Here is a 72,089-nt window from a genome sequence, read left to right as displayed (position 1 = left end):
ATAAAATTGATGTATGTATATGCATGAACTGTGATAAGAATTGTATGAGCCCCTAATAAATTGTTAAAATTTAAAAAAAATTAAAAAAGAAAAAGAAAATGATTAGGGCAAAGAATGTACAGATGTGTTTTATACAATTGATGTATGTATATGTATGGATTGTGATAAGAGTTGTATGAGCCCCTAATAAAATGTTTTTTAATAAAATAAAATAAAATACAAAAAAAGAAGCAGAGGGGCACATTTTCCACCCCAGAGTAATTGGTGGGTTCAAATTGCTGACCATGTTAGTATGTAGCCAAGTACCTAACAGTGGGCAACCAAGACTCTTTTTTAAAACTGATCAGGATTCAAGCGAGGAGAATAATGCAGCTTTCTACTCCCATGAAGATTTACAGTCTCAGAAACCCACAGGAGCTATCTGACTCTGTCCCAAAGAGTCGCTAGGAGTTGGACTCAACTGGATGGCAGTGAGTGAGAGGGAGGACACAAACTATTCTTTAGTCTAGATATGCCGAGACTACACTAGAAGACAAGGGAACTGATGGTCCCCTCTGTAAACACCTGAAATCCTGCTGGAAGACCCCCAGGATCATTTCCCAGTTTGTACAAGGAAGGAGAATAACCTGGTTGTGCGCTATACAATCTAGCACACGCGTTATCGCGTTATCATATCTAAACACACCATAAACATGAATGCTCTACACTAATTGAACTCTTCTGTTTTGTACGTTTGATTTTCAATTCAAGCTCTTTCCCTTAGTTTCTATTCTGCTCCTCAATATATATGCTTCTAAGCCTTAAGGCTGTTGATAAATTGTGGATTGTATAACAAAACCCATTATTGTTCATCACTGAAGCCACCATCAGCCGAGGCCCGCCACCAGGGGATGGCGATTTACGGAGGCACACTCCATTACACCGATATCCCGATGGAAACCTTGGGGCTTGATGCTTGTGTCAGTGCCTCCATTAACGAAATGTTGCCTGCTTACTCCTCCCCTGTTCTGCAAATATGTCCCTCTAGTCTACCATTCCGACAGTTCTCATCCTCTGACTCCTCTTCCTTTCTGTGCCCACTGAAAACAGCTTGTTCACCTACCCTCAGACAGACAGGGGTGGGCACATTCCCAGCTCCCTCAATTGCTGCTTTATGCTATTCCTCTTCTACTTCATGGAAAACCTTCTCTCTTATTGGATGGAGTTCACGGCATTCACAAATCCTTTCTGCGCCAGCCCCCTGGCCGTGCATTTCTTCAAGGAGCTGAAGTCTAGCTTACAGATTTCTTATCAATCCCTTCTCAATAATACTGTCTGTTCTAATCTGACCTCTCCATGTACACTCCAGAACTCTTATCTTCATTGCCCCAATTCACCCAATTTGCAGTAGAACTTAAAATCCCTCCAGCTTACTTAGAAATCTGCTTACCTTACCTAGAAAACTCTCTATAACAATCTTCCTACCTTATCCACTTCATCTCTCTATTTCATGAAACTACAGTTTAGTCTCATGTTGACTTATATTCTTCAATCCCACCCAATCCATTTTTCACTTATGTCCCTATAGGCTCCCACTGAAGGTTGGCTTCCATCTTTATCGTTCTTGACATTAGGACTAATTATTTCTACAACACTAATATGTTGTACTAGAAATCTTGTCCTCTAGACAACTGGCTCTGTATGTCTTGTGAATCCCCAAGGTTGAAAATCTGCATCTCCTCTCTCTCTATTTCTGGGTTAATAAAACTTGCAAATAGGCACAAGAGTGTGCTGGGTATTTCTCTCAGAAAGATGAGTTGTTAAGCATTAGGTGACCCGTGACTGCTATCTGAAAATGTCTTATAAATACAGCTCTCCCATTATCTAAATCATTTTAACTATGCTATGCATGAATACATTTTCCTACCCCTTCAAGGATAAGGGATACTTTTGAAGTCACGTTACTGTTTACACTGATGTTCCAATCAGTCTTGATCCATCGTGACCGTGCGTACAACAAAACAACACTGCCCAGTCCTGTGCCGACCTCACAGTTGCTCGTGTGTCTACACCTACTGTTGCAGCCACTGTGTCCGTCCACCTGCCCCTCCACTCAAACAAGCATGGGGCACCTTTCCAAGAACTGAGCTCTCCTGACAGCACGTCCAAAGTATGGGACTTCTCTCCGTCCTTGCCTCTAAGGGGCATTCTGGCTGTAATTCTTCCAAAACAAATCTATCTGTTTCTTTGGAAGCTCATGGTATTTTAAATATTCCTTGACAACACCACAATTCAAATGCACAGATTCTTCTTCAGTTTTCCTTTTTCAATGTCCAATTTTCACATGCATAGAAGTCGATTAAAAATCCCAATGCTTGGTTCTGGAGCACCTTCGTCACCAGAGTAACATCTTTGCTTTTCACCAATTTAAAGAGGTCTCGTGCAGCAGAGTTACTGACCACAATGCATTTCTGCTGGCTGCTTCCATAAACATCGATTGCGGAGTCGACCAACATGAAATCCTTGACAATTCGATCTTTCCTCTACTTATCAGGATGTTGCCTATTGCTCCAGTGGGAGGGTTTCGGTTGTCTTTACATCGAGTTGTGATCCAGACTGAAGGGGACAATCCATGATCTTCATCAGCAAGTGCTTCAGGTTCCCCTCCCTTTCAGCCAGCAAGGTGTGTGTCATCTGCAAGTCACAAGTCGCTAACAAGCCTTCCTCCAATGGTGATACCGCATTCTTCCTCAGCGTCTCCGTTCTTCTCCTTGGCATGCAGACTGAAAAGGTACGATGGGAGGATACAACCTTGGGGCACAACTTTCTTGATGTCAAAGCATGCAGTGTGCCCCTGTTCGTGGTCCCATGTGCTATGATCCACACAGCCAAACACTTTTGCACAGTCAACAAAACACAAGTAAACATCTTTGTGGTGTTTTCTGATTTCAGGCAAGATCCATTGACATCAGCAATGATAACCCTGGCGCTAAATCCTCTTGACAGAATTTCCAGAATTCCTGACAGAATTCCAGACAGAACTTATGGAATTCCTGGAATTTCTGGAACTCTCTGTCAATGTCCTGCTGCAACACTGTTGAATGATCTTCAACAAAATTTCACATGTAGGTGATATCAATTTTATTGCTGTATAATTTTCACATTCTGTTGGGTCTCAGTTCTTAAGAATGGGTAGAAAGATGGATTGATTCCAGTTAGTTTGCCAAGAAGCTGTCTTCCAAAATTCTCAGCATAAAGGACTAAGTGCTTCCTGTTCTTCATCAGCTTGTTGAAACATTCCAATTGGTACTCCATCAATTCCTGAAGTCTTTCAGTGCTTTCTGTGTAGCTTAAACTTCTTCCTTCAGTACCACTGGTTCTTGCTTATATACTACCTCTTGACATGATTCACTATTGACGAGTTATTTTTGGTAAAGGATTCTGCATATTATTTCCATCTTCTTTTGATGCTTCCTGTAACGTGCTGTATTTTGTCAATGGAATCTTTCAATATGACAAGTTGAGGCTTGAATTTTTCTTTAGTTATTTCAGTCTAAGATATGCTGAGGGTGTCTTTCTTTTCGGATTTCATATTTTCTTCTCAAGTTGTCTCCTGAAAAATTCTATTTAGTTATTATACTTCTTCATTTCTTCCATTTGCTTTAGTTACTCTACAAATAGAGCAAATTTGTATGTCTCTCCAGACATCCACTTTGATTTTTTTTTCCTTCTTAGCTTTTTAATGACGTTTTGTTTCTTTATAGATTTTTCTTGATGCCATTCCACTGCTCATCTGGTCTTCTGCAATTAAGGGGGCACAGCGTCAAATCTGTTGGGATATTCTCAAAATTCAGCTGCAATATACTCAAGGTCATACTTTGACTTGGGGGGACTTCTTTCAATTTTCTTCTGCTTCAACCTAAACTTAAATATGAGCAATTGATGGTCTGTTCCACAATCAGCCTCTGGCCTGGTTTAGCTGCTGATAGTCAATCAACTTTGCCATTGTCTCTTTCCACATCTATCCACAGATGTAGTCAACTTGATTTCTGTGTATTTCATCTAGAGAAGTCTACATGTCTTCAACCTTTTGTGTGTTGAAGTTATTTTCTATTAACAAGTCTTGCAAAATTCTATCATACGATCTCCAGTTTAGTTTTATCACCAAGACTATATTTTCCAACTACTAATCCTTCCTCTCTTTCCAACTTTTCCATTCTAATTACCATTAATTGCCATTGCATCTGGATTGCATTCTTTAATTTATTCATCACTACCTTTTGAGGTTGGTGCATAAATTTGAAAAATAGTGGTATTGGTGGGATTTGTGTGAATGTGGATCGATAGAGTCCTATCACAGACAGCACTGCACTGCACGCTATATCTTGATGTTCCTTTGGATGATGAAAGCAATGCCTTCCTTTCCTTTCGATTTTGCTGGTGGGAAATAAAATACATAATTTTCTGATTCAAAACAGCCAATATCAGACTATTTCAGCTGAACAGTGCCTAGAATATCAATCTTTTGTGCTTTTCACTTTTAATGACTTCCAATTTTCCTAGATGCATTCTTTGTACAAACCACGTTCCAAGTACTCATTTACATTCGCAACGCCTTCTTCCTGTTTTGAGTGAAATGCCCCATCAGAAAACGAAGGGCCTGCAGGCTTTACTTCATCCAGGCCTGATGGTCCCCTCTACTCTGAGAAGGCAGTTCTTCACAAGTAATAGTTTTACTTCCAATGTGAGGGGCTTATCTTCCAGCATAATCTTTTGCTTTTGATTTGCTTCTGTTACTTGGGTTTTTAGTAACTGACAATGTTTTCTGCTATCCATAGTCTTTCCAGAGGCTAATCGCTCTGAAGTGGACGACAGACTAGTCCTTCAGAGTCCATTCTCAGTCTGGATGCTCTCCTGAAACTTGTTCACGCCGAGTTACCCTGCTGGTATCTGAGATGTCAGTGGCACAGCTTCCACATCACAGCCATACACAAGCCAACACAGAATGACAGACAGACAGCGAAATGGTGGCTGGAAGACAGAGTCAGCAATAGCTGGAACCATTTCTCCATTAGACATTCTATCCATCACAGAACCTGTCCTTTTCTCACCACATCCGTGAAATATACTGAGGTTTTCATAGTATGTGTGTTCTTTTTATATTCTCTAATTCCTGGACCCAGTAACCCTGGCCTTGTCATCTCACCTGTTGATAGCAATGCTGATCTCACTTGGAGCGCTAACCCTGACTCGGCACATCTCCCGCACATCCGAGGCAAGTTACTGATGATGACCCAAGGCAGGCACCCACCTCACAGATCTCTGCCTGCCAGCTCAGTGCCTATTTGGCATGACCAGCCTGTCAACAATTCTTAGAGACGATGCTCAAAAAGAACCAAACCCAAACGTATTGCCATCTGGTGAGCTCTGACAGACAGCAACCCTGCGTAATTTCTGAGACTGGAAATCTTTAGATAGCCGTACCCTCGTGTTTCTCCTGCAGAGCAGCTGGTGGGTTTGAACTACCAGCCTTATAGTTGGCAGCAAGGTAGTGACCCACCCCACAGGACCACACAGAGTCCTTTCCTAAAAAGAAAACAAAGATGATTTATGCTTCTTGATAGTGACGTCTTCAGTGTCTAGACTTTGCTGGTTCCATTTTTCCATTTGACAGTCTCCTCAGTATTCTCTCTGGAATCTCATTTCACCTACATCTTCCTGGAAAATTCCTTAGAGGCAATAATAATGAAAGTATCTGTCCTACATATTAACTACCCCAAACAGTTAGAAGCTCCTGAAATTGGGACCTCTCTGAAAGGAACTCCCCCATTCAAACACCAAGTGGACTCTCCCTAAGTACCTACCATTTTTTTATACACTACGAACAACCGAACCTACAAACCTGGGTAAGCAAAGGAGCCTGCCTCAAAGTGTGCAGACTTTGGCGCTCCAAAGAGGCCAGCCAAACAGCCGATGGACAGCTGTACATCTGTGGAAAAATGCATGCTCCACGTACTTTAAGAGGATCTCAGAAGATGACTAACTCTTTCTGGGTTTGTCAGGAAGTCTCTGCTTACATTCCAAGACAGGCTGCAAGCTAACACATTTCTTACTGTTTGCTTTCTTTTTCTCTCTGCGGTCATTGTTACATGTGCAATATAATCAAAACAGAAAGGCTAATGACAGAGAGACTTTTGTTATCAAACATAGATTTTTTTTTCTAAGACAACTGAAAAATAAGCCTAACCATATACTAACCTATTTCTCTTATTAAAATAAGACCTAAGTTCTGCTTCCAATGGGAAATAACACAGAATAATTCAATTTTTTAAAATGTACACATTATTTCTTCACTAAAACTGGCCATCAGAAATGTGCCTTACAGATCATTTAAAAATATAAACATATCACACGCAACCTCCTCCCTGGGGGATGGACAACAGAAACGTGGATAAAGGGAGACGTCGGACAGTGTAAGATAAGACAAAATAATAATAATTTACAAATTATCAAGGGTTCGTGAGGTAGGAGGGAGTGGAGAGGGAGGGAAACAAATAATGAGCTGATACCAAGGGCTCAAGCAGACAGCAAATGTTTTGAGAATGATGATGGCAACAAATATAAAAATGTGCTTGACACAATGGATGGATGCATGGATTGTGAAGAGTTGTACGAGCCCCCAATAAAATGATTAAAATGTGTGCATATATATATATGTATATATATAAACATAAAAAAGAAATGTGCCTTACATTCGTGTGTGAATGTGCAAGTGTACACTTTCCAGGGGGTGTATTGTATACACACTACCACTGCATATTTGGTTTATGGTTTCTGTTGTAGTCAATCCAAAGTGAAAATATGTAAAATGCAAGCTTTAGGACTTGCGTTTTCTTCCTGAAGTCCTTCTTTAGAAATGTATTTCTTGAAACACCCACTCCCGTTTGCAAGGATGCAGGAAAAGATATCATGTTCTGAAAATCTCCCTTCACGTGTGTACTTTCCAGACCTAGCAACCATGGATGATCAGTAGTTCAAACACAGGCAATCAATACTCTTGTTATTAATTGGGGACTTTATAAAGGTCACTTCCTCTCTTGGAGTGTGCACAGCAATATGTAAAGCCTGAAAATATGGGCAGTCATAGTTCACTGTCTGCATCGAGGAACAGAGGAAGAATGCCACCGTAAGAGAGAGAAAATGAACCAGAAACAGCATTTAGAAGGGCCTATTCTGTGAGCTAAAGTATGTCCCCAGAAAGCGATCATCAAGTCTTTTCCTCAGTATCTGTGAATGTGACCTTACTTAGAAACAGGGTCTTTGCAGATGTAATTAGTTAAAAATCCACCGCCATCCAATCAATTCTGACTGATGGTGCTCAATGGGGCAGGGTAGAGCTGCCCCCTTTGCAGTTTCAATACTTTACCTCTTGACCGCAGCAGGAAGGCACGTCGTGCTCTCAAGCAACAGCTGGTGGCTCGAACTGCTGACCATGTGGTTGACAACCCAATGTGTAGCCACTAAGCCACCAGGGCTCCTTGCAATTATTCAGATCACAACGAAGTGGGTCATAATCCATTCTAAATGAATGGTGTCCTTGAAAAAGGAGAAGCGAAGAGAAACAGAGACACACACCCAGAACTTGAAGGCAGACTGGAGTAATGTATCTTTATGAATCGGTGGAAGGACAAGGACTATTGGAAGGGAAAAAAACTAGAAGAGCCCCCCTCCCGCCCAAAAAAAAAAACACAGACTTTCCCTAGAGTCTTTGAAGGGGTATAACCTGGGGAAAGTGTAATTTCAAACTTCTAGTCTCCAGAACGGTGAGAAAGCAAATTCCTATTATTTTAGGCCACTCAGTTTAATGACCACTTGCTGCAATGGCCTAGGAAACTAACACATGCTGAAATAGGAATCATAAGTTCCCACAGCGCCCCGAGCACTAAGTTCATCCTTGATGTGGACTTCAATCACTTTCTAAAATAAATTCTCTTTTTCTTTAGCTTTGATGGAGTTGTGTTAGCTACTAATAAAAAATGTGACTAATAAAATTCTGTATAATAAGTTACAATGCAACAAATGGGTTATTTGGGTAGTGTGCTTTATGTGCCCAATGGATTGGCCAGGAAGAATGAAAACCCACATTGCCTGTGAATAGTTGGTTCAAAATGCACAACAAATGCTGATAGGAAAAAAAAAAAGTGGTTTTGCTTTAAACAGGAGGCCTGGTGTGCTGTTGGGTAAGCATTACGCTCCTAACCTCAAAGTCAGCAATTCAAACCCACCAGTTGCTCAGAAGGACAAAGGTGAGGCTGTATGTTCCTGTAAAGATTTATAAAACCTATGAAACTCCACAGAAGGTTTCTATAGTCAGAACTGACTCACTGGCAGCAAATTTGGTGTTGGTAATTACTTTAAATTTTAAAGCCAATCTTTGCTTTCTCAACTTTTTATTTCCCTATCCAAATCCTATCAATTCCTCCTTTAAAATCCCTTCCATATCCACTTTGTTCTATGCATTTTAAGTTATAATGACTTTAGTAGTGATAATACTTAGTCTTACCTATGTGAACTCTCCTCGTGCCATAAAAGCTGCACCAGATTATCAAGAGTATAAATAAACACATGCAGCTTTGAAGGTACCCCAGTGGCACGGCAGTTAAGTGCTTAGCTGCTGGCCAACAGGTTGCCATTGGAAGCCACCACCTGCTCCACGGGAGAAAGGTGTGGCAGTCAATGCCCAGGACACTTACAGCAACAGCCTGTCCTGGTTTGACTTCGCTCGTGGATGCAGACTCACTAGCTCCCAACTGGAACGCAGAGTTTTCACACCAAAGAACACATTGGTCTCCTGAGAGCACTGGGTTGATCTAAGAGGGAAGTATAGAAATTGGATACCCAAAAAGGGAGGACAAAGTAATGACATGGCTGGCTTACAAACTTCCATGGGTATGGGAATATGTTCATAAGAATATTTTGATAGGAAACATTTTTTAAAAAGAATATTTTGATAGGATTATGATGTAGGTATTCACATACTGCAATTATTACGCATAGAATAGTTTTGTTTCTATGAGTGTATAGAATATTATGTTTAAAAAGCCTGGAATATTTTGAATTTTCTGAATTTTAGTTTTTTCCTTTTAAGCACAAATATGATTTTACTATTGTCCTTTTTAAAAAAATTATATTTGACTAAAGAATGGTATATATGTGCCAAGTTGAGGACTGTGATAGTTAGGTTTTCTTGTGTCCACATGGTTCTTGTAGGAACCTGGAGTTTAGTGTATTAATGAGGTCACAGCTTGAATGGAGGACCGAGATAAATGGCTCTGTGAGGCCAGCCTCTTCCTGTCTCTTTCTCCTTGAAGGCAGGCCATACACACTCTCCGTTTCATCTTCCTGTTGACAAGCCACTTCAAGTCATGCTGATGGCAGCCAGAGCCCAGAATGTGTCTACCACTATTGACCTACAAGACTTTGCACCCACCCCCACCGGCCCGTGATCTTCCTCCATTCTGCCTCACTGCATGTGGCTGCACGACTCTGAAGGGGTATTTATGGACTAGTATTGGACTTATGGCGTAGAATCAGATTTATGGACTTGATCTGTACTAGGCTGGGATGTTAGCTGGAAATATAATTACGTCTTGATATAAAGCTCTCTCTTACACTTAAAAAAATGACAGCATTGGAAATCCTAAGACAGTCTGTCTTACAAGGTTGCTCTCAGTTGGAATCAACTCAAAAGCAATGAGTTTGTATTAGCTTTCTATGTAGCTTTAAATTATTCAGTGAATAAAACAAATACTCGAGTGGTCTGGTATCAAGATCCTCTATAATCTAGTTTACATCTAAACTCTTAAATGTATATATCACAAATTCATTAAAGAATTTCTGAACAGATTGATTTATAATCATCAGTGTATTATGTGCCAAATGCTGTGCTTCCGATTTCATATCCATAAAACTGAAATAAATTCATTTTTGTCAAGTCGATTCAGACTCACAGCGACCCTGTAGCATTACTCCATAGGTTTCAAAGGCTGTAAATATTGACAGAAGGAGTTGATGGGTTAGTTAGCAACCAAGACTTAAACACTGAGCCACCAGGACTCCCTTTATTTATGTAATCTCTTCTAATATTTAGAAAAACTTTTGGTAGTTTGAGAAAATTTATACAACTTTTTTGACTCTATTCTCACTGAGATGGAGTTTATGCCTCATCCATTGATCATGAGTCACCCTAAGCTTGAAATTAATAAAGTAATACTGACACATGGCTGCATTAGAAATGGTAATACCTTCCTAACAAGAGAGAAAAATATAGTGACAAATGCAATTCTCCATAACTATTTTATAATGCAAGGAACAAATGATGTAAATCTCTTTATACTTGTGTCTTTGGAAAACGAAATCAATAGCTAAGAAGACCAACTACCATGTGAATACCATGTGATCCCCATGCTTCAAAGACGCTCAAGTGACGGAGAGAGGCCACATGTAAACCCCTCGGCTGCCAGCCCCAGGTGAAGTCCTAATGGCATCACCCATTAGACAGTGGATGATGGGGCCGCTGGACAGCTCGGGCCCTCCAGCTATAGATTATCTTGATATCCCAACACTGACACTTCCCAGCTAAGGCCCCAGACATCATGTAGCAGAGATAAATTGCTCCGTTCCAAAAACGATCTGAGTCCCTCACACAAAGAACCTGTGTGTGCCATAAAAAGTATATTATATTGTCAAGTGGTTTGCTCTACAGCAGAATCAGCCAAAGCAAATTTGTATCCATGGAGCATTGCTGTAACAAGGGCTTTTAATTAAAACATGGCCGTAGCTTCAGACATAAGAAGACTATGAGTGGAAACTGTTGATGAGGGCTTCGAGGCTAATATGATAAATGTGGGTAGAAACATAATAAAAGACAAACTTTTTGTGTGGTCACAGAAAGTTTAGCTCTACCGTTGTCTGCAGTATGCGAAAGGAGAAGAAACCCATTCCACTCTTCTTTTCTAGCCAAGGAGCTTCCAGAAAGAGTACTGACAGTGCTACCTGGCTGATCGTCAGCAGCTCTGGTAGTGTAGCGGTGACCCACTGGGGTGCTAATCACAAGGTGAGCAGTCAAAACCACTAAGCACTCTGCAGGAGACACGTGGAGCTTTCTGCTCTTCTGAAGCGTTAAGGTCTCAGAAGCTCACGGGGCCAGTTCCACCCTGTCCGCAGCTGCTATGGGTCTTCATCACCTCGATAGCAGAGAGCCTGTCTGGACCTGGCTTATCACTCACTAGCCATGAAACACACACACACACACACACACACACACACACGTTAAGAACAATCTCTACAGTTTTCAAGTAAAATGTAGCTAAACCATAAACGAGCAGGACTTTCTAGGTTTTAAATTAAAATTGTGTTTCCTTCCCAGACTACAGAGGGCTTAAGATCCTTAAAGTAAAAGCAGCCTCCGAAAAAAAATATTCAAATCAAAGGGTTAGAAAACATGATCTAGTTGGGTGAGCGGGGAGAGAAGCATTAAAGAACTAGAAGAAAGTTGTAGGTTTCATCGGTGCTGTACTGCACCCTGGCGGGCTCATCTCTTCCTTGTGAGCCTTTAATGCTTCCTCCCCTCCACTATCATGACTTCAATTCTACCTTACAAATCTGACTAGACCAGAACATATACACTGCTACAGATAAGAGCCCATAACACAGGGAATCCAGGGCAGGTAAACCCCTCAGAACCAATAATGAGACTAGAGATACCAGTTGAATACGGGGTGTGTAGGGGAGAAAAGGGAATTGATCACAAGAATCAACATACAATCCCATCCCAGGAGGACAACCAACAGAAAAGTGGGTGAAGGGAGACAGAGGACTATGTAATATATGAAAATAATAAACTATAATTTATCAAGGGTTCATGAGGGAGGGAGGGCGGGAAAAAATGAGGAGCTGATATCAAAGGCTCAAGTAGAAAGAAAATGCTTTGAAAATGATGATGGCAACATATGTACAAATGTGCTTGACACAATGGATGGATGGATGGATTGTGATAAGAGCTGTAAGAGCCCCAATGAAAGTACTTAATAATTTTTTTTAAGTTGGCAAATTCACATTTTCCTCTTCAAAAGCAAGACTCTTTTGTAATAGATACTGCATTGAATTTAATTCCCAAACAAACAAATAAAAAAGAAAAGCTTGATCTAAAGATAATGCTAGAGTATGACTTTATTAAGACCCTAACGGGCCTTTTCAACGTGACAACAGGCTGTTGGAGTCTTTCGATTAAGCCTCTTCCAAGCCTTGGCTTTTAAATAATAGGATAGGTAAGAATTATAAGGGTCTTGTTCTACAGACCCCGAAGGTAAAGAAAGGCTCATCTCAAAGAGATTTGTGCATGTAATTTTGTCTAATCGAGTGGATACCAGTTGATACATAAAAAACCCACCATTTTTAAAAGAATTACAACTGCTTGAATTCCCAGCAATAGAAACGAAACAATAAAACAGAAGCCTTGCTTCCCAACCCTGCACTGAAACAAACTGAGAAGGTTATTCAACACCAACCACAACCTACTGGTTGTTGTCTGCATAAGTTTTCCTGAGTTTACTGACAAATCATCAAATGGTAAACAACTTTTTTGGAGAATCAACTGAATGTTTTACAATGATCAAAGTTTTAGTACCTGAATTATATACTCATATTCTTTCATGATGTGTAAGTCAATCATAAACCTATGCTCTATCTTTCAAAATGCCACAGTTTGGATTAATAGAAATGTGGCAGTCTCTCCTGCCGACATTTATACGTCCTGCTCACAGCTCATCTTTTGCGGATAAGTAACAGTTTGATTCATTCCAACATACAACACAGTGGAATTTTAATAAAAGAAGAAAACATCTAAAGGGGAAATTATGGTCCAAATGTAAATTAAATTGCAATCAATCACATGAGGCCTATTAATTAATTCAAGAAACTCTCCTCAACAGAGGAGACCATGAGCTCTCTATTACCCCTTGTTACAAGTTCAGCTTAATTAGCAATGTGTGCCTTGAGCACTGCTCTCAGGCATTTGGATCGAATCAACAACAGCATCCAGAAAGATCAGGCAAGAAACTTAAGGAGCAGTAAGTTTATATAAATAGTGGTGGAGTGATTATGAAAAAAATAGTGAGACTGGTTATACAACTGAAGAATAAAGCCGATGTCAATGAATTGAGCAAACTGCCTTTTAAATGTAGAGAAAGGAAGATTTAGAATGAAATATAAAGGCCCCAGCAAGGAAGGTCACGTATCAGGGAGAACAACTCTCAAGGAGTCGAAAAGAGCCATAATAAAGGAATTGGCGGCAGGGGCTCAACTGAATTGGAGAACTGCCATCGGCCAGTGACGTCTGTATCCTCCTATTTTCTCCGTATTTTCATGAAAATGGCTGCTGTAATCACCGTATGCCTGTTTTATTACTGCACACTGGATGTGCAGGGGGAAACAACTTGTCTTCTGACTTGATGGTCTTCAGAGTAGAGGAAGTACACATAAGAGACAAACCCCGAGTGGCAGCTGGGCAGGGTAAGATCCTGGACCTCAAGCTTGAGCTTGAGTTGTAATAGGAGGAGGCCTATTGGTGGTTCGCTCTCTCTGAAGGGTCAGCGGAAATTCGTACAGGGGTGGATAAAATTCTTTAGGACCAGAGAGCAAATAATATACATTTAAAACACTTCCATAAGCTGTTGACCCTTTTCCTATCAAGAGGTGAGGTACACTTTCTCTTCTAATGAATCAGGGCCATCCTTAATGACCCACTTATAATTAGGAGATATTATGTATGTGATACTGAGCAACCCGTAAGGATGCCGGTAAAGGCCACAGTCTCCACCTAGTTCTTTCAGAACACCCCCCTTCGGAGCCCTGAAGTACCATGTAAGAACACAGGCCTGAAGTACCATGTAAGAACTCCCCTACAGAGCTCTGAAGTACCGTGTAAGAAAACCAGCCATTCGGAGATCACCACGTGAGTTAGAAGGCCAGGCCACACTGCGTTCCAAAGAGAGTACCCACAATGAGCAGCAGGTGAGTTCCACGAGCGTGCCAGCACCAATCCCACAGACACAACAAAAGAACCTACACGGAGTCACCTCTCATCATAGAGTGCAGGCTAGCCTGCCTCTTTCCTGTCCAAAATTCCTGATCCATTAAAGGAGAGCTTCAGTACAGCAAAGTGGTTTCTATCTGCCACTAAGCTTTGGGATGGTTTGTTTTATCACAATAGTAACCAGGAAAACAATGTAAATGAAGAATTTGTATTTCTAGTTTTAAAAATGTGAATTAAAGAGAGGTTAAGTAATTAACCCATGTTACACAGAGAAACGAAATCTAAATTCTCAGATCTATTTATAACAAGAATGCTATACTTTCTCCCACAGACCTCCCCATTTCTATGACTTTTCTTTATAATATTATTTAAGTGAATACCAAATCATGTTTCTTTTATAAAGTAGATCTCTAGACTCTAACTCACAGAAATTTCTCCCTCTTCTAAACTCTCTTGGACTCATTATGTACAAGAAACTTATTCTCTACAGGTTACACTTGACAGTTAGTGAATGCTACTGTCATTAATTCACAATTAGTGAACTTGTTGATTTTCTTATTCATATTCCTCTTTTTCCTGGTCCTTATTATTGGCCTCCCTGGTGAATTATGGCCCAAGCAAGGGTTGAAAATCCAAATAGCCACTTGATTGAAAAAGGTGAAGTAGACTAGGTACAAAGATGCAGAAGTGGTCTAGATTAAGTTACACATGGAAGCAAATGTCACTTGTAAATGGGTCAGTCACAAACTTAAGAAGTATAAAAGCTTCCTGACAATGTGATTTTGTTCACTTTATTTCTAGACCCTAGAGCCTATGAAACTGCCTGACTCTCATAGAGGACATTCAATAAATAACTGTTGAAGTAATAAATGAAGACAAATACTGCCAAGCTAGAATGTAAGCCCAGTGGTACAAGATTTTCCAATTTTCCAAAAGGCCAGAAATAAATACTTTTCTATGTAATCCCTCAATTTCTAAACTTTTACAGCTAATCAGAAAAATAACATTAAGCTGTTTGGGGGTTAGGTAAACAAATCGTGTCTGCAGGCTTGAAGTCTATCTGAAGGCTGCATGTCCGATCTCTGTACCAGTGGGACCTTGGACTGCTTTTTATCTTTCCAATTACTCAGGGCAGTGCCTGGTGGGGGGCGGGGGAGGGAGGGAGTAGGTAGCTTAATAAGCAGGTACTGAGGATATGGCTGATGTCTCAAACGTGCCACCTTGAGGCGCTGCTGTCATTCAGCTGGGGTTTACAAAGACACTACTCAACTTCATCGCTCTCATCCCAAAGGAAGGAGTTTCATCTTCGGCTCTGTAATGGCCACCTGGATTTCACATGACTATCCCCCACTCAAGATTCTGAAGCTAAACTTTCACTCCTTCCAGCTGGTAAGGGTTGATAATTGTCATTCCTATCTGTTTCCAGTAATAAAAAAAGAAAGGCAGGAGAAAGAAAACAGATTGAATTTTCAAAGGGTGACAGAAGAAGCGAGACTGGTTTTGAAATCAGATTTCCACAGTATTAAATAAGAACTCCCTATGGCAATTTTGTTTTCCGTTTTACTGATCTTGGCATTTTTAGATTATACAAACTAAAAGTTTTTTCCAATTGACCTTTGATACTCTCTGATAGTGTGCTATTTTATTTTTCTACATAAAAATTATGAAGTCAAATTTTCAAATGTTTACTAATTACTTAGATTCTTAACTCATAAAAAATCACATCTAAATAATTAGTGTGTCTGATTTTAAACCTTTAGCAACAAGTACAGATGAGTGGGACTGAGAACAATTTTAAGATACTTTATAGCAGCGGTTCTCAACCTGTGGGGGTCAAAGGAACCTTTCACAGGGGTCGCCCAATTCATTACGGTAGCAAACTATGATTATGAAGTAGCAACGAAAATATTGTTATGGTTGGGGGGTCACCACCAGATGAGGAACTGTCGGAAGGTGAGAACCACCGCTGCAAGGGAGCATGCCCGAAGAAAGCACCTCCGGTACCTGCCCCACGTGCTAAGTGACTCAAATCAAATCAAACACCAAATTTTGAAGACAGAGAGAAAACGAGGTGTCTTGGATTTCCTTTCACGAAATGATCTAACCTGTATAGCCTTGAAATGGCCATAAGAACATCAAAAAGCATCTAAAGATTTCTATAAAATGATTATAGATGCAAAAGAAGAACATGTTCCTCTATATCCAAAATAAAATCCTTGATGGTCCACTGCTTAAACTGCTCTGCTGCAAAGCGAGACGTCAGTGGTTCGAACCCACCAACTGCCCCGTGGAAATAAAAGACGTGGCAGTCTGCTTCTGTGAAGAGTTCAGCTTTGGAAACCTCTCGGGCGGTTCTGTTCTGTCCCATAGGGTCACTGCGAGCCAAAACCTACTCGATGGCAGTGGGCTGGGAGTAGGTATGGCCAGTATCCACTGCACTTAGAACAGTAACTACGGTCACATAGACTAGGCCACTATACTTTGATAATGGCATTAATTTCCTTTGCAACCATATTTATTTTAAACCAGGTTTCCCAGAGCTTGCCCCTGTGTCCTTTTGGAGAGTGGGGTTTTTAAATGTTATTTACACTGCATTTAGGTGATAAAATTATTACTAACAAAAGTCCAAGTTTGACTGAGTTCCTGCTATTAGTCTAAGTAGCCATAGTAACAGCAACAACAACAACAAGAGTTAATATCTGGAACGCTGGTATGATTTTTTTATAATAATTTACTACATTTTCATTGTCTTATCAACTCTAGCATAAACATCCAATACATGATCAAATTAACATGGCCTTAAAGAAAAAGGAACAGAACTCTTAGGAACACAGAATCCTGTAGTTCCGGGGGGGGGGGGGGGCAAGAGGAGAGTTTAGCTGCATGGGCACTAGGTTAAACTTTCAACTGAGCTCTTTACATCTGTAGGGAGAACTGAAGGAGTGCATTGAAATGCAAATATGTACCAGGGGTATAAGAAATCAGTTATGGGTCAAGCAGAAACATCTGGTCTTTTTAAGAGTCCTGTTAATTTGAAAGCACTGACCAAAACAAACTCAGTTCCACCAAATATATTTTGGCATGGCTCAAAAACCAGCATTAGTTGGAGGTATTTATTTTACCGCAGCAAGATTTATCAGTAGTGATGTACAATTTACAGTATTGATATTTTGATATAATAAGCTTTTTTCTCAGCATATGAAGATATACCTTCTATGCCTTTCCCCATATTTGATGATAGTGGGGTTTTTAATGGTTAATCTATATTCTTTATAATATATGGGAAAATGATGGAAAGGGGTTTAAATTATCCATACCTAATGTTACGATTTATCAAGTGACTAATTTATGGGAGACCTTAACTATCATGCAACTATTGAGGCATTTCGGTATTTTATTTATATAACGTGACCTCATAAAACAGAACTTTGGTGAAGTTCCCGTCTCTGAGAGACTAGCAGTTTCTCTTGAGAGTTTCCAGGCACCATAAGCTCAGGTCTAGGGATCAGAAAACCAGAGTTCAAACTCAGCTCTTCACTGACAAGCCTGGGGATCCCAAGTGCGCTGGACTGCTGAGCCTTCGATTTTGCCGTTGTGAGAATCACTGGGGATCTCCCATCAGTCATTTCCAGCACACCTTTAATCAAGTTGTTTGCATTTTTAAGTTTGTTATGTTTCTACTACTTTGTTATTTTTTAACTCTCACCTGTTCTAGTCATTTAAGTAATCATTTGCTTTAAACGCAATGAGTCAGGGGAAGAGCAAGAATCTTATTCTTTCATTAAAATATACCTAAGAACCTCGTACTACCAGACACTTATTTATGGTAGATTATATTCCCCGCACGTGGTCGAGTGTTGTTTAACACATTTACTCATAGGCACCTAGGAGCCCTGGTGGCATGGTACTCACTCATTGGTCTGCTAAACACTAGGTCAACGGTTCGAATCAGTGCTCTGAGGAGACAGACAGACAGGGCTTTCTACTCTGGTACACAGTTACAGTCTCATGAACTCATGAACTCACAGGAGCAGTTCTACTCTGTCTACTCTGTCCTGCAGGGTCTCTGTGAGTCAGACTTGAGTCTCTGGAAGTGAATGAGTCATGGGCACCTGATGCAATACTGTGAGAGTATGGTATCATTATGGATTTATTATTGTTATTATTCCCAAGTCAGGGGATATATATGGGCTCTACCAAGCCTTGCTGCCTGAACTCAAATCCCTGCTTTGTCGGTTCATCATGTAATCACAGTCAAGATACCTGACTTCCCGATGCTCCCCTTTTCCCATCTGTCAAACTCGGGATATCAGCTCCTATCCTACAGGGCTGCTGTGGGGTTGATAGAACTTAGATAGAGGTCATCAGGTTCAGAAATATTGGCTTAGCTAAATTAAACAACTTCACCAAACCATAAAGTTTTGGAGGAACTGGTGCAATTCGCACCTGTTCTGTTGGATTCTTAAGCACAAACTCTAAACAAGTGAAGGAAAGTTTTTTAAGGCACTAATAAGTAGAATACTGACCAATCTAAAAGGCATCAAAGGCACTCGGCTTTGAAGACTAACTAGCCGTGTTTTCTCCCCCTTCACCACTAGAGACATCTCCAGGGGCAATAACTCTAGGAAAAGCCACTGGAATGACCATGCCTTGATCCTCAAACTGCAGCTCCCGGCGGCGGGGCACTCTTGGCAGCGTGTACCATGCCAACCACCCCTCCAGCCTCTCCGGCCTTGAGCTGTACTAGGCAGGGCTGTGAACTTGACGTTCTACTTTTAGAAAACTTTACGCAGCCAAAGCCCATCTTCTGCCAAGCGTTTGCCAGGGGACGAAGAGTCAGACAGGGTGGACCTGGTAAGAGGAATTTGCCAATACCTTAATGGAGAGGCTCTGCTATGTTGGCCTTAAGCGCTCAGTCATTTTCTTTAGAGGATAACTTGTTAGCCTTTTACTGTCAATCTGGCATCGCTCAAATTACACATTCCCCTTAGAAAAGCAGCAGCACTGGGAGTGGGAATCTATTCTAAGGCCCAGCAAGCTTACCCCAGGAGAAGGTCCCAACTATGCAAGGGGGGCGGAATTCCCTGTTTGGCACTGAGTGAGTGAGTGAGTTTGCGGAGCGGACGGGCTTTGGGGACGGGCTTTGGGCTTTGGGGAGTAGAGGGTTTGGGCTGGTGACTTTACGCCGCCACCCCTTGCTTCCCAGAGGGAATGGGACCGAGTCTGGGGGGTGGGTGGCAGGCAGCCCAGAGGGTCCTGAGGGTCCCGCGCCGCGGGGCCCCGCCCCTCCCTACCTTCTCTCCCCGTGGAGCACGTAGGAGCTGCGGAAGAAGCCCAGGAGCTCGTTTTCAATGAGGGCATTGTAGACGATCTTCAGGTTGTAATTCCTCTGGGCGTCCAAGGTCCGGTTCAGCACCACCACCAAGACCTGGGTCTGTGGGTAGAGGAAAAAGCCGGCCACGGGCACGGCCCCAGCCACGCGGTCCTCGGCCACCTGCACCTTCTCGACGGCCAGGGAGGCGTGCAGCACGACGTAGCGGGTGGCGTTCCGGCACGCTATCTCCACGTTCACCTCGCCGGCGAAGGTGAAGTTCTCCATGAAGGCGGTGAGCATCAGATTGTAGTGCAGCGGCTTGAGGTGGCCCGACAAGCGCAACTGGGTCCAGGGGCGCCGCGGCTCGCGCTCCTCCTCCGATGGTGGCCCGGCGGACGGGGTCGCCGGCGTCGCCTGGCCGGCCGCTTCGGACGGCGCCGAGCCCTCGCCCGCGGGGTGGTTGCGCGGGGCGGCTCCCGGGAGGCTGGCGTTGCGGTCACGCGCGGGGGAGCCCGCGGGGCCGCCGTCGGCGCCGGGCGCGCCGCACTCGTCGAACCGCAAGCTGAGCAGCACGGCGAGCATGGTGACGGCGAGCAGCGCCACGAGGGACACGGCGAAGGCCAGCACGAGCCGTTTGTGCACCGTGATGTGGCGCTCCGTGGTGCGGGGTCGCACGCCCACCGAGTCCGCCCACGGGTCCGAGGGCCCCCTGCCGCCCGGCCGGGGCGCGGCGGCGGCGGCCTCCCCCATGGTGGCCTGCGAGGGTGAGCGGCTCTCCGCGGCCCCCTCCTCTGCCCTCTTCTTCTTCCTCCTCTTCTTTTTCTTCTTCTTCTTTTCCTTCTCCTCCTCCTGCTCCCCCCGCTCGCCGTCCAGGGCCATCACGCCGCCTCCTCCCCCGCCCTCCCCAGCACCTCCCGCGGGCGGGCGCCCCGAGCCCCCTCCGGCGCGGGCATCCGGCAGCGCACGCGGGCCCGCGGCGCGACGCCGCCTGGCAGCCGGGAGCCTCCGGCCCGCGCTCTCGCAGGACGGGCGCCGGCCCGGGGCGCGGGCCGCCCCGACTGCCCCCGGGAGCCCCGCCTCCCCCCGGGCCGGGCCGCCCGGGGCGGGCTCGCGGACGCGCCCAACTTGGAAGGCGCCGCCGCCGGCCGCCGGCGCGCTACTTCCTGGGCGGGGTCCGGGCGCCCCCTGCGCGCCCGCCGCTCCCGCCGGGCCCTCCCCTGCGCCGCGCTCTCCGCGGGAGCCCGTCCGCCGGCCCCGGGCTGCGCGCCACTGCGAGGCGGACGCCGAGCGAGGGTCCCGCGGGGGGAAGTTAGGGCTCCCGCTTTCGCCCCCCACTCCGGTGTCGCCGGGGCGTTCAGTGCTCCTCCGGGTGGGCTGCGCTGGCGGCGGCGGCGGCGGCCCCGGGGCGCCCCAGACCAGCACCCCGCAGAAGGGCCCGAGAGGATGGCCAGGAGGGACCGACTGGAGCGCCGGCGCCGGAGGAAGTCCGGGAGCTTCGGAGCCCTTCCGGGAATCTGCCCTGGAGACTCCTTCTTCGCCACCCTGGACACTTTAAGCCGCGGTGGCGGCCAACGTCTCCAGCTTGCCAACCGGACAGCCAACCGCCCTCCCTGGTTTGGATGTGGCTCTGCCCTCCGCAGATGGCAAGTAAGCGCTGAGCGCCCGGCCGGGCCACCCCCTGCAGGTAGCTGGAGCTTCGGGCTGGCTTGGTATCCCCGTGGGGAGAGCTGGAGTGAGTGAGTGAGTGAGTGAGTGAGTGAGTGAGTGAGTGAGTGAGTGAGTGTGTGTGTGTGTGTGTGTGTGTGTGTGTGTGTGTGTGTGTGTGTGCGCGCGCACACAGGCTCGGGTCTATATTGCCAAAGCTACTCTAGCTGCCTTCAGGGACTGAACACCTATTACCCCCCCCACCCCACCCGAACATCCCCCCCTCCCCTAGAAAGGCAAAGGAGGCGAGAGCGCTCGGCGGCAGGGAAGGCAGGAGAGGGGAGCGGCTGAAAGGCAGAGGCAGGCACGGGAGATTAGAGAGCTTTTCCCCGCTCTGTCACAGCAGACACCCACCGCCACAGAGGGGGTTGCTGAGCCGCCTGCAAGAACTACATTGTAAATCTTCAGCGAAACAAGCCCCGCAGCCACTCCTCTCCCGGAATCTCGAGCCCCACCGCGCTGTCCAAGGATCTGTATTGCCTTTGGCGGTGAACCCCCTGGAGGAAAAGAAGATCCTGTTGGGGAGATTTGGCCTGTCTCAGATTTCACATCAGGCTCACCAGAGGATTTGGAGAGCTGTATGTAAATTGAGATAAATTCTCCATAGACTGTCGACATATATTATACAGTATGATGTGTGCAGGTGTGCAGTACTAAATTGTGGTTAGCAAGGAAGCATTGGAGTCCTCTGGCTGTACAAGCTAGAGAGAGAATTTCCCTCCCGTATCTTTAGAGTTGAGAAATGATAAAAACATAATACCTAAACATAACATCCAGGACCATATACTTGAGACAGAACAACAGGGTTCAGAGCCCCAATACTTCAGACTTGCTGGAGGAGTAAACAAAGCAATGCTATAATTGGTCGGCATTTTTTCCCCGCTTCACCCAGTCAAGATGACTCTTGTGCAGTTTTTCGGTGTTATCTTGAAGATTGTTACAAAAATGTGTTTGGAAATAAACTTTGTTAAGAATGGTTATAATAGGCCAATATTTATCAAGGCACGGAGCGGCGTTGGCTGGCTGTGGACACATGTCTGCACGGGGAAGTTCTGAACGGTGGTGCAGAGTTTCTATGAGTGTGCATGGGCTGTGCAGGAATAGCTCGAATTGGAAGAATATTCAGAGGACAGCCCCAATAAAATTAACATCCAGGAGGCAGGGGACTGGTGTTTAATAAAGCGAAGTGTTACTGGCTTTAGAGTCCATAAAAATAGTTTTCACAATATAAAGAGAATGAGAGAATTCCTCTTATATGTGTCTTTCAAGTCTTCAAATCCTCAAGGCATTTAAAATGAATCGATATTTATAATTAAATATAAAGTGTACTGATTATGTTCAAAATTATTTTCCTTACAAAAAGCAACATGTAGTGCTACTACAGAGCTGAAAAGGTACGATGACCTTAAAATATGACCAAAAGACAAGAGATCAAGTACACATCAACTTTGTCCTAACAACAATTATAGAAATGCAACCCATCGTGCTAAATCTCTTTTCCATTTTTCCCAGATGGAATACATGCCCAGTGCTATACATTCTAAATGTCCATTTAAGCTGCTTGAAAATGATGAAGAGAAAATGTTCTAGGGTGGCTTTTTAAAAGCATGTTGTATGTGGGCCGTTAGCAAAACCAAGGGAAAATGCCACATTCTGTTCAAGTTACTTTTTTCTGCTCTGTTTTTACATCGCTGTGCTCTTGCTGCCCATATGTATCTGGCTAAATGCATTGGAAGAAGCAAGGCGCAGCGTTACCTATTTTGCTTTCATAGCATCACACAGCAGGGGAACGGAATGGTGGGACCCTTCTCAGATCACCTGACCTCAGGTTTTAATCTGCCAATTCAGGTTATTGATCTGAAGTCCATGGATTCATCACACGTTGATGATCAGAAAGGTCTGGAACCATTCGCTGGGGTCTGACAGCCGCCACCTAATGAAGAAGTTTACACACTCAGTATTGCTCTGAAGTGCTAGTCGTCATGAAAAGATGGGGCACATTTCCGTTCTTTATGCCTTTTCAATGTGTTCATGTTCTTTTCAGTGCTACAACAAGGAAACTCTCAGATATTTTGAGATAAAGAATATATATGTACCAATTAGTAAAGGCTTTACTAAATGTGACTGAATTAATAAATGATTTTTTTGAAATTCAAGTAGACTGGACATGACCTCTTAATGCACTGATTCCCCAAATGTAGCCTCACTCAATAAATTGACTATCAAGGTCAAGTGTATGGATATTTCTGCCTTTCATATCAATGTTATAAAAGCATCCTAGTGAGGTTTTGTTTGATTTTATGGTGTTGTGTTTTCTGAAAGTGTTTTAGCACCCTCACCCTCAGAAGCAGGGTCTTTGGAAAAATAGTAATATCTTCTTAGAACCTGCTATTTCTATCCTGTGTTTCTGTTAGATTGTATGTCCAACAAAAATATCAAGAAATAATACCCTGATATTTCTACCAAGGAATATTGGTGTTATGGGCCTTCTGTGTTGTGAGTCACTGGGATAAAGACACTTTTGACTGGGCCAGTTCTGGAGCCATGCATTTCCCTAGGGAAATATCGAGCTTTCCAAGTACATGATGTTTTTTCTCAGAAACACATTTATTTGTTTGAATAATATTATGATTTTTCCAGTGAAGTCAATTTTGTGGCCCTAGTTGACTTGTAAAAATGGAAACAGTCTGAATATTTAATATTCATGAGTCCAAAGAGAAGTTATTTTTAATTAAATTTATACTTCACCTTGTCCCTGTAAATGATCAAAATGAACTGCCTTTCGTGAATGTGCTGGCTTCAGAGCAGAGACTTTATGCTTTAATTGTTTACACCTGAGCTCTTTTTGCTCTCCTTTGGAAACTGGTTTGTATGGTGAGGTGCAATTTAAGTGCCCTTGGATTCTCGGCCCCTTCAAGTGCGATTACTGCTTCTCATCCAGAAGCAGCTGTTGCTCAGGAGAAAGAGCTAGATAGAGCCCGAGTCAGTCCCAGCTGCTTACACAACCTAAGTCCAGTGACTGAATGAGCTCAGTTTTGGGGGTGACTGACTGTGGAGAAGTGGGACTAGGCAAACGCTACTAGTTCTTAACTTTTATGAAAGACTTAGAAACTGATATATTACCCTCTCTGCTTTCAATAGATTTCTCAATTATCTCCATTGAGAAATTTTTAATTTTTACCTTTTTAATGGGTAAAGAGACACTATAAAATGTTTAATAGCAAATATGATATGGATTGAATTAAAAGGTGGAAGCCCTCATCCTTGTATCGAAATGTGACCCTGTTTGGAAATGAGGTTTGTCACTTAGGAATGAGAGAGGACTCTGATTCCATCTGAGAGACGGTTTCTAAAAGAGGAGAGCAGGCGAGAGGATAAAGTCACTCGAGGAAGAGGGCCGCCATGTAAAGATGCATTTCAAAGCCCAGTCACTGAGAAGCGCCCAGAGCCTGCGGAAACTGGAAGAGGAAAGGAAAGATCTTGCTCTAGAGCTGAGGGAGCATGGTTCTTCCAATACCCTGGATTTGAACTCCTAACCTCCACAACTAACTTCAAGACAATCTCTGTTCTTTAAGCCATCTATGTAATGGAGCAGTGGAGCAGAGAGGAAGGATCAAACCTTCCCCACACTGGCAGTCAAACAGGGTCGATGCGTGTGCTGTGAGGGCTGAGGTCCTGCAGACCACACGCAATTGGGGACCATGCTGACATGAATATGGAGAAGCTGGTTACCGCCATGTGACAACAGAAAAATGAAAACACAAATTTGTTTGAATAATATTATGATTTTTCCGTGAAGTCAATTTTGTGGCCCTAGTTGACTTGTAAAAATGGAAACAGTCTGAATATTTAATATTCATGAGTCCAAAGAGAAGTTGTTTTTAATTAAATTTATACTTCACCTTGTCCCTGTAAATGATCAAAATGAACTGCCTTTCGTGAAATTGCGATGAAATTTTTATTTTGGAAAAATTCATATTATTGTCTGGTTTATTAATCTTTTCATATTGCACAACTTGTTGATTTCACATGTGGCGCCACTGCACCTGTCAGCAGTGGTGAGGGATTTCCACAAGAACGACCCTGGTGGGTAGAACGTTCCTCACCATCTTGAGGATGGAAAGAGAATTGGTTAAAATTAGCCCTAATATGGAAACATGGAAATGTCCATGATGTGAGTAGTTTGTCACTATAGATAAGGCCTTTGATTTAACTGGGAGTTGTCTGACTTCTGTTTGTTTTTAAAGATCTATGTGAATAGAAATTACATCTAAATGTCATTGTCTTTTGTTCCTCACATAAACATTGGTGAAACTATGGAATTGTCCCTTAATCCCTTAATGCATTAATATGTTTACTTGTTGTAGGCCATTGAATCAATCTCAAGTCAAGTCAAAGCAACTCCATGGAGCCAAGTAGAACACGTGGTCGGGGTCCCTAAGCTATAATCTCTGGGGAAGCAAATCTGATTGCCATGTCTTTTGTGGAGCAGAAGGTAGGTTTGAACTTTTCAAATAACTTTCAAGCTGTCATTACCCCACCCCCACTAGCATTGCTATAGAATTATTGAAAGTCTTCTGATTATTCTTACATCAAAACAAGGTTAAGTCTAAGCAGAAAATAGATGGGAAATGTAAGGAAAAATCTGACCAAATATCCAGGGTTTTTCCCAATCAAGCATTGAAAACTATACGCACAGAAGAGATAACTGGGATCTCTGGAAAGTTATGTTTCCACCAAGGTGGGGTGTTGGGGGGTCCTAATCAAGGAGGCCTGGTGGCACAACAATTAAATGCTTCACTGCTAACAGCAAGCTCTTTGGTTCAAACCCATCCAGTAACACCACAGAAGAAAAGACCTAGGAATCTGCTCCAGTAATGCATCCGGCCTAGCAAGCCCTATCGGGCAGTTCTGCTCTGGCTTACAGGATCACTATGAGTTGGAATCAACTCAGTAACACACACAGTTGGCTATAGTCCCCGGGTAGTGCAGTTACAGATACAGCTGCTAACCAAATCACTGACAGCGAATCCTCCAGAGGCATAGCAGAAGAAAGGCCTGTTAATGTATACTACCCCCTCCACCACCACCATCCCCCCAAAAAAACATTGATGAAGCACTGTGGAGCTCAGTTCCACTCTGACACTGGATCAATGACAACTTAAAACTTCAGTGTTTGCTCTGGGTTCTTTGTTTTATAAGCTCAGGAGGCAAACTCTATAAAAAGGCAAAGTATGTACTGTGGAAATCTTATATATTTATAAAGCTTGCAAGCATAATAGGCACCAGATTTTACACACAGAACAGAAATTGGGTCATTTTCTAGGGATACATTATGTTGAACTAGTCTGAACTAACTAGTCTACTAGCTGAAGAAAGGAAAACTATAAGATACCAACATATTTTTGTCATGAACTTAAGTTGTTCAAATACATAACTATGACAAGAATTAATTATGTAAGAATTAGGTAATGGTAAAGGTTTATCGAGGACTTTCTCAAGCTGAAAGAACATTTCAGGCCTCCAACTGCAATGTTGAAAGATTGAATGGACAAAAATTCAACAAAACAAAGTAACAAAATAATAAGGAAGGAATCGAGAGCCAAAAAAACTGATCAACCAATGTTCAGTTCACGCCAGGAGAGAACAGCTGATCAAGAACTGACAGTACTGAAAAAAGAAGTCCAAGTTACACTGAAGGCATCAGCGAAAACAAGGCTCTGGGAATTGTGCAGTTAACAGATAGCAATTGAGCTGTTTTGTCAAACAGATAATACTGTAAGCACACATTCACCTACAGCAAGAAATGGGAAAGAGAGACACCTGCTCCACTGACTGGGAAAGACTCACATCTGTGCCAGTTCCCAAGAAAGGTAATTCGGCTCACTCTGGCAACTATCCACCAATATATTAGTACAAGTAAGCTTTCACTGGAAATATCCTTAAGTGGGCATAGCAGTACATTGACAGACAACTGCCAGAGATTCAAGCTAGATTTAGAGAAAGGTGGAGAATGATGGATATTATGGCTGATGGCAGATGGAGCTTACAGAAAAGCAGAAAATACAAATAAGAAGTCAACCTGTGTTTTATTGATTACACAAAGGCATTCAACTGTGTGGATCATAACAAATTATGGATAACTTTGCGAAGAATGGAAATTCCAAAAGACTTCATATTGCTCCTATTGAGCCTGTGTGCAGACAAAGAGGCTGTACCAGAACAAGAGGATAGCGCATCGTTTAAAATCAGGACTAAGTTACTGGAAGGGCTGTATGCTTTCATCATCCTTACTCCATCTGTGTGCTCAGCCAGTAACCTGAGAAACTGAACTCAGGATTACAGGAAGGCACGTTAACAGCCTGCTATGTGCAGATCATGTACCCTAGCTGGTTAAAAGTAAAGAAGATTGAAAGCACGTACTGATGACTAACAAAGAACGCAGCCTTCAATGTGGATTTCCCTTCGGCATCAAGAAAACACAGGCCCTCGCAGCATAAGCAACACCATGATAAAGAGAGCAGTATGGGAGTGCCAACGATCTCATTTTCACTGAGTGCACCGTCAATGTCCACGGAAGCAGCAGGCAGGGAGCCAAACGACATACCGAACTGGGAATAGCTGTTGCAAAAGACCTATGAAAGGTGTTCAAAAGGCGGGTTCCTCTTTGATGACTAAGGGGAGCCTGACCACAGCCATGGTATTTTCAGTCCCTTGTGGTCAATGAATAAAGAAAACCGAAGGAAAATTGTTACCTTTGATTGCGGTCTTGGTGAAGATCATACTGTGGCCTATAAGAAGAAGCACACCGGTCCTGGAAGAAGTGCAGCCAGAAGGCTCCCTAGAGGCAAGCATGGTGAAATGTCACCTGACGCACATTGGACATGGTATCAGGAGAGACCCGATCAATGGTAACTTCGAACTTCAGTGTAAACTAGAGAGGCAGCAAGACAATGGGAAGAACCTCAGATAAAGCGGCGCCCCAGCCGCAGCACTAATGTGAAACAGAGCAATGCTGTGAGGTGGTGCGGCATTGCTGTACATGCAGTCCCTGTGTGTCAGAACCAGCTCCGCAACTAACAACACCGAGAACTTGCCACGTGCCCTATGGTTGTTGAGCGACTTTAGAATATCTCATTTATCGTGAAAATGACCCCAACAGGATCATTGCTACCATGATCCCTATTTGAAAAAAATGAGACTGAAAGAAATTAATGTGCCTAAACTAATTTAATTAGTTGGTGACTGTCTTAGGTTTCTAAGGCTCAGATCACATCATAAACTGTGGTTAACATATTAGTACAGAAATGTTATCCCATAATTTTAGAAGCTAGAAGTCTAATTCAATGTGTAGACCAGGCCATAGCCCTTCCCCCCCACTCCAAGTCTCTAAGACAGTGGTTCTCAACCTTCCTAAGGCTGCGACCTTTTAATACAGTCCCTCACATGTGACCCCCTCCCAACCACATAATTATTTCTGTTGCTACTTCATGGCTGTAATGTTGATACTGTTACGAACCAGGCAACCCCTTTGAAAGGGCCCTTTGATCCCCAAAAAGGTCACGACCCACAGGTTGCGAACTGCTACTCTTAAGATCTTTTGTTAAGAACCATATGGTCATATCGTTTGATGCAGAAAAGGCATTTGACAACATCCACCCCTTATTCCTGATGAAAACAATCAACAAAATGGGAATTAGATGGGAAATTTCTCAACACAATTAAGGCCATAGATTATAAACCAAAGGCCACTCTCTTCGTCAATGTAGGAAAGCGGCAAAGATCCCCGCCTAGTGAGTGGGAATCGGACAGAGACTCATCACTCTTATTATTCAACCTTGTGCTGGAATGATTAGCCAGAGCTATTGGACAGTCAAAGGAAATCAAAGAATGTGGATTGGCAAGGAAGAAGTCAAAGTCTCACTACTTGAAGATTATATGATTTTATACATAGAAAATCCCCCAAACATTCAGAAAATTGTTAGAAACAATCTGAGGAGACTCAGCAACGTGGCAGGATACAAGATTAACATACACATAATCTGATCCCTGTGTGCTAATGAGAGCAATACGGGAAGAATATGAGAAAAAGGAATCAAGTAAACAATACTAGTTACAATATCCACACAAACAATGAGACGTACTTAGGAATAAAGGATAAGCCTCACCAGAAAAACCTAGGACGTGTACAGCGAAACTATGCTTCTACAAGAAGCCGAAAGAGAACCACTTAAAGAATATTTATGAATACAATTGCAATTCAGATCCGGACTCCACATGCGTTCTTTAACGACATGAAGAAGACACTACTAACTTCATGTGGTAAGGAAAGATACCCAGGAGGTATAAAAATAAAAAATACTTAAGAAAAGCAAAGGAGGAGGCTTCGCCCTTCTGGACCTCACAACCCATTGTACAGCCACATTATCGAAAACGTCCTGGTACTGGCACAATGACACTGGTACATAGACTAGTTGAACCAAATCGAGATGCCAGAAATAAATCCTTCCACCTAAAGAAAATTTATCTTCAAAAAAGGTCCTAAAACCATCAAATGGCATTAGATAAATTAGATTTCCATTTTGTAGAAGAATGAAACAAGACCTGTCACCCCATGAACAGAAACATACTTAAGATGGATCAAAGACCTAAAAGTAAAACCCAGAGCCATAAAGTCATCGGTAAGAAATCAAGCTGAGAATAAAAATTCCATAGGACCTGGTAATCTCGCTGCTGGGTGTAAATCATAAAGAAGTAAGAGCCGTACCAGGAGCAGACATAAGCACATCCATGTTCAATGCAACACTGTAAGCTGGAACAAGAAGATGGAAAAAACCTAAGTGTAGAAGAACGGATAAAGAAACTGACACAAACACACAATAGAATAGTATGCATCACTAAAACTACCAACACCAAACCACAAATCATGTCCTGGCATATGGAATTAGAGAATATGATGATGCATGAAATTAGCCGTCACAAACGGAGAAGTGTGATATGAGACCACTCTTATAACGAGGGGGGAAACCAAGATGAGGACTTCCATGCTAAAGGGAACAGGCTTTGGAATTTGGGAGGCCATGGAGGAAAGACAAAGCAATGGGCTAGGCTGTTAACAGGTGTTTCATTAGGTGAAATGGAATAAGGCGGTCCACAAGAGGGAGAAGAGAAATCGAGTGGATGAAGGGTGAACTATTGGGACTTTGATTAGTAGTTTAAATTGTTGAATACAAAGTTAGTGATCTGAAAATTAAACACGCACCTAATTTACAATAAATATTGTTTCATGAGTTTTCAAAATTTTTTAAAAATTTAACATTTTTAAAATTGAAAAATTCACGGGTTGTCAGATGCATCCTCACATGGCTGCCCTAAGTCCGTGCTGCTCCTCTTTTACGAGAACACCAGCCACACAGGATTAGAACCCACGCTGCTCCAGGATGACCTCATGCCAACCGAGGGCTTCTGCAAGAATCCTATGTGCTAAAAAGCTACCGTCATACCTAGCAAGGGTTAGAACTGCAACATACCTTTGTGAGAGCCCTTTTCAATCAACAGCTGTGGCAATGCTCAGATTCCAAATCAGGTCATGTTGTTCTGTAACTTCTACAGGTAACCATAATGCTATCCTGTTCTCAGAAAGGTAAGCAACTGTAACAAGTCTGAGTGCATAGCTGAAACTCTTTATATAAGTTATGAAGTTGGTGAGACACTGAACTAGGAGTGTAGGGCAGAACCAGACAGCTCTGAGCTCTACTCTTACTAGCGTACAGAAGTGCTACCTGGGTGTTTGTTACGTGAAGTGAATAAATAGAGAATAGTGTAGTGTGACCCTCCGCAGAATAATTATAATTTTATAAAATAATGATTATAGAAAGCACAGCATTATCCATCCTGGATTGAGAACTAAGTAGTTGAAAGAGTTGACGATAGCTTATTTTCATACTGCAGAACAAGCAGTTTATGTGCTTTACAAATCTTAACTTGTGGATGCATTAAAAATATTCCCCTTTGACCCAAGATGGTCAAATTGTGAAATTTACACGATTTGAACGGCGCCTCACCACTTTCAAACCACAGTCAGTATCTGCATAAAAGACATACTGAGTGTAAACGCACATAAAGGTGAAACACATCCTGCTTTAGTGCCTCCACGTACTCTAATCTGTAAATGTTAATCTTTCTTACAGTAATTTATCCCATCTCTTTACATTAATAGAAAAAAATCATCACAGCCCCTTATTTGATATATAAATATAACTATACTAAGTAGAATATTAAATCTAGCTATCAGATGATCATTGTGGATAAATTGACAAAAATATGGTGAATTAGTGTAGTATTAAAATACAGCTAACATGGAAGTCATATGCCTAGGTGTGATTTTTTTAAAAGCTGATTTTGGCACACGGTGTCTTATTTTTAATATTGTAATATTAAACCCTGTTCTTGCATAGTCAGCTTCCTGGTCAAGGACATTTTAATGTCTGTGTCAGAAGCAGACTTTCTGCTAGAAAATAGTTCATGACGAACATGCAAAATAATGCTAAAAATTTAAATCACATTGTCAACTACACTAAATTCCTACCGGGATACTAGGCAAAGGAGTTGTGCTTAGATGTCAGTCCACTATGTCTGTGTGAAGGTGCAGAGGTGGAGTCCAACCTATCCCTCAGGTCACAGCCTGAGGATGCCTCATTAGGGTATGGCCTTTTGCAAGCGAGGCAGGAAGAACTCCCTCTCTTGCCCTTGACTGGCCTCCTTGCTGGGACTCTGCCTGCCACCAAGGGCAGCACCCTGTGGTTCTCCAGAGAACTGTTGGCGCCCCACCTTGCTTCCGTCGACCTTGGATCCCAGTGTTCACAGGCTGATGTCCCTGCGTCCCGCTTCACTTTTCGGTGTCATCAGTCTTGGGCTACCAGAGTCTGAAGAGGACCACGGACGTTGGTTGGACTGGGCTGGAATGATTTCTTAATATATAATTTTATCTTGATAGAAAGTTCTTTTTATAAATATCTGAGTGTCACTGGTTTTGTTTCTCTAGACAACTCAGCCTAACACAGGAATGAATTATTGTGTTTTTTCCCTCTTCAAGTTTTAGGTCTGTGTGCAAATAGCATAGTTCCTTCCCTCGGAACTGAAGAGCAGCTTCTGGTTCACTCCATCTCTTTGCGCATAGTCAGTAAAGCTTGTGCATAGTCAGTAAAGGGAAACTCTTCCTTTCAGCTCATGATACCCTAATTCAGAACCCATCTTCAGTCTCAGGATTGGATACTAAGACTACACCAAATTTGTTTGAGACACACATTGTTTTCTGAGAACATTTCCACACACCCAGAAGGCACTTTTCAATGGCTTAAAAAGAAAGTAGGAATTTGGGAATGCAGAAATATTCTTGAAACTCGAACATTTAGACTTTTGGCTGTGGGGTATTATTACAAATATTAAAAATCTCACTAAAAGGATCTTCAAAAAGTTCATAAAAAAATGGACTTGAGAAATAATGGAATTTTCCCAGGAATGTTTGAAAGGCCCCCAGCTCATATAATATGTTGTTACACTGATTGCCTTTTATATTAAGAAACTAAGTGCTGGGGACTATACAAAACGTAAAAGTGCAATGATCATCATTTATATGCCAAACAGTTGACCAGTTTATATCTGTACAAAGTCGTCCCTGCAAAAGGGATCCACAGAAAATGCAAACTGCTGACTCTTGAAAAATAACCAACTGTGTCATAAAATGAAGCATTTTTCCTCTCAACAGTTTGTGGGAGGGGAAAAGCAATGCACCTGAAGGAGACGATTTGTGAATTATTAAATAAAAGTTGACCCTTTCATAAAATTGGTTAATTCTCAGTATAGGATTTATTATGTAAGTCTTCCTTGTATATTCACTTTAGTCATTTTTCTCTTTAGTGCCACCTTGTGGGTTCGCCAGTAACAATAAATACGTAGTTTTTAGTCTCTGGGGTTTGGGGGAAGTTTTTGTCTTCTGCTGTGTTTAAGCTAGTCTTCATCGTGGTGTGGTAAACTCGGCCATTCGTGTCCTCAGACAGCCTCTGCACCAGAAGGTATGTGCCATACCTCTGCAACTGGCCCTTCTGGAGACCAGGATGATTTCTCAGAGATCGGCAATATTGGAGTCTATACAAAAATCGATGTTAATTTACAGGATAATCACCAAACTTATCTTGGATAACATAACTGGCCAGCTCGGACGTGATTTTTCCATAAGAAAAGTGTTTTCTCAATTCAGTATCATGATGTTTCCAACAGTGTCCCATGAGAATTGATTCTAGGTAATTCGCAGCGCTGCTTAATCCTGTTGTAGAAAAGCTCTGGTATCTGATTTCGTCGCTAAGGCAGCTTACTTCTAACATGAGATTGCATTTGCATTGAGTTATCATACTCAGGGTTTTTTTTTCAATTATGCTGCTGCTATGAGAGAAGAAGGAAAAATTCCGCACAATATATTGAATGTCTTTTTTCAGACATACAGGAAATATATATTCCCTAACACGGCGGTCCTCAACCTGTGGGTTGTGACCCCTTTGGGGGGTCAAACGGCCCTTTCACAGGGGTCGCCCAATTCATAACAGTAGCAAAATAACAGTGATGAAGTAGTAACGGAAATAATTTTGTGGTTGGGGGTCACCACAATGTGGAACTGTATGAAAGGGTCGCGGCATGAGGAAGGTTGAGGGCATAACATTTTCTACATATTATAATAATCTTTTAAATTGTCAAAGAAAAATCCATGGCTTATCCTCTTTAAAAAGTGAATGTAATCCACATGTGACCTCCTCCCTGGGAGATGGACAGCAGAGAAGGGGGGAAGGGAGACTCCGGATAGGGCAAGATATGACAAAATAACAATCTGTGGATTATCAAGGGCTCCTGAGGGAGGGGGGAGCGGGGAGGGAGGGGGAAAAAAGAGGACCTAATGCAGAGGGCTTAAGTGGAGAGCAAATGCTTTGAAAATGATTAGGGCAAAGAATGTACCGATGTGCTTTATACAATTGATGTATGTATATGTGTGGATTGTGATAAGAGTTGTATGAGCCCCTAATAAAATGTAAAAAAAAGAAAAAAAAAGACAAACGTAAAAAAAAGTGAATGTGTCTGAACTTACTGCTGTGGGTGTATGTGGACACTTTTTGAAATTGTATTTTTGGAGTCATTTAAGAGAAAGTAAAAATCATGTATAGTCTGGTTACTTGGAATGTGTAAATGCTCAGAGTTGAACTCCTCCTAACCTATTAACATTTGAAGGTTGGGCCATGTATTATTCAAAAAGTAATTTTCCCTGGATCTGCAATAAGGCCTCGGACCTGACCTATAACCGGAATGTCTTAAGCTACTGGTTATCAATGCTGGAAGCACACCAACAAAACAAGAAAATGTAAGTATTTTTCTAGGCTTGCTAAAGTCTAATTACAGAACTAGGACACAGTCCAGTCAAACACTATCAGCAAGACTGCAAACCCTTCGAATATAACTCCCTACTCACCTTTGATCTTGATCAAGTCTCACACTGTGCTTCCAGAATTAATACATTGTGTTTTCCATTTCAGGAACTTTAATTGTTCCATTTTGCCCTCATTGTTTCCCACAGATTTCATACAGGAACAAATTTAAAGATACCTTCAAATGATGTCAGTTACGTTGTTCTCGATTTATCCTGTGCTCGGAAAGTTGCTTTGAAATCCAAACCTAAAATCAAAAACCCCGGAGCTAGACTCCTATACCTTGGACCAAGAAGAGTGCTGAGCAGTTTTTCCTTCATGCTTCAACTTCAGCATTAACATTAGAAGCCTATCTTCTTTCTCGCCCTTACGACCAGCTAGGAACAGATATAAATCTCTCAGCAAATTATACCCTAAGCTTCAGAAACTGCTATGTAAGCCATCTAGAAAACCCATTGAGCAGATAGGGACTGCTGAACTGCAGTGATGAAGTTCTATTTTATTTATGGTAAATAGATACAGGAAACATATTTCATATCTTCTCTGTTACAGATTTCAAGTTGGACAGATCCTAATTGGATTACATTATAGACCAACAGACTTCTACTTTAAAGTCAAATGGCATGTATGGTCTCTGTTCAGTTCCTCTTAAAGTCTGGCTGCACAAAATATATTCCTGACATTCTTTAGCATCTTGGTTCCTTTAATCTTCCAAAGTGGAAAGTGATGAATTTTGACTTGTTCTTAAAAGCGCTAACATTCAACTAGGAAAACTCAGTAAGTGACACCTATTAATGTTCCCTTTTGTCTTCTAGACAGAAAATCAAAGCTATTTAAAGTAAAAGATACACTTAAAATCAATGTGTGCCCACAAGTTAGCATCAATGCTTACAATCCCTCTCTGTGATCATTGTGTCTTATTTGCGTATATATTACTTTATGTATCTAAATCTATGAATAAGAGAGAGGTATCATTTGATGAGAAAGGAATACATGTTTCCATAGGGTCTGAATAGAGACTCTGCTGACCTGTAGTATTATAAAATACTGCGCCACTCTTCCATTTTCAGTTTTTGCCAAGATAGCCAAATTAAACTGATGTGATAATCATCCAAATATATAATTGTAAAACCATGATTGTAGAATCATTTCTTTCTAGCTCCATGAGATTTACCTCTGGTAATTCTGTTTAATGTTCAGAATTCTATAGCAGTTCTCTTGAAATATTCTAAGCAGAAGCTATACCTTTTAGGGTATGCAAATAGTTGCTTCCCAGCAACATTATAATCTATAACCTGTATTATGACTTGAGCAGAATGAGCCCTCCGTTTTGATTGCCTATGGCTCAAAGTGTTAATGTTCTTGAACTGCCTTGTCTGTTATTAGCTAGTTGAAATTGCATTAACCATGAGAATTAATTATGGTCTGCATCTCCCCTCTCTTCAGTAGGCTTTGTCTGCACCTTCCTAGCTGAGAGGGGAGCTTCTGCTACGAAGAATGACAGACTCCCACTGCACACCTTCCCTACTGTCTGCTCCCCAACTCCAACAGTAATCCGGCCTGAGGACCTTTATATTCCGGTGTTACTTCTGAGTTCCTTAATTACTTTCCCCCAAACTGCTATGTTCTCCAGTGTTTTCTCTAGAGGGAAAAATGAAGATACATAGGCACAGGTGTAAATGTCAGACTTCATCGTTTATTTATTGAAGATCACTTAAGAGCAATCTGTAATTTCTTCCATAACCTCAAAATGGGTTTCTCTCAGCCACGTAATCTCTCAGGGAAGCGTTTGTTATGAAATGATCACCTGCTTTTGCAAAGTCCCGGGAGCTTTAAGCTGAATGCCTCTCATGTACCAGTCGCTGAACAATTGACGGCATGATGACTGAGTTGGGCAGCTGCCCGTTAGGTTAGCCATTTGACACCAGCAGCCACTCCATCCAGGAAGCTGAGGCTGTCTACTGTAGCGAGTTGACGTCTCATGAACCCAGAGGACCAGTTGTATCCTACTCTACACAGGGCCACTATGACTTGGAATTGACTCGATGGTTTGGGATATAGTTAATAGGCAATAAACAGGCCAACAACCCAATAGTGATTTGACTAGAACGAGTCAGCAAACTGCGCCTCTCAAACCATATGTCGTTTTATGAGTAGGCATGTGTGGCTCTGAAGTAACAGAAAATTGTAAAGGATTTTGGATAGGGTTCAGATAATTGTGATTTCATTTGTTTGTAAAAGTATCTTTTTGGCTCTTTGATTTTTAATGGTGTGGAACAGGATTGGCTGTTCTGTCTCCACAGTTTACCAACCTCTGGACAAGAAGATCATTTCCATACCCCTTGGAGTTCAGTCCTGTACCGTCAACATCTAGAAAAATGTAGCCACTAGCCACTGTTTCTCAGAAAAGCATTACCACTTCCCTGGTACCTGTTAAGCAACTCGGAAGAAGAAGAAAATGTGCAGGGAAAAAATGTCCTGAGGAAGTCTAAAATTGTTAACAAAACCCTTCTTCCACTTTGCCTTCCCAATACACAAGATCCTGTGTGGAGTGGGGATTTTAAGTAATATTTAGAAATTACTTTTCCAACTCTCATTATAGAGTGATGTAAACCTTATGGAAAGTAGTTTGGCAAATGCTTGTCAAATTCGCCAAAGTAAACAGCTGCAGTGAGATGTTTGAGACACCTTGTATCATAAATGTTAACAGAAACCTCACTTACTAGACTGCAGGCTGTTCAGGGGTGAGGAATATGTCAAAGGGGCTTCAGGGGTTCGTAGGAAAATGGAATAAAGAGGCATGTTTATTTATGTATGCACAAAGCAAGCACTCCAGGGCATCCCAAGCCCTTAGTACATATACGTTACATGAGTGAAGTCAGTAGTGCTTATCATCAGTTCCCTTGGCCTTCTGGCTCCTTCACTGCCTTTGCTTTGCCACATCCTCTCGGGATGCGTGCCTGCTGCAGGCGCTCTTCACCTCGGACGTCTACCGCCCGTCCCAAGGAACCGCCTTTGGGGGGCGATCTCATCACTAAGGTGCCTCTTCTCCAACCCCGTCAGAGATTTGGCACCAGAATATTTATTGAAAGCAGTTCCACCTATTTTGGGAGGAGACAAGCTAACAGAAATGACAGCATTGTCCCTGAATGAGCCAGTAAGTCAGTAGGATCTAAATTAGTATCAGATCCTCGAAGTTTCAAATTTTGAAACCAAAGTGAATGTGTTTTCCCACATGGAGGATGTGACTAGATGTTGGAACACGTTAGGCATTACAAAATGAGCTACACTTCACACGGGACTTAAACTCTGAAATAAAGACTATAAGGTAACAGGCACCTGCGGTGCAATTTACTCCTAAACAGTACCTCAGACTTACTACAATAATTGGTAAGTCAGCTTTGTGTGCCTGTTTCATTATACCAATATGTATGTTTAAATGCCACATGTAATACATAAACAATATTTTAGATTACGTTAAATTTGGGTCAATAAAACACTCAAGTAATTTGACTACCTTTCCCCCACCCCGCCATATGCTTGAAATGAACTTGTATGTCACTGAAGACTTCAAGTTCGCTTCAATGTTCATTGTTTAGCCACTCAGACCAATGTTTATTACATCTAAAGACTGGGGAGTCTGGAGGGGTTTTGTGCGTTTATTTTCTCTAATGGAAACCTTTTTTTTTTTTTTAACCTGCCCTCTCCTATGTATCCCCTCCCCCTTTCCCCACGCCTGTTGCTGGCCTCCTCGCGGGCATCAAGTCGTTTTTTGGTGCCCAAGCCACATTGCTCCTTTAGTTTTGCATATAACAATGGAGATTAAATATGTCAATTTGTAATATCGACAGCCTAAGATCTCTAGATTTGTCCATGTCTTTCTGTGCGTAAGAGTGTTACTGCTCCTTGTTGATGTATAAGATTCCATCGTATGAATGTACCAGAACTTGTTTAGCCATGGCTCTGGGGTTGGGGGTTTGGTTCTTTGTTTTTGCTATTGCAGAAATCGCGGCAAGAAGCATGGGTGTACTTATGTCTGTTTGTGTTTTCCTCTTAATTTCTTCGTAGAAGTTGGAGAGAGGAGAGAGATTGCTAGGTCAGGTCATAAGGGACTTGGCTTTGCGTGTGCTGATGGCCGCACGCGTCGCGCTGGCTTCCGGCACGGCGCCCCCCTCCCACCAGCAGGGTTACAGCGTTCCTCTTGCTCTGCATCCTCTGCAGCACTTCTTAATTTCTAGTTTATTGAATTTTTTGAAAAGTGATGGTGTGCGATGGAAACTTATTGCTTTCATTTGTATTTCTCTCATTGCTAATGAGCTTAACAATTCTTCATATGGTTCTTGGCCACCTCTGGGTCATCTTTGGTAATGTTTGGGGTCATGGGATGAAGTTTGGCTCTTGTTTCATTCTCCTGCAGGTGAAGATCCAGTTTTCCAGCATGATTCGTTGAAAAGCTGTCTCTCACTCATTTAATAGGTTGTAGTTTTTATTTTAAAATGGAGGTGTCTGTATATACGTGGTTCTTCTTCTGAGGTGTCTATTATCATCCATTGGTCTTCCTGCCATTGTGCCAGTCCCAGGCTGCGTGTTAGCATGGCAATAAAGTAGGTTTGAAAGGCTGGGAGTGAAAGACCCTCTTAGCTTTGTGAAAAATTTGAATAGTGTCTGTGGGTGTGTGTGTTTGTCCTAGGTTCCTTTCTCTCTCATATAAATTTGGTAATTAGTTTTTCCATTTCTTTGAAAATTTGTGATGGAATTTGGATCACAAGTGCACTGACTTTGTAAAGTATTTTGAAAATGTTGATATTTTCACAACATTTAGTCTGCCTCCCTTTTTAAATAACACTGCTGCTAATTTACTATTGTAGTTGTATGATGTCAAAATAACTTGCTAATACAGAAAGCTTAATTTAAAAATATGCTCACTGGCTTACTAACCTAGGATTCATGGACTACTTCTACTTACATTTTAATGTTACATAATTTTGCTATTGCTTTGAAACCGTTGAGCCAACCTCTCCATTAAAACAAATCGCCAGACTCACTTCCATCGAGTCAACTGCTACTCGTACCAACCCTTGAGATTCTGAACCTATAAATCTTTAAGGAAGTAGAAAACCTCATCTTTCTTCCACAGATTGGTACCTTTAACTGCTGACGCGGTTAACAACCTGACACAAAGCCAACTACACAGACCTCTAACAAATTCTTCATCACAGTCGCTTGCATTTGCTGCATGTGCCACTTGAAGGCATTGGAAAGATAGCAAGCCTTTTGTTGCATTAAATCTGTGTTTCCCGAAGTAGGTAGTACATCCCCTGGGGATGCTGGACTGCTGCAAGTGATTGGAAAAGTCAGACACCTGCGCTTTATCCTGGATTGTGTGCTATTGTGGCAGGAGTTGTTTGCTTTGGTTTTGGGGGTGCTGTTTTTGGTTTGTTTTTTCCTGAACACAGGGCAGTAGGCCAAAGAAGTTTGGGAACCTATCCTTTAAACTCACTTGCCTGGAGTCTTCTCTGACTTCTAGGACCCTGTAGAACTGAAACCAGAGGGTTGCCTAGGTTGAAAATCCTTTAAAAAAATAAAAAAGCAGGCTGCCGTATGTGCGTTAACATCACTGTATTTCTACTTAGGAGCCGAGCACTTTAGTCACTGCACTACCAGGGCTCCTATAGTAAACCCTTAGCCATCAAGTCTATTCCTACTCATGGTGACTATCCAGAGGGAGTAGAACTGCTCCTATGGGTTTCCAAGGGTGTAAATCTACACAGGAACCCAGTGCCTCACCTGCTCCTAGAGAATGACTGGCAGGTTAAAACGGCTGACTTGAGGGTAACAGCCCAATACACAACATATTAGGCCACCAGGCCTCTTCTTCTTGCAATAAAGTAAGGGTAAATTTTAAAAACCATATGCATCTGTTCTGAGTTGTCTACAAATGCTTAAAGATACAGAGTCTACCTGTAGTCGTAATGCCTTCCTCTCTGTCCCGCAGGAAAAGCAGTCCAGTGCTTGTCTGGGCTTGCCTAAAGAGTGCATCGGAGCTGACAAGAAGGCAATCTGGCAAAGTTCAGGACTCTAAGGAGGGATGCCTGAGCAGATCAGAGGACCAACAGCATCAGATGAATGATGACGTATGAGGACAAGGAACCAAGTCTCTTAGGAAGACACAAATATGCAAAGGGAGGACTTCAAATTAACTTTGTGGAGTCAAGCTGTAAGTGGAGGTAAAGATGTAATTTCATAGTTTTTAACAAATATAGATACAAACTCCAGATCACTAGCATCGAGTTAATTCTGATTCATAGCAACCCTAGATGACAGAGTAGAACTGCCCCTTGGGGTTTCTGAGCCTGACAATCTTTGCTGGAGCATACAGCTTCGTCTTCCTGGAGCTGCTGGTGGAGTGGAACTGCTGACCTTGTGCTTAGCAGCTCGACATGAAGCCTACTCTGCCACATGTAACTAAGACACACACCGAGAGATGGTGCGTGCATCCACTAAAATAACCTGGAAGCAGCAACATTGCCGAAGCAGTGAGAAGAGTTAATGGCCAAATCCTGGTTTCTAAATATCTCTCCGTACTAAAGAAATCAAGATCACTGGAGGTTCCAACGGTGGGTCAAAGCAGGAATGAAGTGAGATTTTAACATCTTGGTATGCCACGGAGTCAGTGAGCTCAAAGAACGATGTGAACATGGCCAAAGAACACAGAAGCCACCTGGAAGGTAAGACAATTGATGCAGCACAATGAAGCGAGTAATGGATAATAAATTCATGAATAAAAGAGAAATCTGTTTGTCCACACTGATATATACAAATAGAAAAGGAAGTGCTTTCTTAGCTTAGAATGCCAGCTAATCAAGGTACCGGGAACTCAGCAAGAAACAACAATGATGCGAAATCTAGTGCTTTAAAGTGAGACACGACTTTACTCCGTCTTAAAGTATCTTCAGACAAAATTGTTACCAATTGCAAAAAAGAAGAAAACTTCATAGTGGAGAACCCTAATTTTAAAACACCATTTGAATCAAATGATAAAAATGAACACTTGTTCATTGTCATCAAATTGATTCCACTTGTGGGGGCCCCATGGATGCGATGGGCTCTAGGGCCTCTCAGACACAGGTTGTCCGGCCTGTTCCTCTGTGGTGGTTTTGAACCGCCAACTCTGGTTAACAGTCAGTGCAAGCCAAACCATTAAAACTCACCTAATGAGATGCAGTAAGAATGCATCCTAATTCTGGTATTCCAGGTAAAACTGCATTACCTTGACCTAACAGAATACACATCAAACAAAACTGGAGGGGGTTTCTATAATATCACTGGCCTTCACAAACGTCAGGGCCATGAACGTCAGAGAGACAGAGGAGCTACTTCAGACTGACGGAGGCTGAGAAGACATGACACCTGAGAGTAATGCGATCCTGAAGTGACCGTTGTTGCTGCAAGCACATTACTGGAATAATTGGCATATTTTGAATTTGGTCTCTGGGAGAAGGTTACTGAGTTAGTTTATTGTGCCAGCCTGGCCTATAAACACATGTGGGGTTAATTGAAGGACAGAGGGATAAATGGCTCGGTGAACCTTGCCTTTAGAGTTCTCGAGTCTCTTGCTTTCTAATGGTCAGACCAATATGTAGCTGCCTTAGCCAATTCCCTGCTTCAGCTGGCAAGGCTCACTTCCTGCAAGACATCCCCAAGAAGAAGCCACATGGATCTACCCCGATGCAGCCCTGGGTGCTGGAGCACCCGTGTAGAGACCCCTGCCAGTGCTGAGACGCTTACACATTCACTGACTCCGCTTTCCTCCTGCAGTCGGCGTCATAGTGTGTGTTCTGTGAGATGGAGGAGGACTTTGTGGATTGGTATTGGACATCTGGGTTAGTGGGTTAACGTTGGACTTGTGGACTTGGGCAGCACTGGGCTGGGATGTACTCTTGATGTGCACTTAACCTGTATATGAAACTCTGTCTTATGCATGGTTGCTATGGCTTTGTTTCGCTGAAGCACCCAGACTAACGCGGTTACTGGGCAGATCATCATGCTGTGCTATTCATACAACGCTTCTATCAGGCTGGAATTATTGAAAATAAAAGTCTGTTTGGCAAGCCTCTCTGCTTGCTCATCAGTATTATTTTTAGGTGCCCCTGTGCTGCTAGGAACAGAACATTGGTAGAGTGGCAGTAAGGAAAGCGGGAGTAAAGTGGGGGAAAAGGTGAAGCGGTCATGTGGCAGCCATCCACCGACTAATTCACAGTCAAGTTTTTGCTTTCACTCACTTTCCTGGTGTCTTGCAAGTACATTTCCACCATAAGAAAGCCTGTGTAACCATTTTAAACACCAAAAAAGACTTATTTTGAGAGTATGTTTTCCTTCTTGTTCTTCACGAATTTATTTTTAGAGACATCGTTTATTATTCTGGAAGAGGCCACGCTAAGCAGCAAATTGCTAGACCACTCTCCCAGCCCCATGAATCACCTGCGAGCACCGACGGAGGAAGGGGTAACTTGGGGCGTTAGCGTTAGCTGCTAACTACCAAGTCGGTAGTTTAAAACCACCAGCGGTTCATAGGAGAAAGATGAGCGATTCTATTCCCACAGTTACATTCCCAGAAATCCACATGGGCAGTTCTATATTGTCCTATAGGATCGTTGTGAGTCACAATGAACTTAGTCACTGAATATTGAGACAGGGAGTTTAGTTTGGTCTTCCTAGCTTTCTTCATCCCATTCATTTACCTCACAGGCCTCTTCTTCTTTATCCGTCGTTTCCTCCTCTCTTCTCTTCACCAAAACCAAAACTCACCTGCATTGAGTTGATGCTGACTCAGTGTCCAGACAGGACAGAGTAGAACTGAGAACTGAATTTTTGAGACCAACTCTTTATGGGAGTAGAAAGCTCCACCCTCCTCCCACAGAGACTGATGGTTTTGAACTGCTGACAATGCAATTAGCCCCCATCTCATAACCACTACACCACCAGGCCTCCTTTTCCCTTGACCAGAGATGTAAAAATGCTTCTGAGACTCATTCAAAGAGAGAGGCCCACCATCAACATTTCTTGACCTATACTCTATTCCAAACCCTCCCTTAAAGCTGTGAGAAGAAAGGAAATCAGGGTGGTAAGCATCCCCCCTCCTTTTCATTCTCTTTTGTTCGGTTTTCTAAATTTTCTCCCCTTGCAATTCAAGTCAGGGCTATAAAACAGCCTGCCACTCTGAAACACCACTTGTCAAGAATGTGAGAAATTGTTGAAAGAAAACTTTAGAAGATCTAAATTCAAATCACCTTGACTGCAATTAAAATCGCCACCATTCTTTAGTAATGACAGGTGGAGTACAAAGGAAGCAGCAATGACAGCCACAGAGCTTTCTAAGACCTGGAACAATATCCACAAATCAGGAGAAACAATAGACTCACAGTCTATCTGGTGAGATATTTTAGTTCTCGTGTTCATCTGCCTCACAGAGACTAACGGAATACACGGTTAGATAACCTGGGGCTCTCACCTGCAATCACCAACTGCCTCATCTCCATTATGGTCATGATCACCTCACATTCTCCTTAATTCCGTCTCGGTGTTAATGGCGAGAAGGAAAATGGCCATAGAAGAAGAATGGAAATCACAAATCAGGTGAGTAGTATTTGGGGCATTCTAAGAATCCCTGCCCAAGCGATCATCCCCCTGAGAACTACTTGTAACCAGACCTGTTAACCGCTTTTATTGGACATTTCCTATGATGCAGTGTTCAAACCCAGCTACTGCAAGCTTATACTGTGTGACTTCATCCAGAACAGCCCCTTGGTAAGTCACACTCTGTGCTGCTGCGAATCCTGGGTCTAGTTCTTCTAGGCCAGGATCTGCAGCCCTCCTTGGGTACTCTCTGCCACAATAAAGGGGCTGGGACATGTGGCCCCATTTAAACCAATCTCTTCTCAGCATAACCTCTCTTATATTAGATCATGGGTCTTGAAACTTGTCCCAAAGTTGTCCTTCCTGGTATTTATTTACTAACTCACTCACCATATGCTTATAAGAACTTTGTGCAAAGTACTTCTCTGGGCACCGTGAACAAAACAAAAACAAAAATTTTCCCGTGTGGAGATTTCATTCTAATAGACAAAATTTTAGAATTAAAATAAATAAGTATATTATAAATGGAGCTAGACCCAGGATTTAAACTGACAGGGAAGGCCTTATATGTGAATAAACACCAGTGGTAAGTAAGGTGTGTACTTGGAGTGGACAAAGCAAAAGCTTTATGACAAATTCTTCTTGTAATTGATGTAAATTTACAAAACCCAAAAAGTGACAGTATGGAAACTATCCAAAATAATACAGGCTATCTAATGTTCAACATATGTTTCTCCCTGTCCAGAGGAAAGCATGCAGAAAATCAAAAGCACGTGGACGCAATTAGTCTGATGGACTAACAGGCCATGCAAACATCATTCTCCATGACCCTGAAACCAGAACAAGTAGAGAGCACCCAGCTAGCACTGGCAACGGCTCTAAAAGGGATCGCATTAGAAGCACCTGAGTAGAGTGGAGATGTGGAACAAAACCTGGGGTCACAGAAAGACCAGGCTTACTGGTCAGATAGAGACTAATGGAACCTCCAACACTTTCACCTTAATCACGCTTCAGGTCTGGAAACAACTCCTGCCCAGGGCTCACTATTCAGCCAAACAATAGGTCTATAAAGGAACAGTAGCAGTAGAGGGGTATCCTTATCTTAGAGCAGTGGTTCTCAACTTAGCTAACTACGGGACTCTTTCATACAGGTCCTCATGTCGTGGTGACCTCCCCCCCGCACACCACCATAAAATGATTTTCGTTGCTACTTCATCACTGTAATTGTGCTACTGTGATTAATCAGGTGACTCCTGTGAAAGGGTCGTTGGATCCTCAAAGGGGTCGCCACCCACAGGTTGAGAACCGCCCAGTGAGAGCCATCAACCATCTGAGCTATAAAAGGGCAGCATTGACCCAAAGAAAAGCTTCAGATGGGTTAGGAAAGACTCGAAATAGGAAACAGCGGAAGTGGATAAGTGATGTCACGTGTGGAGATTACAATCAGTGAGATGAAAATCTTTGTGAATTGTTGAAGAGAAAATTGATCAGCTCTGTAAACCTTCATCCAATTCACAATACAAAGTTGAAAAATAATAATAAGCCAAGCAAAAGCCAGCTGTGATTTGGACTAGAGTGGCAGCATTTCAAGTGGTGAAAAGTAACTGAATTTTGCTAAAGAATTTCTATTGTTGCCTGTGAGGGACCTCAAGAATAATGTCAGGATATTTGGCCTGAGCAATAAGGAGACAGAACTTAGTTACTGAAGTAGAGAAGACTGAAGGAGGACCAAGATTGAGAAAAATACAAAAATTTTGGGGTTACTCTTGTTGGTAATCAATTGATATGCGGTCTGATGGTTGCTCTTATTTGCCAGTCTGAAGAACATGGGTGAGCACAACATGAACACGGGCAGTGGAGACAGTGCGAGTGAATGAAAAATAAAAGTGGTGGGAGTAGACAAGTGGTCGAGAGAGCACAGAAACGTTTTCTTTCCGTATCGCATGGTGACATTTCTAGACGCTTAAGTAATCAACAAAAGAATTGTAACAAGACCTAACTAATGAAGATACGTGGGACAAACAAACCAAACAAATGCAAAAAAATCCTTGATTAATGTCAAATACGAAAGAAAGGGAAGAAAAGGTTATTTAAGCAAATATGGAAGACTAGTGATGAGATGGTAACTTTTCCTTCATTGTACCAGCAGCTGCATGAAGTGGAAAGACATTGAACACTTTAAGATAAGCATTATGAACTGAGTTTTAAAAATTGCACTACTCATCTTGAATGCAAAGATAGAGGAAGAGATAAGCATAAAAGAATAGGAAAAGATAACAGCAAATATGAACTCAAAGAATTTACATGGGATTGCATTACTAATAGCAGACAAAGTATGCTGGAAAACAAGAAGGGTTTACTAACTAAAAACTTTCACTAAAAAATATTTTCCATAATAGGAGATTCAAGAACATATGAAGACAAAATCTGAATTTGCGTGAAATTGGTAACATAGCCTGAAAATACATAAAGCAAGATTTGACGGAAATAAAAAGTCAAATGGACAAACTCACAGTTCACAATGTTACATATATCTTTCAGTAATTCCAAAATAAGCAGGGAAAATATCAAGACTGCATAAGATTTAAAAGCATAATCCACAAACTTAGCCAGAAAATGGAGAACTCAGCATCCGAAGAATGCATGTCGTTCATGCCTTTCAGTACACGTGGACCAATTTGCAGAATTATGCACGCGTGGGGCCGCGAACAAGTCTCCGTCAGTCAAGAGAACTGCAAAGATACGAAACAGGCAATCTCTGGATTATGACGAGTTCTGTTGCCAAATTTGTCTTGACGTCAAATGTGCATATAAGTTGAAACAGGTCTGACGTAATTATCAGTCAAGCGTCTGTCTTCGCATACAGTCTAGCGTGTGTGCATCAAAAGCCGTGGTGGCACAGGGCTCGGTGCTGCCCGGAAGACTTAGAAATCCGCTTCCATCATTATTGATGGTCTTAGAAGCCTAGTTCTACAGGGTCTCCGAGTCAAACCAAATTGACAGCAAGAGACATGTTTGGAGGCTTCTTTGTATGCATCAAAGAAATACTTCCAGACACCCTAAAACATCCTTAGCCCAGAACAATAAATAATACTAATGGTTTGGTAGGAATCATGAAGTAGCACTGATTCATTACTGAAAACCATTGTATGTACTTCAAAAGGTTAATATAATACACTTTATGAGGGATAAGTCATACTATGAGTTGTATCTAAACATACATAGTACATATTAATACAGTTAACTAACTGACATTAGATTCTTGGAAAATGCCGATAACACTTATAAAATCCTAACAAGATTAATCAAGACAAAAGACAAGGCACAAATTACAAATGTTAATATTAAATTATATCAAATGATACAATGGAAAAAACGTAAGTCAAAACATTTATAAGTTTAGATATAAAGAAAAGTCTTAAGAAAATAAAATTTATCAGATCTGACACTAAAAACCTTATATATTTACTTAAAAATCTTTGTAATAAAAAATTTCCCATAATAAATTCTTCCAAATAGCTCACGAAAAAATAAATCCAACCTTACACAAACTCAGAAAACAGATAAAAAGAGAATGCTTTCCAATTCACTTATGAGGTCAGCATAACTGTCATAATAAAATGACATGAATGTAATTTAAAAGGAAGATTATAGACCATTCTCTTTCATAAAAATAAATGCAAAAATCCTAAATCATATATTAGGCACTGTGGTGGTTATACAATCTTGTGTCAACTTGAGGGTATTCAGAGTGAAAGGGTGGAGTCTAGTCTGTCCATCAGGTCACAGACTGATGATGCCTCCTTGTGGGCAAGGCCTCAGGAGGATTCGGGAACTTCCTCTCTCTGCTTCTCTTTCCTGTTGGGAGCCACATGGCTGAGACCAACTAGCACCTCAAGATACATCCACCACCACTGGGTTCACAGACTTTTCACCCACTGGCCTGTGATCTTCCTGCATTCTGCATCATTGCATGTGGCTGTATGAGTCTGAAGAAAGACATATGGATTGGTATTGGACTTATTGTTTGAAATTGGACTAAAAGATGATCTGGACTGGAATGTTTTCTTGGTATACATTACTCTTTGATACAAAACTCTTTCAGATAGATAGATAGATAGATAGATAGATAGATAGATAGATAGATAGATAGATAGATAGATAGATAGATAGATAGATAGATAGTCTCTAGATTTGTTTCTCCAGTCAACCCGGCATAACACTTTAATCCAGTATTTTTGGTTTTTTAAAGCATCATGATCCTAAATGGTATATTCCAGGAATGCAGTGGCGGTTTAACATTTAAAAATCAATCAACATAAAGTATCCTATCATCAGGATAAAGAAAAACAATCAGTTTAAGAAAATAATTATAGAAAAAGCATTCCACAAAACTCTAGTACTCAGAATAAAAAAAAATTTTAAACCCTTAACAAACTAGGAGTAGAAAGATACTTGTTAAACACACCAACACATATCCAGAAAAAGTGTGTGTGTGGGGGAGGAGGAATCCTACAGCAGAAATCATAATTAATGGTGATCTATAAGAATATGCCTTTCACAATTGTGAACAATAAAAGTCATCTGTCACTCCTATAGAGTACATTGCTCTGAAGGTCCTACCCAGTGCACAACCACAATAAAAATTCATTTTAAAATTAAGGATTGGTGGAAGTACAAAGGATAAACTCGATAAAGAGCGTGGCACCCCATCAGACTTGACTGGAGGCCATGCCTAGAGGTCAAAATTCAGACCTTTATCTATTTACAGGTTTTCTTTCTTTTTTAATTTTTTCTTTTTAAATTAATTTATTCTTTTGTGGGTCATTGGTTTTCTTTTTTGTTGTCATTGTTGGGTTCTCTTTTGTTGCTTTGTCTTGCTATGCCATGTTTCTTGGTGTCTATTATTATCTCTACAGATCTATCTAGATAAGATAGGCTGGATGAACAGTCTGGAGGAGAAAACAATTGGACCGATGGTTCCAGGGGGACATGGGCGAGGGGGAGGTGGGGATAAGTAGGTGGTATGGACCGACCCAAGTTCTCCAAAATTAGTGGTGGTATGGACCGACCCAAGTTCTCCAAAATTAGTGGTAAGGAGGGTGTGAGAGGCCTGGTAGGGATTCAGCAATGGCAATGTAACCAAGAGAAATTACTGAAACCCAAATGAAGGCTGAGCATGATAGTGGGACAGGAGGAAAGCAAAAGGAAATAGAGGAAAGAACTAGGAGACAAAGGGTATTTATAGAGGCCCAAATACAGGCATGTACATATGTAAATATATATAAGATGATGGGGAAATATATCTACGTGCATATACTTATAGGTTTAGTATTAAGACAGCAGATGGACATTGGACCTCCACTCAAGTAATTACTCAATGCAAGAACACTTTTTTCCTATTAAATTGGGATTCCATGATGCACACCTACCCGACACAATCACTGAAGACAAATTTGTGCATAAGCAAATGTGGTGAAGAAAGCTGATGGTGCCTGGCTATCAAAAGATATAGCGTCTGGGGTCTTAAAGGCTTGAAGGTGAACAAGCGGCCATCTAGCACAGAAGCAACAAAGCCCACATGGAAGAAGTACATCAGCCTGTGTGACCATGAGGTGTCTAAGGGATCAGGTATAAGGCATCAAAGAACAAAAAATCATATCATTGTAAATGAGGGTGAATGCAGAGTGGAGACCCAAAACCCATCCATAGGCAACTGGACACCCCCTAACTGAAGGGTTGTGGGGAGGAGATGAGCCACTCGGGGTGCAGGGTAGCAATGATGAAACATACAACTTTTCCTTTAATTCTTAAATGCTTCTTCCCCCCACTATCATGATCCAAATTCTACCTTACAAATCTGGATAGACCAGAGGATGTACACTGGTACAGATAGGAACTGGAAACACAGGGAATCCAGGGCAGATGATCCCTTCAGGACCAGTGCTGAGAGTGGCGATACCGGGAGGGTGGAGGGAGGGTGGAGTGGAAATGGGCAACCAATTACAAGGATCTACATATAACCTCCTCCCTGGGGGATGGATAACAGAAAAGTGGGTGAAGGGAGACGGTGGACAGTGTAAGACATGACAAAATAATAGTAATTTATAACTTATCAAGGGTTCATGAAAGAGCAGGGAGCAGGGAGGGAGGGGGAAAATGAGCTGATATTAAGGGCTCACGTAGAAAGCAAATTTTTGAGAATGATGAGGGCAACAAATGTACAAATGTGATTGACACAATGGATGGATGTATGGATTGTGATAAGGATTGTATGAGCCCCAAATAAAATGATAAAAACATTAAGGATTGGTAAAGAGGAAATGAAAGCTTCATTGGCCACATATAACATAACTATGTATGGACGAAATACAAATAAACCATGACAGTAAGGAAATTGAGCAATGTCACTAGAAACAAGTCAGAATTTAAAAATTCATTCAGATAATATTTAATTAAAATATATACATATATACCAATTATATATATTTCTGCAGCATGTTATATGACAGGTGAACTAGTTTGAGGTATGAAATGACATTTGGAGAAACACTTAAAATTGGTTAAAGTAACTAGAATGTAATTGAGCTGGAAGTTTTTATTAGAGTGACAGAAAAGAAATTATTGATAAATATGATTATAAAGATGGAAACATACTGTTTCGTGTAAGGTATCATCTTTCTTTTTAGCCATGATGTTAGCCATGGTCTTGGGTGGCACAGTATTACATCACAAAATGCACATATTGGATAGATAGGTCAAATATTAGGAAATATTTTAAAGTTGTATAATTCAGTATTTTAAGTTTAAAATGCTGATATTCTTATCTTAAAAAACATACACTATTAAGTAAATTTTTGTCAATTTTCTACATCAAATACATAAAACCAAAACATTCCTTTGAAATCTGCACTTCTATAGAAGGGTCTTTAAGAACAGCAAGGGCTCTATTTCTCAGTCTAGACTATGGTATTCTCTAGGAGCCAGGAGCCCCTGGAGACCTAGAGACCTGGTGTTGGGCTGTGAGCCCCATAGACCTGGTGTTGGGCTGCTAAGGACGAGGTTGGCAATTCAGATGCACTTCCCATCAGAAAGAGGAAGTGATCTGTTCCAGGAAAGATTTACGCCTCAAAAATCCAGATCGGCTCACAGTGAGGCCATATTGACTGGATGGTAGTGAGTTGTTTTGGGGGATTATTCTCTTATCGTCTCCATTGACCTTATAAGGTTCAGTGTATGTCTAATATACTCTTAAGAAAATAGGTGTATCCTAAATGATATTCTGCAATAAAATACCATGAAATTCTGGATGAAACATAACAAAACTACTTTAAAGTGATCCTTTACAATTCTAGCAGGGCTCTTTAAAAAAAAACACACACAACAAAAATACCTCCATACAATAAAAAGAAAGAGAAGGTAGAAACCAATACAGGTACATTCTTGAGCAGACAGGTACCTGGGAATAGTGCCACTTTAAAAACAAAAGTAGGTGGTGTTTAATTACCTTGCAAAACTATAGTCAATACCTGAGTATCCAACAAATGAAGTTGGAGTGGTAAACTTTATATTGAACATATGTCTTCAATGAACAGATGAATAAGATAAAATCGTTTCCACCAGAAAAAGCAAACAATGCGGCAGCTTATTCTGGGCTAGGCTTAAGTGCTGTGTGGAGGGAATGGAGATATTTTTTTCCTTAAGAATTCATAATTAAAGCCATCGTTTTATGTATGCTTGGCACAGTGCATTGAATAATGACTCCCCAGATGCCCATATCCTAATCCCAGGAAGATATGCCTATATTACTTTACATGACAAAGAGACTTTTCAGATACGATTAACCTTAAAATTATATGGGTGCATATATGTACTTGTGAAATTACTTAATCTACAAAATATTATGTGTGTCATTTATGAGTACAGGACATGGTTCTCAACTTTTATCTCTGCAATAGAAGGGTCATGGATGGAAACAGATAAGGTGAGACTCAGACATCAAATCTTCTAATCAAATAACTTCTATTTACATACTGGTTATTTATTAAAGCTAAATAACAGAAATCAAAATAATACAAAGAATTCTGGTGAAGATGGCATTCTGTATTTTTTGACAGGATGTTTATTTCCCTGACAGATACTAAGCAACCTGGATAAAGTGCTACCAAGTAGACAGATGTAATAATTCTGAAAGAATGATGTATTTCTTAATACATGATGCAATGATTTATTGGGGATTTTGGGGGACAACTGGAGGGAGAGAGAACAAACAATAAATTCGGGAGTGGGCAAGGAGCATTAGAACGGATTGTGATCACGTGTATACAACTCTTTTTAAAATCAATTTAAATATAGGAGTGTATGATATGTGAATACTATATTAAGAAAACTGAGGGGGGGAAATGAAACCAAACTTGACTAATGGTTAACATGGGTAAAGGAGGAAGAATTGTTGCTTAGAAGTCATTGAGTTTATGTTAATGTTAGGGGAATAGTTTATGTTAATAGTTAGGGGAAGAGTTAATGTTAATGTTGGGAAAGGATATTGTGATAGTTATGCCAAACTGGCCAATGAACACCTGGGGTTAATTGAAGGGGAGAGAGATAAATGGGTCAGCGAGCCTCGCCTGTGTTGTCGCTTGCTCTCTGATAGTGGGACCAGTGTGCAGCCATAGCTAGTTCCGTGCCTCAGCTGGCAAGGCTCACTTCCTGCGAGACACCCCTGAGGAGAAGCCACATGGACCTACCCTGATGCAGCCCTGGGTGCTGGAGCAACCACGTGGAGACCCCTGCCAGCACTGAGATGCTTCCAGGCTGACTGATTTGGCTTTCCTCCTACAGTCAGCGTCATTGCATGTGTTTTGTGAGATTGAGGAGGACTTTGTAGCTCAGTGTTGGACATATGGGCTAATGTCAGACTTAAGGGCTTGGACAGCACTGGGTTGGGATGCTTCCTTAATGTACATTTACCTCTTATATAAAACTCTCTTATACATATATGAGTTTCTGTGGATTTGTTTTCCCTAGTCTACCTAAACTAACTCAGATATTAATAATGATTATATAGCATGAAGAGTATAACCAATGGCACTTGATTATACACATAGAAATTGTCAAATTGGAGAATGTTTTGTGATGCATATTTTTGCCAAGGTTAAAAAAATAATTGCATGAATACTAATGAGTACAAGGAGGAAGAATATGTTTAAAATTGAATGAAGTGGTAATTCTACAACTCTTCTTGGTATGATTGGATTATTGAATTGTATGGCATGTGGATAAAGAAATTACCAATAAAACTTTTAAAAGAAGAGTCTATTTCTGAGATAAAATAGAAAAAGTAGCTTTCTTCTACTCCCTCCCTCTAAGCAAAACTAAATACCCTGCAAAACACTCAAAATCATAGGAGAACTCTGAAGGTGGAAAGAAGATTATTTGGCTAGGCATCTTAGGGCTTAAAGAATAAGGTTATAATGACTTCTTAGACTTCATTATAAGTTGCTGCTGGTGTTTAATTTTTCCTGTAGCCCAGGCTGGACATTGGAAAGCCCTGCAATGCAGAACTCTCGACAGGCATAAACAAGAAAAAGATGAAAGAGGGAGAAATGTCCTGTTGCTTTGACTAATGAACTAAAATAACAAAGGGAGACAGTAGCCCAGCAGAGACAAGCCACACTCTGGCAGCAGCAGCTGATCTGTCAACAATAGGGTTGTCAGCAAGTGACTAAGCAATCCTGTCCACCCCTTGATTCACACTGGGTGACAGTAATGGGCGCAATTGCCAGTCACTTGCCACCCAGAGGGTTAATTCATCCCTTGCCTCACAAACATGATCTACCATCATCAGTATCCAGTGCGCTAACAGCTGTCCTTCCCTAAGCCAGCACGCCCATTCTGCCAAATGACAATCCCAGCAGAGACGGGGAAGGCCTGCCAGACCTCTGCCAAACCAGCATCAGAAAGTATCAAGTTAACATAGAAGATCTAAATAAACTTGAGCCTCTAAACATAATATCTAAAATGTCCACACTACAATCAAAGATTACTCATTATAGCAAAAACCTTTAAAAATCACAGCTCAACTGAGAAAATACTGACATTTCAGCAAGCACAAATTCTGAGAGGAATCAAATATTGAAACCATCTGACAAAGAATATAAGGTTGCCACCATAAATTAGACACAACAATAAAGGTTTGCTTTCTTCCAAATGAATGAAATGGAAGTTTTAAAAAGAAATTATAGAATTGAAAATTGAAATAAAATGGAGCCAACTAGTTAGTTTCAACCCATACCAACCCTATGTACAACAGAGCAAAGCAATGCCTGGTCCGGCCCCCACAATTGTTATGGTCAAGTACATCCTTGCAGCCACTGTAACAATCCATTTGGTCAAGGATCTCCCTCTTGTTTGCTGCCCCTCTACATTAAGAAGCATGTTCTTTTACAGGCAATGGTCTCTCCTGATCCAAAGAATGAGAGAAAGAGTCTTGCTATCCTCTCTTCCAAGGCACATGCTAGCTCTACTTCATCTGCTTATTCCGGTGGTAGATTATGGTACTCTCAGTATACTTTGATGGCACCATAATTAAAATGCCTGAATTCTTCTTCATTATTCAATGTCCAGTATTTGCATTTAAGGTGATTGAAAATACCATGGTGATTGAAAATACCATGGCTTGAGTCAGGAGCACCTTAATCCTCATAGTAACATCAATGATCTTCAACACATTAAAAAAAATCTTGTGAAACAAATTACCCATATAAAGCCTTATTTTATTTCTTGACTACATCACAGATGAAGAAAACAAAAGGTCATTAAAAGATAAGAAAGAAAGAGTCGGCCAAAGTGGACGTCAGAAGAGACTGAAATTTGCTTTTGAACATAAATCACTTGAATGAAATAACAAAGTGAAACAGCTGAAAACATTTCAAAGAGCAGCTTAAGAAGATAAAATATTACGGTGAAATATTTGTGCAAAACCTTGAGAAAGGCAACCCAAGAGAATTCTGAAATTTTAGAACAATGTCATTAATAATAAATACAAGTAAATTTTAAGAAGATTATTCAACAATGGTTGCAGCAATGCATAGACAGGGTGTCGCCAGGAATTCAAGACAGATACAGAGAAGGACATAGAAGAGTGACTGATCATTGCTTTCATCAGCTGGCGCTTGGCTGAAAGCAGTGAACACCAGAAAGAGACTTATCTGTGTTTTATTGACTGTATGGATCATAAAGAAATAACATTTAGAACAATGGGAATTTCAAAGCACGCCATTGGGTCCATGAGGTACCGGTAAATGGAACAAGAAGCAGTTGTTTGAACAGAACAAGGAAATACTGAATGGTTTAAAATTAGAAAAATTTATATCAAGGTTGTATGCTTTCACTATATTTGTTTCATCTATATGTTGAACAAATCTTCTGAGAACTGGATATATGAAAAAGAATCAAGCATCAGGATTATAAGAAGGCTTGTTAACCTTTAATATACAAATGACACCATCTTGTTTGCTGAAAGTGAGGAAGACGTGAAACACTTGCTGATGAAGATCAAGGTTTACAGACTTCAATATGGATTATAAGTGAATGCAAAGGAAACCAAAATCCTCACCACTATACCAGTAGATAACATGATGATAAAGAAAAATGATAGATGGGTTCAGTTATAGAGTTAGAACCAGTGGAGTAGATAAGAGCTGATTAGAATTTAGTAAACCTGTAAAGCAGAGAGAAAATATTCTGCGGGGAATGGGGGCCAGGGATGGTGGTGGCACAGAACAGACCACCAGAGTCCTGTGGGACAATAACAGATCCAACATTCACATCATCAGAGTCCCAAGAGAAAAGGAGAGCAAATACAGGACTGAAAAATTATTCAAAGAAATAATGGTTGAAAACTCTCTAACTTTGGTAAAAGATAAATGTATGACTATATATAATAAAAGAGTAAAAATATCAAATCAATAATCTAGGATATGCTTCTCACCTAAAGAATTTTTAAAAAGAGAAAAATAAATTCAAATAGTCAGAAAGAAGGATATGATAAGGAAGATAAATCAATGAAATTGAAAACAGTAAACAATAGGGAATATCAACAATACCAAAGACTGCTTTCTTAGAAATACAAGTAAAATAGCTAATTAACATTTAGCAAGAACAATAAAGTTTAAAAGAGTGTGCTGTAGTGTATTGCTTATTATAGCTCTTCTAGCTATCATCTGTGTAACTTTCACCAAAAGACTGGGTCTCCAACCCACAACCCGGAATAACACTCGGTCTTTGGGTTTCTGAGACTTTAAATCGTAATGGGATCAGACAAGCTCATCTTGTTCCCATGGAGACACTAGTGGGTTCCAGCTGCTGATCTTGCAATTAGCAATTCACGGAGTGACTCCCTATACCACCAGGGCTCCTTCATGATGAGGTGTAGTCTCACTGCCATCAAGGCAATGTTGACTACTAGCAACTCCCTGTGGGTTTCTGAGACGGTAACTCTTCACTGGAGTTGAAAGTCTCTCCTGTGGAGTTGCTCATGATTTTGAACTGCTGCCTATGTGGACCAGGTAGATTGCAGCCTAAAGTATAACCACTACACCACCATGGCTCCACAAATTTAAGGTGTTTGTTATCCACCCAAGGGATTGATTAGTTGTTTTGTTTGTTTTTTATTACTAAATGTTTTTATTGGGGCTCATACAGCTCTTATCACAATCCATACATACATCAATTGAGCAAAGCACCCTTATACATTCGTTGCACTCGTCATTCTCAAAATTCGCCTTCCACTTGGGTTCCTGGAATCAGCTCAGTTTCCTAACCCCCTCTCCCCACTCCCCCCTTCTCCCTGCTCTCTTAATAGTTTATAAATAATTATTTTATCTTATCTTACACTGCCCGGCGTCTCCCCTCACCCACCTTCCCATTGCCCATCTCCCAGAGAGGAGGTTACACATAGATCTCCAAGATCGGTTCTCCCTTTCTACACCCCCTTCCCTCCCGGTGTCGCCACTCCCACCACTGGTGTTGAGGGGTTCGTCAGTCCTAGATTCCCTGTGTTTCCAGATCCCTACTGCACCACTGTACATCCTCTGGTCTAACCAGGTCCGCAAGGTAGAATTGGGGTCATGATAATTGGGAGGGGAGGGAGCATTCAAGAACTAGAGAAAGGTTTTGAGTTTCATTGCTGCTACACTGAATTAGTATGTTAACAGTGTAAATAAGAAACATGAAACCATTGTGTGGGACCTTGCAAATAAGGAGGATGGGACCTTGACAAAGGGATTGGTTAGTTACACCATCCTGCTAAACTGAAAATGAACCACTCCAGAGATGCCACGTGGGTCCAACCACCATCAAGAAAGAAGAGCTAGGAGGGGAGGCTGACCTAGAAATCCCTGCACAGATCCATAGGGCTGTGACACCACAAATGGCAGAGCGACAGCAAAGAAAGGGCAGCAGCTGAGCTAGGGGACTGGCAGCAGACAGTGCAGTGAGCTTCCCAGCCGATAGAGCAAGAATGTTAAGGGGTTTCAAGGAGAAAGCTTGTTGGCAGAGTCTGGTGCCTCTGGACATTTATCGACAGAGCTAAAATAATTTCTAAACGTCATCTGCCAAAAGAAGTGGCTAAGAGATCAAGGAAAAGAGAGAGTTATGTCCGTGGACATGGCCGAAAAGATGCTGTCCTGAGCATTTCTGACCCTGAACTGTATCTGTTAACTTTACTAATAAATCCCTTCATGGTGAATGTTGCCTGTGAGTTCTGTGTGGCTTTCAAAACGAACTACTGAACATAGTAGAGAAGCATAGTGTGTCTTGGGAGAGGCGATTGGTGTCAGAATTGGTAAGAAATGTGGAGGGTAGAAGCATTCCTGAACTTTATCTTATAGACATCAGTGCTGGGCTGTTACCAATGGCAATTCTTCTCTTTCCTCTTCATGAAATTAGGGGAGGTCAGATACCACCCCCAAAACATGATGAATGAAGAGAAAGCCATAAAATACCAAGAGTATGTATGAAAAAGGGATATCACCACATATCTTGCAGTAATTAAATGGGATATATTTATATTTTTACAGGAAGTTTTATCCTCCTAAATATGAACTAATTCCCTGAAAATCACAAACTACCAAAAACTCAACCAAGACTTAATAACAACCTAAGTAGTTTTATAAACATTAAGGAAATTGAGTATGTGTTTGTAAAAGTACCTAAAAGAAAGACATTAAGGCCCAGATAACTTCACTAGGCAATTTTAGCAGAGAGAAAAAGTAAAAATAATTTATTCAATATCTTCAAACCGTAGAAGAAAAGGTATTGATTCTCAATTCATTTTATGAGGATAATATTACCCTAAATTAGCAAAGACAGAACAAAAATGATACATCAATGTTTCTCATGAACTTATATGCAAAAAAATATCCGGAAAATCTTAGCAAAACATGTTTGGCAAAAGTCAAGGAAATAAAAGCAGCATATACATTGTGAGAGCTAATGTCAACCTATTAGAGTCAAACTACCTCTGGCCAAGAAGAAAGACACCTTCAAAGTCCTTCTCCTGCCCTTTTTACTGTGAAAGCCTCGGACGCTTTTTCAAAGCAGCTTGGTGTCAAAAATTCTTTCAGTATCATCTAAAAGCCTGTTTATAACTTGTTAGAATTTTTTTGTGTTGTTTGCTGACCATATAAAATGAGCTCTCTTTTATCTGGTTCCTGATTGCTTTCTGACCTTTAGCATAATGGAGAAACATCTTTTAGCCCTTTAAAATTTGTGACAACAAAATTTGGATATGAGAAACATCTTCAAAGCTGGATTATCTGACTCACAGTGTGATCTTCCTACCATTTAGATCCCCTTTCAGAGAGTTTTGCCAGCCTGACATTTCTACAACTGAAACTGCCAGGCCCTAATGAGTTTGCTCATTTCTGAATTTCTCTAACCCTTATTACCTATATTAACATATTTATTTTAAATTAAGTCATCATTAATATGTGGTAAAAAGCACTCATTTTACATGTACATCCAGTGTATGGTGACAAATAGATTCAGTCCTGTGGAACCATCATCACAATCAAGTTATGAAACATTTTGAACATCCCAAATTGACTTGTCCCCTTTTTCCAAACCCCAGATCTAGGCAACCACTAGTTTGCTTTTCATCAATATAGATTAAGTTCGCCTCTTTCATAATTTTACTGAAGTACATAGCATGTATGTTTTGGGGTCTGACTTGTTTCACTCGGGATGAGAGTCTTGAGATTTATCTAAGCAGTTGCTTTGTTGCTGCTGCTGTTTCTGAGGCATGTTCCATGTTATGACCAGAGGTGTCCTTAGCCATTCACTTGATGAAGGATATCGGGGATGCTTGTCGTTTGGGACTATTACCAATAAAGTTGCTAAGAGCATTCATGTACAAGTCTCTATGGGCTATCTAAAGACTCCTGAGCAAACAGCTGGCCGTGGAATGGCAGAATCAAAAGGCAGACATGTGTTCCACTTAACCAAGAAAGCCAGACCCTCAAATGCATAAAGAAAAGATTCCCATCAGCAATGTGTGGGAGTTCCACTAGTTCTGCATCGTTGATAAGATCGGGGCTTTTTCGGTTGTTGTGAAATCATTAAAATGTTTACCATTCTAGTAGGTAGAATGCCATGTGGTTCTAAGGTATATGTCGCTGGTGATTACTAATGCTGAACAGATTTTTGTGCTTGTTGGCCTTCACACATCTTCTTTGATTGAAATTTTCACATTTTGGCCCATTTTCTAATTGGGTTCTTTTTCTTATTATTATGGAATTTATATATAACAGATAAAAACTCTTTGTCAGGTGTGCATACATTGTGAATATTATCTCCCAATATGTTTCTTACTTTAATACTTTTTCTTAAGAGTATAATAAATTGTCAGAAGTTTTCATTCTAACAAGATCTTAATTAGGACATAAAATGTTGATAGCTAATTCCTTTTGTTTCTTGCCTCAAGAAATCTATTCCTCTCAATGTCATAAAGATCTTAACCACTGTTTTTTGTCTAAAGGATCCTTTGTTTGATATTTTACATCAAGTCTATGATACATTCCAACTAGCTTTGGAATAAAATTTTAAAAAATAATAAAATCCAGAGCTACATTCAATTTTTCTCAGGTAGTATTAAACTTAAGTTCTTAAGTTAGTTAGTATTAAACTTAGTTCTTAACTACTTAGTATTAAAGTATTCAGTATTAAACTTAAGTATTTCCCATCAGCATGCTCTCCTCTCTTCTGCCTCTTTGTAGTTCCTCTCAGCTAGATTGTTGTTGCTCCAGCAACCCCAGGATTTCTACGTCCCCCTCATTGTTGATTTTAATTCCCTAGTTGTTCCCCTGTCTATGGAGTTGTTTCCTCACCATTTCCTTCTGCCTCCTCTGGAACCTTAGGTCCTTTGGCTTGCTTCCCATGCCTATCGTATATAGGTAGGCAACCCAACAACAATGCAGACAATACAAAAAGAAAACAATATATGAATAAAAAGAGAGAAAAAAGAGATAGAAAAAAAAAATATATATATAATAATAACTAGCAAAACAAATAAAAACCCTGAACAAGCATAAATAATTCCAGGGCTGCCTGCTGACCATATTGATTATATTCCCATGGGTCTTTGGGGGTTCCGGGAACTGCCCCTCCTAGCCGGAAGTCTATTTTGGGGGCTCTTCAGTGGTTTTGTGGCTTGGCTTTGCTCCCATTGTGGATCTGTTATGTTCCCTTCTTGGGTCGCCCTATTGCGGGGGTTCAGACTGGACGCACTCCCCACCATGTATCCCCAGCACTGACCTCTGTCATGGTATGCTCCAGCGAGGGGTCATCATGGTGGGAAAGTAGGAAGGTAAAAGGAAACTGGAAAGACCTAGAAAGCAGAGCTATGGATAGAGGCCTAAATATAGGTGTGCACTTATGTAAATATATCAATTCATAAAAATAGGGGTATTGGCATAGGTACATACATTTCTATGACAATACATTGAGGAAGTGGACAGATGTTGGGCCTCTGCTCAAGCCCTCCCACGATGTAAGAACACTTTGTTCCAACAACCTGGCCTTCTGTGATGATCACCCTTCTGACACGATCACTGAAGACAAATGGGTGCACAAGCAAATGTGGTGAAGAAAAAAGATATCGTGTCTGGGGTCTTAAATGCTTGAAGTTAAACAAGTGGCCACCTAGCAGAGAAGCAACAAGCCCACGTGGAAGAAGCACAACAGTCTGTGCGATCATGAGATATTGATGGGATCAGATAACAGGCACCAGAAGGCCCAAACCAAACAAACAAACAAAAATATATTTCAGAGGACCAGGGAAGTCAGAGCAGACACTCAAACTCTGTCTGTAGACAATGGGACATCCCTTCACAGAAGGGTCACAAGGAAGACACGAGTAAGCCAGGGTGAATATAGCACTGATGAAACACATAATAGTCCTTGGTTCCTTGAGGTTTCCTCACCCCCCACCTCCCCACTATCATGACCCCAGTCCTTTCTTTCACTGTGGGTTAGGCCACAGCATGTGCACAGGTACAGATACAGATCAGGACACATGGAATCCAGATCAGATAAACCCCTCAGGAACAGAAATGGGAGTAGCAATATCAGGAGGGTAGGGGGAAGGTGGGGAGAAGACAGGGAAGAAACTTCAGGGGAAGGAAGACAGTAGTGGGTATAAGAGAGACAACTGGACATCCCTTGCAGAGGAGTAGTGGGGAGGAGATTAGTCACTTAGGGTTCAGTATAGCAATAATGAAACTCACAACCTTCCTCTAGTTCTTAAACGCTTCTTCCCGTCCCCCCCCTCGCCCCCAACTATCATGATCCCAATTCTACCTTGCAAACCTGGTTAGACCAGAGGATGCATAGCGGCACAGTTGGGATCTGGAAACACAGGGAATCTAGGACAGATGAACCCCTCAAGACCAATGGTGAGAGTGGCAATACCGGGAAGGAAGGGGGTGGTAGAAAGGGGGAACCGATCTCGGGTATCTACATATAACCTCCTCTCTGGGGGATGGGCAACAGAAAAGGAGGTGAAGGGAGACACCGGGCAGTGTAAGATAAGATAAAATAATAATTTATAAATAATTAAGGGTTCATGAGGGAGGGGGGAGCTGCGAGGGAGGGGGAGGGAAAAAAGGAAAATGAGCTGATTCCAGGAACCCAAGCAGAAGGTGAAATTTGAGAATGATGAGGAGGGCAATGAATCTATAAGGGTGCTTTACTCAATTGATGTATGTATGGATTGTGATAAGAGTTGTATGAGCCCCAATAAAATTATTAAAATATATGAAATTAATAATGATTTATCATGTATCAAGGGGTCACAAGGTTGGGGGAGGGAGAGTAAAATGAGGAGCTGATACCAGAGACAGAGTAGAATGTAAATATTTAGAAAATAATGATGGCAACATATTTACAATTATGCTTGATACAACTGATGTAAGGATTGCTTTAAGGACCGTAAGAACCTAATAAAATGATATTTAAAATAGAAAATAAAGAAACTGATGGTCGGTCTACAGCCAGTACCTGCCTTTGTTTTGAACAATAAAATAAAATTAAAAATAAACAAGTATTTAATTTAATGTATTAGAAATTCAATATTTTACTTTTAAAACCTAAAACTTCCCATCAATGGAATAAATAAGAAAGCTGATATCTACTAATATGGACTCCAAACTTATAAGCAACATAGTTTCTTAACAAAATATCCATATTTCAGATACACCAAGGCAAGTGCCTTAAATAAAAATGTTCTGATTCTCCTGGAGTGACTAAAGGAGACCAACAATTCTACCCCCTCCCATACTCAAGAAGAGTCAGGGCAGCTACTGCTTCGTTAGTGAACCCTAAATCTTATGCCTTCACTCTACTTTCTGTTCCCTAACATTCTAACATATTTAGAATGATTTACCCTCTGAAATAAGTTGGCTTCAGGAGCCAAAAAAGGGAAATTGTATGAAGACTTAGCAAAGGTATCTTTTAAGAGCAATTCAATTGTATATAAATATGAAAAGGCATTAAATAAAAATTTCACTTTTTGATTTATAGTTTGTTTTCCATTTGTCTACATTGGTGTGGTGCTGTGGGTAAGATGTTGGACTTCTAATTTCAGTGTCGGTGATTCAAATGTACCAGCTGCTTCCAGGGAGAAGGGTGAGACTGTCCATCTCCATAAAGATTTCCAGTCTCAGAAACCCCAGACAGGGTCATTTTGAGTCATAAGGAACTCACTGGCAGTGGACTTGGTTTGGGGTATCTAAATATTCTATACCTAATATAAATGAAGTTCCAAAATATTTTCAATTCTCTGTAAGTCTGAGAAAGAGATTCTTGAAATTGCTTTGGCCCATATTCTGCACAAAGTACCATAGTTATATAAGGTGATTTAATTTTTTAAAAAGTTTATGTACTTGTAGGTTTCCCAATATAATCCCAGCATGTAATCTGAGGGCCTGCAATGTGAAAGACACTGTCACATGCAGCCAGGATTGAGAAGCATTTTTTTTTTTTTTAGTGTGGGGTGTCAAAACTTGGTCCATGGACCACGGGAAGCCCCTTGTACATTTTCAGGGGTCCACAAGGTCAAAAGTTAAAAGGCTAAAGCAGAGATGTCATTTTTTTAAAATGTTAAGACGACATTTTTATTAATGCTTAGTAAAGTTTCTGGAGTCGCAGCATGAATTAAGAAAGTGGGACAAGCTACCCCAGTTGTTGAACTTTTCACTACCACATGATTAAGACCTGCTATGTTCAATTACCTTGTATGCATGGGAAAGTTTGACAACGAATAAGGAAAACCGAAGAAGATGTGATGCATTTATTTCAATTATGGTATTGGCAAAAAATATTGAAAGTACCATGGGCAGTTGGAAGAACAAACAAATCTTTCATGGGAGAAACCCAGCCAAAAGGCTCCTTAGAAGTGTGTATGGTGAAACGATGTCTCATGTACTTTGGGCATATGACCAACCAGTCCCTGGAAAGGACTTCAAGCTTAGTCAAGTAGAAGATCAACAACAAAGAGGAAGACTGTCAAGGAGATGGACCAATGCTGCTGGTTGATGACTGCAAGGATGGACTCAAACCATGGCACTGGGCCAGTGCTGGGCATTGTTTTATTCTGTAGGACATGGGGTTGTAAGCATCAGAACCTACTCCACGGCAACTTACAACCATCGCACACCAACACGTGGTAAGAGAACACCCCCCAAAATTAAATAATGTCCATTATTTAATTAGAAAAAGATGAATGTTATTAAATATTAACTCTTAGAAACATCCCTTTACTCTTCTATGCACCAAGATGAAAGAAACACATCCAGGACTTTTACACTGTTGTATAAAATGACTTGTCTCCAAGAGAGGGATTTGTGTGATTGCTTAGGTCCTGAATGAAACTAATCACTCTAGCATGAACATAATTTTTGTTTGAATTAAAGACTGAAAAATAATTATTTCTACAGGAGCATTTGGCAGAAATTTTCTCAACAAACCAAATTAGCTGTCACTTTAAGGAAAACAATACACTAACAGTTGCCAATGATCAAATGTGAACTTGAAGTGAAAAATTAGAAATTTGCAAAGTGTGTTCCTGCCACAGTGAAACTGCTGCCTATAAAAAGGCTTAATGATTTTTCTAAAGAAATTTATACTTAGGCTAAAAAGTTTTTTATATGGTACAAAGCAGTGTAGCAACATTTGGAAACCCTACATGACTCAGAAAATCAATCATTTACAAGTGGCCATGCATAGTGTTACAAGGTCATGCGTGGGTAAAAGATCTAGTAAAAGAACAGGATGGATCAATAGCACATAATATAATAGATTACAAAAACATTGACAAACTGTAGATTTCACATTATAACTAACCTTCAAGAAACCACCACTTGTTTTCAACCTTCCTCATGCCACAACCTTCAATACAGTGCCTCAGGTTGTAGTGACCACCAACCATAAAACTATTTTCATTGTTACTCATAACTGCAATTTTGCTACTGTTATGAATCATAATGTAAATATATGATATACCGGGTATATTTTCATTGTTACAAATTGAACATAATTAAAGTATAGTGATTAATCACAAAAACAACATATATTTATATTTTGTGACATATTTCTAATTACAAATAAATGAAATTTTGTCTTGAAGCATGGTACAGCATGGGTAACAGTCTTCTTGCTGGGTGCTCGTATGTGGGCGTATCTGCATGTGGGTGGACTCGCCTGGAGATGGATAGAGGAGCGGTGTCTCAGTTCCTAAGACCATTGGAAATATATGTTTTCCGATGGTCTTTGGCTACCCCTGCGAAAGGGTCATACTCCCAAAAGGGTCACAACCCACAGGCTGAGAACTGCTGGTTAAGGTATGTTTTTTAATGCAGTATCTGTGGAATTTTTTTTAAGTCGCTACATTGTTCACAAAAGCAGACAGATTGGGTACAGTTATCTCCTGAAAGGGCCAGATAGTGCTGAGTCTTCTCATGACCCTCAGGCTGAGAACTACTGATCTAAAAGGACTTCTAAAGTATCCTTTTCTTTTATATGTATATAACTATGTAAAAGATTAAATTTCATTTATATTCTCAATTTAAGCATATATTGCAACGATAGACAGCAGATACAAAGATGAGAATACACCTGTTTTCTCTTGAGTCACACATTTTAGAGATTTTCAAAAGGGTAAAAAAATGGCATTCTTCTCATTTAATGTCATCTTTAATTGGAGAACTATTATTTTTCAATAAAATACAAATAATTTATATTAATATAAATGAATCGTTTTTTACATTAATTAACATATTTTATAAATACATTTTAATCTCATAGTTTACATGGATAACTATAACTCACAAAGACAAAAGTACTTTGAGGCCCTCAATAACTTTTGATAATATAAAAATTTGAGAAGTGCTGATATACATGTTTCTTTTTAAAATAATTTTATTGGATATAATTCACATGCCATACCATTAATAGAGCATATTGAGAAGGATTGTTCAATCAGCACCATGGTCAATTTCAGAACATTTTCTTTTTTCTCATGCCCATTGTTGTTAGCATCCTACCCCAGCAGCCAACATCTCCTGCCATGCCCGCGGATGATTATTAATGCAGTCACTGTCAATAGAGTTACCCACTCTGGATTTCATAAAGAGAAAATCATACAAAACACAAACAGAAACAATGACAAAATGAGACAGAGGAAAAAATCTTAATAGAAAAGAAAGTATTAAAAATGGAAACAGCTTTCAAATGGATCATATAGGGATCAAATGATAAGGTATTAACTACATCTGTCATAATTGATCTTATACTACTCTCTGTGGGGAAGCAATGTTCCATTGGTGCAGTGCCATCAGAGGGAATTCAAGGAAGCCTCACTCGGCGTGGGGACCCTGTAAATGGATTTTGGGCGTCCATTCTCCTCCATAGCTTTTTAAGCCCAGGTGTTCACAATTTAAGATCTGATATGGTCCCCTCCTTTAGATTTGGATTTGATTATTTGCAATCCTTGGATCGCACAGATTAATGCGCTTCTTTCATGTGGACTTAGTTGACCCATCACTTAGATGCTTGCTTGCTTGGAGACGAGAATTTAAAACCCAAGATAGTATTCATTCGTATGCCAGGCACCATCGGGTTTCTTCCCCATACTCTGCAGTAGCGCCCTTATCCGCAGGGCTCTCCTCAAGAAGGCTAGTATTACATCATGAGACCTAGGTGTTCTTAGACTGTGACTATGCTTAAGTGTGCGTCCAAAATCCATTAATAATACAGGTCTCTGGTCACTTTGGGGCCATCATTATTTTTGATAGAGAATATGATAAATCATCTCCATGGACAGGAGGCAATCCTATTGATAGTCTCATTAGTTTAGCCAGAGGTATAGACTTTGAAAACTGTTGAGAAAAGGATATTGTTCACGTACAGGTCAGCTTTTCAGACAGCAATACATGAATTGTTGATCTGTCAAGTTCAGTGCGTAAGTGACTGGCCACTATTCACAGGAGCAGCGAGGATTGCGGATAGGGCAACACTTTCAATAACACTCACTCACCAAAGGCAAAACCATGACTGCCAGGCTAACACATGTCATAAATAAGCAGAGTGTATTCACATAGTAAATATCTGGTAGTCCCAGGCCACCCATTATTCACTGGGCACCCTCAAAGCAAGAAATTGGAAGCAAAGGCCAACAAGCACAAAGTCTACAATCTTGGAACAGCGGTCATCTGCTCCCCATTGCTCCTGCTTCCTTTTCTGAACTTCCCAAACAAGTAGAATTTAGTGTGTCAAATACAAACGTGTGTAACACTGAAAAAGTCAGTTTCCTCTTCACTCACCTCAATTCACTGGTTCTTAACTCCAATATTCTGTGTCCAACATAAAAAAAGAATTAATAATATTATGGGTTAAATTATGTTACCCTGAAATATATGTTGTAAATTTAACCTCTAAACCTGTAGATGTAAATCCTGTTTGGAGACAAGGAATCATTTGTTATGCTAATTATACTATACTCCCAGAATCAGCCATCAAGTTGATTCCGACTCAGTGAAAGCCTATAGGACAGAGTAGAACTTCCCCTTTGGGTTTAAGAGACTGCACATTTTCGCAGATGCAGACGCATTCATTTTTCTCCCGTGGAACTGTTGATGGGTTCAAACCGCTGACCCACTAAGCCACCAGAGCTCCTGAAGATGAAAATAGAAAGGAGGAAATGATTCAAAAAGAAAGCAGGAAAATATGTTTCTCTGGAGACAGAGGGGAATCAAAATCCATATCCAACTGATATTGTGCAGATAAACATGGCCTAAGGGGGAGAAAAAGTAACTCAGCATTACTGAAACTCAAATTATAGACATGCCACTTCTCTCTGCAGAGCAATATGCTACAGAGAAATGCCAATGTCCACATGAAGTCACACTTCTTGCAGCTTCTCACACCTACTTGCTTGGCAAAAAGTTTTAAAAGTTGAAAATATGCATTTTTGCAGAAGGTGTAAGAAACCTTTTTTCCACTGTTATCTAAATGTAAAATAGTTTTGTTTGGGGAGACAATATCTTTGAAACATTAGCATGTAAAATCATTGACCAAGTCACCCCACTTTAGGAATCTATATTTGAGAAATAATCAAACACACGCAGTGATATTTTCACCAGGACGCTCTTTGTCACACTGCATGTGATTAAGAGAAAGACTTTGAAAACATCTTGCGGAAAAACCATTAGGGTGTGGTTAAATACATCATGGCATTTTAGACTTTATTGTTGTGAAAAATATTTGTTTAAACTTAACCTAATATATTATATGCTTCTCCTAAAATTAAATATATATGTGCATATCAATTTTAATCAACTTATCTGTACCTGTGTAAATTTAAATAATGACCAAAAATTTTAACAATAATTTCCTTACTAGAAGAATGCAATGTAAAAAAATGTAATTTGTAAAGTCATATGCTTCATTTACTTAATCATTTTTTTGAAATGTTGAAAGAGTAGTAAATTAAATTGTTTTAAGGTTTACAGATAGGTAAACATATCCATAGGAGTAAAAGTTTACTTTTTGCAAGGAAAAGTATATCCTGTGAATACTTGTAGGAATCAGAACATAGTGTTTTCATAGAAGAGACTTGGGAAACTTCTAGCAGCACTAGGATATCTCAGATGAAAAATTGAATAATGTGTAGCCTTCAAGGTGTGTGAGAATAGAGTGATTTAATTTTTTCCCACTAAAGTTGAGATTTGGGGAGAAAAGTAGGATCAGCGACATGAGTGGCTGATTACATATAAATACAAAGTAAGTACAAAGTTATTGCTACGATAGTTCCAGTTGATTCACATGCATGATATATTCCAAATTAAATATTTAAATATGTCTGTGATCAGTGTGTGACTGCAGGCAAGTTCTCTCAGTAATGTGTTTATCTTAGCCTCATTAGAGTACCTTAAAAAAATCCAATCGGCTAGTGGGTGGAATGGGGGGGAGGGGAAGGGAAAAAAAGGCCAATGAAAACTGACTTTTGAAGGCATCTACTGACCAGTAAAATACAAGTCATCTTAGGGGGTCATGCCGTTGTTTTCTGTTATTCCAAAGGGATAATTTTGACAGATTTTCTTGAGGTACAGAGTACCCAGTAAGTTTTGGTGATTCCTGGAACTTAATATGAAGTTTTAAGAAAACTGTACACCTAAATTAGTGAAAAAATGGCCAGAAGTAACCAGACCCACGTCCATCTTAATGGTGCCCCTGCTCGTTCTTTAGGAGTAGCAAGGGCTCTCCTTAGAGAAATTCACTGGGAAACCACATCCTAGCTGTCCCATATCCCTAACTGTGTTGAGACTCTCCTTTTGCGCTGACCTTCAAGTTCACTATGCCTGCTGTCCTTTTGCAAGGCCTGGTTGCTCCTAAGAGCATTTCCAGAGTATGAAATCTCACCATCCTGGCTTCGAAGGAGCATTCTGATTGTACTTAGGCAATATAGATTTGTTTGCTCTTTGGGCAGACAATGGTACTTTCAATATTCTTCGCCAACACCATAATTCCACACATCATTCAGTCTTCATTATCCCTTGCCCAACTTTTTGATAGATGTGAGGTGACTGGAAATACCATAACTTGGGTCAGATGTACTTTGGTGCTCAGAGTGAGAGCCTTCCTGTTCCAGACTGAAAAATAGGCTTGTGCAGCAGATTTCTCCAGTGCAACGCACTGTTTGACTCCCTGTTGCTGCTTCCAGAGCATTGAAAGTGAATATGAGCAGAATGAAATCCTGAGCACTTCATTTTTTCCCCATTTATCATGATGCTGACTTTCATCCAGTGGTGAGCATATTTGGTTTTGGTTTTTGACATTGAGTTGCAATCCACACCGCAAGCTGAGCTCCTTGGTATTGTGTATCAGCGAATCTTTCCAGTCCTTCTTACTTTCAACAAGCGAGTGTGTTATCTTCAAATGACAGCTTGTTAATAAGACTTTCTCCCACACTGATTCTAGTCTTATTGATATCCAGCTTCTCAGATTATTCAGCAGGCATGAATATGTAGGGTGAAAGGCTATAACCCGGACATGCTACTTTCCTGTTTTTAAGCTACACCGCATTCCCCTTTTCTGTTTGAATACTGCCTCTTGTCCACATACAGGTTATGCGGGGGCACAATGAAGAGTTCTGGAATTCCCATTCTTCTCAAGGCTATCCATTGTTTGTTATGAGCCACTCAGACAAATGTATCTACATAGTTAATCAACCACAAGTCAACCTCTTTTTTGATATTCTCTGTTTTCAGCCACAATGAAATTGCTCTCAGCAATAATATCTTTCATTTTGCGTCCTTTTCTCAATCCAGCTTGAATTTCTGGCAATGTACTAATGCAACCATGGTTGAATTGTTTCTGCACAAGTTTACTTGTGTGCAATATTGATTATATTGTTCAATAATGTCTCCACTCTTTTGGGTCGCCTTTCTCTGGAATAGACACATATATGAATAGCTTCCAATTGGTTAGCCAAATTCCTTGGCAAGGAAGCATGAGGGTTTCCAAGGCTTCAACAGTTTATTAAAACATGTCAGTTGGTAGTCTATCCATTCCAGGAGCCTTATTTGTCACTGATGACTTCCGGAAGCTTAGACTTCTTTCTATACCATTGGTTCTTGATCACATGCCATCTCTTGAAAGGATTGAATATCCATCAGTTATTTTTGGTGCACTAACTGTGTGTTCCTTCCATCATAATGTGTGCCTCCTGTATTGTTGTAAGACAAGGCGGGCTACTTCTTTAAAGATTTAAAGTCTCAGAAACCCAAAGAGGCAGTTATATTCTATCTATAGGATTACTGTCAGTTGGAATTTACATGATGGAAAGAAGGCTTGGGGTTTTTTTTATGTTTAATATTTTGTCCATATAATCTTTTAATATTCTAACTACAGACTTTAATTGTTTGCCTTCAGTTCTATCAGATTAACATCATACATGTATATAGAACATCCTACCTAACAACACCACAATATACATTCTTCTCTAGAATACATGGAACATTCTCCAGAAAGGAGCTTAATTTAGGCCACAATGCAAGCCTTGAGAAATTCTTAAAAATAGGAAAACAACATAGCATCTTTTCAGCTCACAGTGTTATAAAATTAAAAGTAAACAATTGGAAGATTGAGGGTAGTGGGAGTAAAATACATGGAAACTGAATAACAACTTGCTTAAAAACTGGGTAATAGAAGAAATGAAAATTTAAGATTTACTGAATCAGGTGATAGTGAAAATACAACATATCAGAATGTTTTGGGATCACAACAAAAAGAGTGCTCAGAGGCAATTTAAAGCAATGAGTACCACATCGAATGAATAAAATCAACATCGTAACCCAATATCTACAACAATTAGGATAAGAACAGCAAAATAGGCCTATAATTACTGAAAGAAAAAGAAGTTTAGAACAGAAATAAATGAAACAGCAAAGCATCAATAAAACAAGCTGTTGACTGTGTCACTGGGGCTCCAAACACTCCAGAAGAGCTGCCTCAGATGGAACTTGGTCTCTCTGTGAATGGATGAGAGGAGTGAAGAAAACGGAGGATGCATGGAAACAATTGAGTCCATTGTAATGATAAATCATAGACAACCTCTGTGGCCCTAAGAGGAGAAGAACTACATGGTACTGGAATACTAGAAACAACTGTTCTGAAAGAGATCTCAAAATCATAACGAGAAGCCTTACTGGTGGTGCAGAGAGTAGTGGAACCCAAGACTACGGCCCTTAGTCACCTTCCACGTCTGGAAATGAACTCACCTCCGTGGCTCAGTATTTTAGCCAAGCGGTTGTGAGGTCAATAAGGAGAACACTGA

At 40.9% G+C, this 72,089-nt stretch overlaps 1 protein-coding gene across 10 annotated transcripts; it reads left to right on the top strand.

Annotated features, from left to right (window-relative positions):
• Positions 1-19,596: 19,596 nt before the first annotated feature.
• On the top strand, positions 19,597-42,677 carry LOC142436594 (uncharacterized). 10 transcript variants are annotated; one of them, XM_075540149.1, is made up of 6 exons: positions 19,597-21,035; positions 21,439-21,670; positions 25,460-25,587; positions 35,114-35,182; positions 36,008-36,141; positions 40,557-42,677. In XM_075540149.1, the coding sequence occupies exon 1, from the start codon at positions 19,969-19,971 to the stop codon at positions 20,941-20,943; it is 975 nt and encodes a 324-aa protein (XP_075396264.1). In that variant the 5' UTR covers positions 19,597-19,968; the 3' UTR covers positions 20,944-21,035; positions 21,439-21,670; positions 25,460-25,587; positions 35,114-35,182; positions 36,008-36,141; positions 40,557-42,677. The 10 variants fall into 10 exon arrangements, with proteins under 10 accessions (XP_075396264.1, XP_075396262.1, XP_075396268.1 ...); XM_075540147.1 differs by having other exon boundaries at positions 21,436-21,670; XM_075540146.1 differs by having other exon boundaries at positions 19,598-21,072; positions 21,436-21,670.
• The last annotated feature ends 29,412 nt before the right edge of the window (positions 42,678-72,089 follow it).

The sequence above is a fragment of the Tenrec ecaudatus genome, unplaced genomic scaffold (genome assembly GCF_050624435.1).
Source record: "Tenrec ecaudatus isolate mTenEca1 unplaced genomic scaffold, mTenEca1.hap1 Scaffold_44, whole genome shotgun sequence".
NCBI lineage: Eukaryota > Metazoa > Chordata > Mammalia > Afrosoricida > Tenrecidae > Tenrec > Tenrec ecaudatus.
The sequence above is the reverse complement of the archived record's forward strand: the minus strand, read 5'-3'. Positions and strand labels throughout refer to the sequence as shown.

Bases quoted from the DNA above. Each gene is read 5' to 3' on its own strand.
- LOC142436594 (XM_075540153.1), top strand. From the start codon at position 19,969: ATGGTGACGGCGAGCAGCGCCACGAGGGACACGGCGAAGGCCAGCACG.